This window comes from Zeus faber, assembly GCF_960531495.2.
Source record: "Zeus faber genome assembly, chromosome: 1".
NCBI classification, from domain to species: Eukaryota; Metazoa; Chordata; class Actinopteri; order Zeiformes; family Zeidae; genus Zeus; species Zeus faber.
The window spans coordinates 19,196,896-19,250,957 of record NC_137193.1 but is presented as its reverse complement, the minus strand read 5'-3'; the positions used below and the strand labels follow the sequence as shown (position 1 = coordinate 19,250,957).

The 54,062-nt window shown below is 43.0% G+C and overlaps 4 protein-coding genes across 5 annotated transcripts in view; 1 reads left to right on the top strand and 3 right to left on the bottom strand.

Annotated features, from left to right (window-relative positions):
* Window positions 1–8,310, bottom strand: part of LOC307240086 (ATP-dependent DNA helicase Q4-like) — a gene marked incomplete at both ends in the record, with an annotated part of 13,240 nt that extends 4,930 nt beyond the window's left edge. The window contains 11 exons of the mRNA XM_080013703.1: window positions 31–197; window positions 934–1,063; window positions 1,154–1,382; window positions 1,496–1,612; window positions 2,290–2,427; window positions 3,174–3,257; window positions 3,852–4,045; window positions 5,371–5,566; window positions 6,019–6,201; window positions 6,715–6,903; window positions 8,164–8,310. Of these exons, the coding sequence (XP_079869829.1) occupies window positions 31–197; window positions 934–1,063; window positions 1,154–1,382; window positions 1,496–1,612; window positions 2,290–2,427; window positions 3,174–3,257; window positions 3,852–4,045; window positions 5,371–5,566; window positions 6,019–6,201; window positions 6,715–6,903; window positions 8,164–8,310 (1,774 nt within the window). The remainder of the gene's footprint in view (window positions 1–30; window positions 198–933; window positions 1,064–1,153; window positions 1,383–1,495; window positions 1,613–2,289; window positions 2,428–3,173; window positions 3,258–3,851; window positions 4,046–5,370; window positions 5,567–6,018; window positions 6,202–6,714; window positions 6,904–8,163) is intronic.
* An 8,460-nt stretch (window positions 8,311–16,770) lies between these two features.
* LOC307240001 (zinc transporter ZIP4-like) lies at window positions 16,771–23,197 on the top strand (the record flags this gene model as incomplete). The annotated part of the gene is made up of 13 exons (XM_080013577.1): window positions 16,771–16,992; window positions 17,870–18,256; window positions 18,386–18,401; window positions 18,786–18,980; window positions 19,692–19,861; window positions 20,140–20,323; window positions 20,467–20,639; window positions 21,292–21,480; window positions 21,737–21,838; window positions 22,064–22,118; window positions 22,347–22,499; window positions 22,691–22,878; window positions 23,069–23,197. 13 exons carry the CDS (start codon window positions 16,771–16,773, stop codon window positions 23,195–23,197), a joined length of 2,163 nt encoding a protein of 720 aa, XP_079869703.1.
* A 2,655-nt stretch (window positions 23,198–25,852) lies between these two features.
* recql4 (RecQ helicase-like 4) lies at window positions 25,853–45,197 on the bottom strand (the record flags this gene model as incomplete). The annotated part of the gene is made up of 27 exons (XM_080013469.1): window positions 25,853–26,044; window positions 28,445–28,553; window positions 28,689–28,839; window positions 29,078–29,255; window positions 30,878–31,044; window positions 31,780–31,909; window positions 32,000–32,228; window positions 32,310–32,459; window positions 33,137–33,274; window positions 34,009–34,092; window positions 34,690–34,883; window positions 36,185–36,380; window positions 36,804–36,986; window positions 37,465–37,653; window positions 38,466–38,549; window positions 39,335–39,471; window positions 39,571–39,663; window positions 39,878–40,051; window positions 40,695–40,805; window positions 41,041–41,206; window positions 41,642–41,741; window positions 42,010–42,086; window positions 42,308–43,044; window positions 44,136–44,277; window positions 44,493–44,596; window positions 44,803–44,836; window positions 45,114–45,197. The coding sequence occupies 27 exons, from the start codon at window positions 45,195–45,197 to the stop codon at window positions 25,923–25,925; spliced, it is 4,263 nt and encodes a 1,420-aa protein (XP_079869595.1). The 3' UTR covers window positions 25,853–25,922.
* An 891-nt stretch (window positions 45,198–46,088) lies between these two features.
* Window positions 46,089–52,501, bottom strand: cndp2 (carnosine dipeptidase 2). Of its 2 annotated transcripts, none has more exons than XM_080015850.1 (12): window positions 52,455–52,501; window positions 51,776–51,852; window positions 51,482–51,625; window positions 51,161–51,323; window positions 49,472–49,560; window positions 48,478–48,678; window positions 48,297–48,381; window positions 47,968–48,128; window positions 47,685–47,849; window positions 47,417–47,558; window positions 47,029–47,176; window positions 46,089–46,553 (listed from the first exon to the last, which is right to left on the bottom strand). In XM_080015850.1, exons 2-12 carry the CDS (start codon window positions 51,833–51,835, stop codon window positions 46,487–46,489), a joined length of 1,425 nt encoding a protein of 474 aa, XP_079871976.1. In that variant the 5' UTR covers window positions 51,836–51,852; window positions 52,455–52,501; the 3' UTR covers window positions 46,089–46,486. The 2 variants fall into 2 exon arrangements, with proteins under 2 accessions (XP_079871976.1, XP_079871977.1); XM_080015851.1 differs by lacking the exon at window positions 52,455–52,501 and adding an exon at window positions 52,414–52,449.
* Between the last annotated feature and the right edge of the window lie 1,561 nt (window positions 52,502–54,062).

The following is a 54,062-nucleotide window of genomic DNA, read 5'->3' as shown; positions in this document are numbered from 1 at the left end:
AAACTGAGCATGTACAGTTAGACGACGCACCTCTCCCTGTACTCCACTGCAGTTGCCTGAGTCCTCGCTTCACCAGAGGAAGCTGCCATCCCATCGTGTCCGCCAACTCGACGACATCAAACTCCAGCCAATCACACGCCTCGATGCGCTCTCCAGCCATTCGCTTTCGGGCCAGAACCACGGCGACCGGGGGGCAGCTGCCAAAAAAAAGAATGATACCTTGATAAAAACTTTGATTGGAACAGTCAAGTTTGTTTGAAATGGGCCAGAAACACATTACATCACGTCATTAAGATATTTTTGTCCAAAGCGACTTACAATAAGTACATTTTGTCATTGTATCGAATAGAAATTCAATAACTTCAGAAATTCTATTTCAAATATACTGTTTAGTATAAATGCAAATACAATTTCAAATTTGTCACAAAGTTATTAAATTCGCATTACAGATTGTATGTGTAACTCAGCGCCATCTAGTGGTTGAAATCATCACAAAGTGTGCAGGAAGGATGCTGATGTAGAACAATACTTTTAGTGGCTCTCCATGTCACAATAAAAAAATAAAAACAAGTAAGGGGGGAAAAATTTTAAAATAAATCAAAAAGGGGAAGGAGGTCCAATCCCCACCACCCACCCTGCATTGACTTGAGTGGGGACTGTCAAACCACTCCCGTTTTCAAACTTTTCCGAATCAAGACACCAGCACTCCTTGAAATTCACCAGCAGGTGGACAGAGACTCAAACCAGGAGGTGAAAGACTCTTTAATTCTAGGTAAGGAAACTATATAAGCCAATGTCAACAATAAAAAAAAAAAGCAGAAATAAACATTTTAGAATACACACAAGTTTGCATATGTGTTAACATATGCAACTGTGATGTAAACATCAGTTACAGTTACAAAACTGTATTTCACCCCTGCGCTTGTACAGTACATTTTGGAGATCCTCTGTAGCTGCTTGGGGCCGTCATAACAGTTGATCTTGCAGAGTGACAGGGTGGAGTGAAGCAGCTCGACGAAGCGCTGCGGGTGGAGCTCCAAGTAGCACAGCAGGGTCTCCACGCCTGACACACAAACATGGGGTATGTTTACATCTTAAATGACTCTCAGGAACATGGATGACTTCTCAGACAGTGTGCACTCTTCCCACTCACCCTCCTCCGTGATGTCCAGAGCCTCCACAGTCTGCTGAATGGGGATGGCTCTCTCGTGGGTGTGGCACACCCTCTTGGCCGGCCAATCAGTGCTCTCCGTGGACCCCACTTCCTGCTCCGTCCTCCAATCCCCGTCTCCCTTCACCATGAGTTCTGAGCTCTTCATGGAACCGTCGTCTCCCAATTGTTCCTTTTCCTCCTCTCTACCTTCCCCTGCAGTTGGTGGTGTCTTGGGACATGACATCATTACTATTCATTCATTCTGGACTCATTTAGAATTTAACCTTTAAAAAGCTGTGGTATTTCTTCAGCAATCACCTCTGCAGAAGGATGCGGTGGTACATCCCTCTGGTGACCGGCTTCTGTCGGCTGTACGATGTCGGGTGGGGCGGGGGGGTTCAAGCTGTTGTCCCGTTCGCAGACCTCCATCATCTCCAGCAGCTCAGAGTCCTCGATGTCGTCCCTGCGCTGTGACAGACACATTCTGTGATTTTATTTCATTAAATGTACACGAGGCGCTTTAAAATCGTTTAGTTAAAATAATTTCCTTATCTGTGTGAAATACATCAATTTCCTCCACATACGCTGCTAAATTCTATTGCACTGCATGTTCATCTTGTAAGTATCATCTTAGCATCATTCTAAACCTTTTAGTCTGAAAGAGGCCGCCTTATTCCTCTGGTCGGTGGCTTAAAATAAATGATCTGCGCTTCAGGAAGTGGGATTTAATCCAATCCTGGCCGCAATGCTGCTAAACCAAGTTTCACATCCCGGTTCTACAGGCTGTTTCAAAAAACGTCATCAGTATGGAATGGTAATTTGAGTGTTAGGGAGCTGAGAACGTTAATTCTCCAAAGCAGTTTACTAACCTAGACCTCTATCGCCCCCTGTCCTGCAAGTTTGACACTGCACCATCAAGAGGGCCCCCCGGCAATTTGAGCATAGTAAAGTTTCAGACATAGTAAATAGGCATACTAAATAGCATGCTAGTAGGCCATTTCGGAAATAGGTTTAGAGGTATTGGTTCAAAATTGTTTTACTCAACTTTTGATGCGTGGGAGAGGAGGCTGTTTCTTGGATGAGTCATCTCACCCCGGAATATCATGAAAGACAAACATAAACATCCGACAACTTACCTTGGCAAGTTCTTGCTGTTTCTTGTGGATCTGTTTACATTTACAAGGAGGGAAAACTTTCTGCACCAGTCTCTTCACTGTGTAGTAGTCCACGGTGTCGGCGTAGATGTGGCGACGCAACTCATGGAGGTCCCCACCCTGAGAGGAGAATACACACAGAGCCGTCAGACACAGCCGTCGCAGCTAGACTGAGGCAAAAATGACGATTTATTGAACAAAAAATATAAACAACTTAAGTTGAAAAAACCCGAAACACAAAAATATTTAACTGTAAATACTATTGAACAAGGAACTAAATAACATAAGTTGCACTTGTTTTAAATAAATGCAAAATGAATACACAACATTCATCTATAAAAAGGGATTATTGTTGAAGTAAATACAACATACAACATCCTCCCCCATGAGGTCAAACCCAATGGACTCCTCCACAGCTCATTTAGCCCTGAATATGTGGAGTTCCCAAGTAGGGAAGATGGCACCAGACAGCAGGTGTAACAACATTAAATCCCATCAATAAAAGATGTATGTTATATGAAACAAAACCTACAGTGCCATTATTATGTGTTTTAACGCTCTATGTCCATTATGAATATAGTGTGTCAAAAGATAATAACAAAAGTAAGGAAACTATGATAAAGGTTCAAGGCACACACACACACACACACACACACACACACACACACACACACACACACACACACACACACACACACACACACACACACACACACACACACACACACACACACACACACACCTACACACACAAAAAATCTCTTTGTGTGGTTTAAGCAGCATCAGGTTTGAGTACTACAGCTGAATTGATTGTCATACTATGTCTGTTTCGGAGCTATATGTTATTGTGTTTTCAGGAGTCATACCTCCGGGTCCAGAAAGAGGTGGCAGTGTGCCGGGTCTCCATCTCTCCCCACCCTCCCGATCTCCTGCACGTAGCTTTCAAAGCTCTGAAAAGCAGTAGAACCATGAGGGGAGGACTGGTTGGATGATATTTTACCACAACACAATATAGTAAAGAATGGAAAATTACACAAAAATTTGAATAGATCAAAGTCCAAGTGAAAGTAAAATGCATTTTTGATATATAAAAAAAATATGTATATATATATAAATCCTCTTTTCATATGGTCACTGCTGTTGGGTCATTTTGGGCAAAATCTGTATTATGAAAAAGAAGAGACTTCCGTTTATTTTATCTTTATATCTTTAAGATAAAACTTAATTTATTTCCAAGAGGGAAATTCAGGGCATATTGGCATTTTCCTTCCTTATACGTGTTCCTTCTATCTGATTTTAATTACACCACCCTCAGCGGCGCTAGTTCAGATATATCTCCAAAATAAATGTTGAAGCCACAATAACATAAATATAATTTTGATTGATAGTCTTTACATTGACAGTGGTGAGATTACCTACTTTACTTGGACTTTACCAGAGCCGACCAGTGAGGCTCTACACACAAGACTTATCCAAATCTTAATCAAAAGGTTGAGAACTTGAATGTGTTAGATGTGTGTTGGGATGCAGGTCCAGGCACTGACCTTGGGCATGTTGTAGTGGACGATTCCACGCACGTCGGACTTGTCCAGTCCCATTCCGAACGCCACGGTGGCCACCACCACCCGCAGCTCGCCGCACATGAAGTTGTTCTGGACGCGGCGCCGCTCGGACGCGGACAGGCCAGCGTGGTACGACTCGGCCTGCCACTTCAGAGGCTTACGAATCTTCTTCCGAGCTGGAAGCAAGTGAAGAGGAAGGTGAAGCAGAGGAAGGACAGATGGATGGATGGATGGATGGATGGATGGATGGATGGATGGATGGATGGATGGATGGATGGGTAGGTAGAGAGCAGGCTTAAAATACAACATAAGCCAAATGTAATTTGAACAAACTGCTGCCGTTTTTCTAAGGACACATACAGAGTTTGAGTACAGAGTACCCACGCAAACATCTCGGTCACAATTAAAGCCCCATCATTGATCTGATGACCCTATGTGTTGATTCAGGACCAATATTTCAAAAGAACCGAGGAATGATCAGGAATTTAATGTTTTAATCTAAATTGAAACTGAAATTGAGTCTGATATTTACTTATTATAAAATGCTTTGCTTGTTTGCTTTTTTATTTTATTAATATTATTCTTATTATCATTAGATTGTCTTCTATTGAGTTGCATGCCGACAGGTGCTAACAAATAAACTTGTTATTTGCTTTGCTTTGAGATTAAAGTGAAAGACTTCCCAATACAACATAAGAACTGCCATTCAATGGTATTGAGAGCATTATGGCTAGAAAGACAAAAATCACAGAAAAAATAACAAAGACATTACACCAAAAAATTGTGCAGTTTTATTATTACCAAAAATCATAATTGTATAATAATAATAATAATAATAATAATAATAATAATAATAATAATACAAGCTGAAGGCAGCAATGTATGGGGTCCAGGTTAGTCGGTGTGACCTGTGTAAGGACTAATACAAATGTATGTAACCACCTTGCCACGTGTGTGTTTTTCCATTTGAAACCCGTTCCTGTCGCCGCTATTAAATGCCTCCTCCTTTTTCAAACCAAGCCTTCTTAGTTTGGCTGTGAACCAGGCCTTGACATTGTTATAAGTTACCCTGCCGCGTGTCTCAGAGTTTCCCAGTGCAGTGCGGGGAACGGCATGATACGGATAGTGCACGGTGCTGGTGCCAAAATGAAGGATGTCAACTTGCGATGTCCTGTGTCACGAAATGATGACGCAGTGACAATTCTCTGTGGCCAATCAGTAGTCTGCAGTGTTTTCACGTGACCTTTTGGTATTGCCAAGAGGGGTGACGAAAACACCCATTTTTACAAACTTCTCCTACAAGTATAGACTGATGTGGATCAAACTTGGACCACAGTGTCTGTGGACTGCCCGGAATACAAATCGTTTTCATTTGTGTGTGTGGGTCCGACGGTTTCTGAGCGCCAGATACTTTGACATGTGATAATGACGAGGAAGATTAACAAAAACAATAGGATTCCCGCCCTTCGGGCTGGACCCCTGATAAATCGGCTTCATGTACCCATTTCTTTCTTCTTCTTCCCTACAGGGTTGCTTTGTTGGCTGCTGCTGATGTGGATGTTCTCCTTTACTAGCACCCCCTGCAGGCAGGTCCGCAGCAGCGCAGCCACACGCACCGTCTCCTCTCTCCTGGTGCAGTAGACGATGATGGAGTCCAGGCAACCAAAACGATCACCTTTCAATAAGGACACTAAAGCCTAGAAAGAGCAAGAGAAGGAGAGATAGAGAGAGACACACAAATAAAGAGAAAAGGAAGGTTGTGGCTCTCTTTTTGAGGATTTGACTTTCTCTGTAGGGACAAAACAAGAGTGACACAGGGTTCCCACTCTCTTCAAATTTATATTTTTCCAGGACATTTCTCACAACCCGAATAAGTATTCACGTTTAACACTGTGTCCACTCACATAGTTCTTGAAATGAAACTTTTCCGGGACAAATCTTGGTTTCAATGACATTTTGGCCAATTCTGTCACCATTCCATGACTATTCCCTGACGAGACAACTCCCAGGTTTTCCAGGCTGTGTGGGAACCCTGGTTTCCACAGACACACAAAGACACACAGACACACGCAGACAAATGTAGACACACACAGTCACACACAGTCTCACACAGTCTCACACAGTCTCACACAGTCTCACACACACACACCTGATCCTTGTTGCTGTCCATGGACACAGACAGCTGCATGTTGGGCGGCACGGCGGCAGACCTCACAGCGATGCCATCCTGGTCGTTGATGTTGAGATGGCGAGCAATGTCCAGGGCGGTGGACAGCGTGGCCGTGGCGGTGAGGCCCAGCAGGCAGCGCACGCCCAGACGTTCCCGCAGAACATTCAACCAGGATAATGTCAATGTCAATTATTTGTGGGTTATTGACAGCGTGCAAAAGCACACGCAATGTTTTAAGTTTTATCAACTTAAGTTAACTAAACTACCAAAATAAGGCTGCCACCTGGCCAAATTGGGCTAACTTTTTAGCACAATACTACTCCCTGTTAACTTTTGTACGTAGATGTGACATACATTTTAATTCATTATTGGATTCATTTTATTACTTTTGTATTACACTTCTGTCACTTGAAGTTTTTGGAATTTCTTTACAAAATTTACATACATACAATATACAACCCAAATGATAAAAAGACACCAAATCCACATATTTACTGTGCCATTTCTAACATTGCCTAAAAATTCCAATGAAATTGGACAGAAACATAAGATTTAAAAAAAATAATCACTGTCAGCTCAAATAATTAAAATCAGACCATTATGTAATAATTGTGAGAGCCCAATCAAGAGCATTTCATAGGAGGCAAACCACATCATTAACACACACACACACACCTTGCAGAGCCGGAGGTAGCAGGGTCTGAAGTTGTGCGACCACTCGGAGACACAATGCGCCTCGTCGATATAGGCGAAGGCCACCGGGGGGAGCTGCTGAGCAGAGGGGAGGCAGCCGGAGCCCGAGCCACCTCCTCCCACCAGGGCCTCTGGAGAGAGGAGCAGCACACATACCTGCCCAGACTTCACCTGAGGGGGGGGGGGGACACAGGAAATATTATCATATATTATAATTATATTATAATAAGTTATATGTAATAAGAGCAAATAATCTCAACAGGTGGACTCCACTTTAAAAGGTCAAAAATTGGTTTTACATTTTCAAGAATTGTACGTGATAAGAGTGAATAAAACTGAAACTAAAAAGGTGTTTTCACATGTAGTCCCTTTTAAACCAGTCATACTCAGAGACCATCTCCCGAGGTGTTCTCAGTAGTTCAGTTTGTTTCAAAGTGGTCTGAAATCGAGTGTTGTAAAACCTGACGTAAGGCTGGTAATGGTTTGACTTGTTAATCTCACCATAGCAAAATGAAAGCTCAGTTTGAAATTCTGGCTTCCAGAATCCAAACGGTTTGGTGCATCAGGTTGGCTTTGGTTTAAGGTTTCCCCAAAACAGTCTGCAATTGTCCATACAGTAGAGACAGTATATTCAATAGATTGTCATCAGAATCAGGTATTAGACAATTTGAAGACCTTTTTATTACTAGTTTGATTTTGGACAAATTAAAGATCAACTTTGACTTGACTGATCCTTATGAAGCTGAATTGCATTCAAACTTTGTATATTCTTCCTTTGTGCTAACAAAATACTGAATTATAAATTCATAACGAAGGTATCCAATTTATGTTTTATTTTTTCTCTTTACCAGAATCTAAGACTGTATAAACACAATTTAAGACCGTCACTTTTACAAAAACAACATGATAGTCTTACTTATGATAGTCATTTTAGGTTCAACTCTTTTGAAGCTCAGCTTGAAGGCTCGAGCTAAACAACGGTAAATCCATGTCAAACCAACATATTTAATTGTGTCCTTTATGCAGACTTCATGCTGCATAACAAAATCCAATGTCACAATAAAATAAATAAGCAGCGTAAGGTTCAGGTAAAGGAACCTCCCTGTATGAATAAGGTGTAACGCTGCTTTTACCTGGCAGGCTGTGCACTGTACATTCTGCGAGCTCTGACGTCCACCTCCACTTCCCCCAACAGGTTCTCCTGGGGAACCTGGCCATGAAATTATATTTCTGTTAAAAATATAAACCGGATGTTTTCTATTCACTCCATTCATACGTGGAGCCATAAAAAGTAAAAGAGAAGTTTGACGAATGCATTTGCTGGGATCGACATTCAAACACACAACCATAAGAATTCAGAAAGAAAAGAATTCACAGCAATCTGAAATTAAAAAAAAAAAGGAAAGTGAACGATGGAAAGATCATCCTTACCTTTTCTGGTGCCTTGGTTTGTAATGTCTCTCCTTCCTCCACGTCAGCCTTCTTCGTTCTCTTCTTCCTCCCTTCTTTGTGGATTGCTTTAGAGCAACTGTCGGAGTCTTCCTCCTTCTTCTTGGCATTCCGTTTCCTCTTCCTCATCCCTCCGTCCTCTCCGTCCTCCCTTTGTCTTTTCCTCCCTTTCTTATCTGGCCTTTTTGTTTCCTCTTCCTCATCTTTAGATTGTGTCTTTCCCGTTTCAATCTGGTCCTCTTCTCGCACCTCCTTCTTCTCACCTCCTCCTCTTCCTTTGCTTTTTCTTACACGGTGCGTTGCCGTTTTGGGCGTCTCGGTGTGACTTTCAGTCCTCAAACTTTCAGCTTCTCCAGCGCCTGACGATTCATTTTCTCCCCCATCTCCAAGCTCTGTTTTTTCTCCTTTTCCTCTTGCTTTGGCATTTCCTATCCCTCCGCCCGCTTCAGCACGCACTCTCACTTCTCCATCACCACTTTCTCCTGTTCCTCCGTTGTCAGGTTTTACATGCAAATTGCCGGCGCCGGGCTTCTCCCCTTCCTCCGCCTCTCCGAACACCTGACAGCGCTGCAGCCAGCCTCGGTCCACGGAGCCGAGCGTGCTGACCAGGGAGGGCATAGCCCCGGACCGTCCTCTTCCTCCCCGCAAACCCCCAGATGGCCGGAAGCCCCCCAGACCCCCCCGACCATCTTCAGACCCTACGCCCCCTGGTAAACTGTCTGATGTTTCAACGTGTAGCTTTAAGCCTCCTGACACACCAACATTTGCATTTAATTCTTCTGAAATTGCAGTTAGTTCTCCTGAAGATCCGACTTTGCATCGGGGAGACGGTGCTTGGAGAGAGAGCCCTGAAGCATGGTGACTACCGCAGGTACCAATACTGTTTGTACCAGGGGTGGAACTTTTGACACCGGTATTACCAGTGTTAGTATTCATAGCAGCATCATTTGACTCATTTTATATTGGGGAAGGCTTATAAGATTCAAACGGTTCCTTCGGCTCTATAGGACAGAGTGTCTGAACAGCCTGGGACCCATGGAAGGCTTTGGTGTTCCTGCAGAGACAAATGACTTGTGTTTTTATTTATTTCTTTATAGAATTGTCTTGGCTGAAAGAGTAGGCTCATCACAAGTGCAAGTATTAGTTTCCCTAAAGTCCCCCCAAACAGCACATGTAGACTGCTAATTTCTGCCTTCTAGCCATTCGGAAGTAACTAAATGAGTAAGCAAGATGGTTATTAGAATGCAGGCCAGCTCAAAGGTGGTGGTGGGAAGTCTTCAGTATTACATGCTTTAATATTACTTGCTTTACCTTGGAGTGAAGGGGCTAGTCTGAGCAAAGGCAGCTGCGTTGTGGCTCGACATGGTAATGTGTGCTTTTGCCGGTGTAGCGGCAGCGGCAGGGGGGTTCGTCTGTTCGCTTGGTCTGTCATCCTTCCAGGACTTCAGGGGTGTGCGTCCAGGAGTCAAAGATTTCTTCAAAGATGCAGGTCTGTCCTAAATGAAGGGAACAGAACGCCGGTAAATAACAATTAAAAGTAATTTGTCCATGCCGTCTTTATCTTGCTACGGCAACTTTGGTCAGTACAGACACCTTGTGGTGGTATTTAAGCGCATATTTGGTATTTAAGAATCCTTGTAGTGTTTCAGACACTTTATGGTCATTTAGCATCTAAATATGTATTGTCTCCTTGTAATTCTTTGTTGTGTATGTGTTACCTGCGTCATGAACTCACCAAGAGAAATTCCTCGAGAGCCTCTGGATATTATGGCAATATATTTGTCTTATTTTTCTGACCTTACTGAGCATGGCCAGGTTATTCTTCATCTTCATGCCATAGTACTGGGCAGAGGCCTGGAGACTGTCTCTGTCCTCGGCGGTAAGAGTGGGAGAGGGTGCCGACAGATTGCTGCGACTCAGATGGGAACCCCAGCAGTCTGAGTCCTGAACGGAAGGTCACAAAGAGAGATGTGGATTAGTTTAAATTGAATGAATGAATTCATCAACTTTCACGGTGACAGAGTCTTTTCCCCTTTCTTCAGTTTTATAAAAAAGGTTAAAAGATTTATATTTGTATTCCTTCAATAATTGTTCTTGTGAAATTATAAGGAAAACACAGTTTATCAGTACCTTTAGAAAAAGTAAACCAGATAGTATTTAAAAATGTAATTCCCCTTCAAGCAGCCATTTTTACACCACAAATAAAATTGAGGATACTATCTTATCTAACCTTATCTCACCAGCGGTGGTAAGTCGAAGGCAGAGAGAGTAATAAAAGCATCACATTGATCATAATAATAATAATAATAATAATAATAATAATTATAACAATAATAATAATAATAATAATAATTACAATCATATATAATCCACTTCTTGGTTGCTGCATTCATTTCTAAATGAGTCCAGCTCACAGCAAGTTCAAAAAACAAATCAAGTGACTCCTTGTCCAGAGAGGTTTCATTCAGTTTTACAAACTTCAGTACAGTTTTTTTCGTAACCTTTAGTCGAAATGAATGGTAATGCGTTTTTTTATTTTAAATGTGTTTTACTCAATTCTCTTCCCGGGTCCAAAGAAGGAGAAGTGCACACGCAGGAGAAGTGGTGCGGAGCTCTTTACCTTTTTTGGTGAAGGAAATCACACTCTTTGTTTAAAAGTCATTACATAAAAAAAACAAATAAATAAAAGGAAAAGGTTCCTTGTGTTCTGCGCTTCTGGGTGAGTACAACCCCCCTGTCGGTGTTTGTTTGATTCCCTGTTTTTCTACCAGCAAGACAACAGCAAGGAAGAGTCAACACCAACTTTGTCCGTCTGTGTGGATGCGATGGCGCATTTCAAACACGCTGTTCGAGACTAAAAGACAAAATGAGGGGGGAGGAAAACATTATTATTATTATTATTTTAAAAGCCAGGCTTTATTTAAATGTTGGATCCTAAACTACTTTTTGCAATTGCCGCAGTACAATGATGGGAGGCAATGTTTGGGTGTTGAGTTGTAAAATGGATCGATTTGACAGTTCTGAAAAAGTATCTCCGTACAGTTTCAGACTTTTTGAGTTTTAATCAGTTCACTGCTTTTATCTTCAGTTTTTACATTTGTTTATTTAGTCATTTCCTACAGCCTTGTTTTTTGTTCACCTTTTGGCACCATGTTCTATCAGGGCCTCACACCCCAATAAAGCCCTATTGAGAGAGAGAGAGATTTTTGATTTTTAAAGCATCTTTATTTTAACATTTTCTCTGGTTCACAGTTGCAGACAGTACAATAAACACACTTTGTTCACTAACAGAGAGAGAGAGAGAGAGAGAGAGAGAGAGAGAGAGAGAGAGAGAGGTACTAACGCTGGTCGATCAGCGCCGTGTGTTCTGTGATAGAGTGCAGTTACATGACTTCGCCAGTAGAGGGACTCTATCATAAGTAGATGCTCCTTCGCTCTCTCTGTCATGTTGTTGTACTGGTAGCCAGCCTGGCGTGTTGCGGCCGCGCCACATGTTGCTGAAGACTGTTCATAAAAGGTGAACAACAAAAGTGTGTGTGTGTGTGTGTGTGTGTGTGTGTGTGTGTGTGTGTAGGGGCAGATGTCCAGGGTCCCACACTGTAGGGAGCAGCTAGACTGTACACGTTTCTATGTGTCGCTCTTTATACTTGTATATACTGGTACGTTCATTCCACAGTGCATCCAATTTTTCTTCAGATTTGGAGACTTGGGAGAACATCCCTCTGAGGAACATCCTTTTTACCCTATTTTTATTTGCACGTTTTTGTGTTTTGTCTTCAAGATTCAAGATTCAAGATTTTTATTTGTCACATACATATACATACTTCCATACATATATGCAGTGAAATGTAATGCAACGCACCCGGTGATAGCACACAATAAGTCCTAGGAAAAAGTACAAAAATAAAATAAAATAAAAAGTAGAAAATTCCTTTCTAATAGACCGACTAACTGACTCCTAAAACGTAATACAGTAAGTGGAATACTTATAGAATAAGATAAAAAATATATAGAATAAAATACAATAAAAAATAAATTGAAATAAAATGGAATAGGTTGAAGGAATATGGCTATGTATATACAGATATGTGCATTTAAAGTGGCATGTGAATTAAAGTGGCATGTGAATGTGAATAGTGTGAGGTAGTGTTTGGGATAATACAGCACAGTATACAACAGTACGGCGCAGCAATACGGCATCACGAACAACCCTGAACAGTGATACAGTATGCGGTACAGTATGCTACATACAGTACAGTAGGTAGTGGAGCCTAGTGCATGGCTCAGTTAGGACCCCTGGTGAGGTCAGCGTTGACAGTTCTGATGGCTTGAGGGAAGAAACTCCGTCTCAGTCTCTCTGTTCTCGCTGCGTGACTGCGGAGGCGCTTGCCTGACCGCAGCAGCTGAAACAGTCCGTTGTTGGGGTGATGAGGATCCTTCATGATCCTACGGGCTCTGCTACTACACCTCCTGGTGTATAACTCCTGCAAGGGGGGGAGGGTAGTTCCAGTGGTAGGTTCAGCTGAACGCACCACCCTCTGCAGGGCCCGCCTGTCCTGGGCAGCACAGTTCCCAAACCAGGCAGTGATGTTGCCTGTCAGGATGCTCTCCACTGCTCCAGAGTAGAAGGACTTGAGGATCCTCACCGAGACCCGGAATTTCCTCAGCTGCCTGAGGTGGTAGAGACGCTGCCTCGCCTTTCTCACCAGAGTGTCTGTGTGAACAGTCCATGTTAAGTCCTCTGTGATGTGGACTCCCAGATATCTGAAGCTGCTCACCCTATCGACAGAAGTCCCATTAATCCACAAGGGCGCGTGCGTCCTCGATTGTGATCCACGCCTAAAGTCCACAATCAGCTCCTTGGTTTTGCTGACGTTCAGGTGTAGGCTGTTGTCCTGGCACCAGAGTGACAGGTCAGCCACCTCCTCGCGGTAGGCCTTCTCATCGCAGTCGGTGATCAGGCCCACGACCACGGTGTCGTCAGCAAACTTGATGATGGTGTTGGAGCTGGACCTGGCCACACAGTCATGTGTGTACAGGGAGTACAGTAGGGGGCTGAGGACGCAGCCCTGGGGGGATCCTGTGTTCAGGGTGAGGGAGCTTGACATGTACTTCCCCACCTTGACCACCTGGGGGCGGCCTGTGAGGAAGTCCAGGATCCAGGTGCACAGCGGAGCATTCAATCCTAGCTCCATCAGCTTGACAGCCAGTCTGGTGGGGACTATGGTGTTGAAAGCTGAACTATAATCAATGAACAGCTTCTCACATAGGCCCCCTTCTGGCCATCCAGGTGCGTGAGCGTGGTGTGCAGTACCTGGGAGACCGCGTCATCCGTGGATCTGTTCTGCCGGTACGCGAACTGCAACGGGTCCAAGGTGCGGGGGAGGGAGGCGCAGATGTAATCCTTAATCAGCCTCTCGAAACACTTCATGACCACCGAGGTGAGGGCCACCGGACGGTAGTCATTCAGGCAGGTTGGAGAGGCGATCTTCGGGACAGGAACGACGGTGGACCTCTTGAAGCAGGACGGGACCACTGATTCAGCCAGGGAGATGTTTAATATTGTGGTGAACACCGGAGCTAGCTGGTTAGCACAGGTCTTCAGTACTCACCCAGATATGCCGTCTGGGCCCGTAGCTTTCCTGGTGTTCACCCGCATCAAAGCCCTCCTGACCTCGTGCACGGACACTGAGAGTGCGCGCTCGTCCCCAGCGGTGTAACTCCAATTAGCCGGCGAGCTAGCGGTGCTGCTGCCAGACTCGAACCGCGCGTCTTGTTTTATGTTTTGTGGGTTTTTTTTGCCCTTGCATTTTTCCTTGAAACTTCTCAGCTCATTTTATAATATTCTATTGTTTTCCATTATTTTCCCTTTTCAAACAGCCATATTTTAGCATTGGCTAAAATACTGCTGTATTGAGCAAAAACGAATTTTCCTCAGTTCAGAAGATAATTTCTGTTTGTTCATTTTTTTTTTAATTGTACCAATAGTAAATTCATTCATAAGATTTTATTGAAAAAAAAATAGGGAAATCTACATCTTCATGTCTCCATACATTAATATAAATATTTTCATCTTGACACAAGATTGTAGTAAGTAGTAACTAAGCAAAAGGGTCAAAAGGAATATATCCCTAAATGATTCCTTTTTAGGTTTCGAGAATCAATATATTTAAGTTATATGTAATTCCTGAAAACCTGTGGATAGTGAATGAAATTCTCTCATGTGATCACACACAGGACACATAGCGCCACCTGGTGGAAGAGCATCACTATTAAATGGAGATATGTGCGTATCACATCTCCCCCATTAACACCCAATAGTAATTATGAAGCTATCTCCGTGATTTTGAGAAAGTAGCCGAATGCGTGCTTTGTTAATATCATCCTACATTGAACATACCACGTACACAATATTAATATTGTTATTCTGAATATCCAACCAAACTCATATCTAAAAATTGAACCCATGCCATACTTGCATCCTTACCGCCTGCTGCTGCTTTCTGAGTTCCTGTTGTTGTTTTTTGGATCTTTTGACTGTCAAGCATTATTTTTCTGTCTATTGTCTGTTTAAATTCTTTCTTTTTTTCCCTAATCTATACTGTTCCGAGTTCCTTCTACATAAAGAAAAGTACTTGGCCAAATAAATTGAGTTTTTTTTGCATCTAGGACAGAGTTGGTCTGCAAGTGGAGTTCAACTTCTCAGTGCAATGCCACTCTATTCATTACTTAATCATCAAGAACTGCTGCAGTAACTCTGTCCTGTGGACGACCTGTAGGATGACAAGAGCACAGTTTTTGGTTACACAGAACCACCACCAACGCCCCTCTTTGGAGAAGGATCTTACCATGTTTTGGTCTATAAACAAATAATCACTACTCCAAGAGGGGGAGAGTCACCACGGACGAGACAAATAAATGTAGAAGACACCCCACACAGACACACCGCGGCCGCAGGAAAGCCCCCAGAAGACCCCCAACCCCAAGAGAAGCTGGAAGCCCGCGGAGCAACACAAATGCCCGGCCCCGAGAAGCACAACTCAGTCCCGGAGCACGTGAGGAGACCCTGCACCCCTGAGGCGCACACATACAACCCACCCCCATGAGCAGGCACAAGACGCAGAACCCAGGCCGCTGACGCAGGCCCAGAGCCAGGTCCGGCGGCGACAGACCGACACCCCGCCCGAACCACCCGCCCTGCTCGGTGACTCGCCTGCAAAGAGCAGGGTCCCCACGCCCCGCGCAAGGGCGAGGCCCGCCCCACCACAACCAGCCAGACGCCCCATCCAGCCGCGAGTGAACACCCATCCAAGTAGCCGAGTGTGCCCAGCGCGGGGCACTTGGTCGTCAGACCCGTTAGAGAGAAGGCTTCGACCAGGAATATTCCTGCCTTCAGTTGGGTGTTGAGGGTATGTGGTGGATGGGATGCCTTGAGCAGCCACACCTGATGTTTGTTGGTTGGGCTGAAGAGCATCAGGTTTAAAAACCCTGTCCACACACTCAGTCAGGAGGGGAGCCCTGTCATGACATGTTCCATCTGCTCCTGGCTAATTCCACCTCGCCTCATCTCTACAATAAACTGGTGTTAACAACCCCCCATCGTCTGTGTGTCTGTGCTGAAGGTCCCTGAAAACGCCACTTGGGTGGTGTGTGGTAGGGAAACTGCCACACTCTGTCAAATGCTTTTTCGCCATCTAACGAAGCAATAACAGTCTTTAAGTTGTTCCTTTGAGATATACTCATCACACTCAATTAATGGCACATGTTGCTGGATGAGAGTTTGCCCTTGACACAGCATGTTTGGTCTGGGTGAATTATAAATTGAATTACTTTTTCAATTCTGTTGGTTAGTGTTGAACTAATATTCTTTAAATCACAGTTAATTAGGCTTACGGGTCTCTAACTGAAGGTGAGGGCAGAATCCTTATTGGCTTTGAGCAAAACCAAAATGAGAGCAGTATTCATTTGCGGAGGCATGGCGGAGGTTGACTTCATCTCCGTAACCATTCTGATGAATAATGGAGATATACAGTAAGTGGCCAGAAGTGTTTATAGAATTCCACTGGTAGCCACCTGATCCAGGTGATTTATTGTTGGGCATAGAGAAGAGAGCTTTCCTGAGTTCTTCGAGAGTCATAAAATATTCAAATTGAGACATAATTGTCCGGATCTCATATCATTGTTGTAGTTCTCCAATATTTTGTATTTTTGCAAAATACACTAATGTTTTTGCTTATTTACAAGTGTGATCACAAGGTGCTGTAGTCACTCTGTGGTGCCCCTGGGTGTGACAGCACGGACGGTGTCTCTGAACTATCCACTCCATGGACCCTCAGCCAATCAGGCTGCAGATGATCAGGTGCACTCGAGCCCATTTGAACTTATAAGAGCCTCGCGCTGCTGGAGCCCAGACACTCCATGTCCCCGTGCCTGGATGTTGGAGAAACATTTTCCATTATTATTTTGTAATTTATTCATTATCAGCCTCAGTCTCCATTCCTCTTGGAATTAAGATTTTAAAGGCAGTTATTTAAAAAAATAAAAATAAATAAAAAGTTGTTTTTTTTTCTTTTATCATAAATTATCACAATGGCCTGGTCCTGGTCGCCACTGCTCCTGCGTTCCACCCTGCAGCTGGCCTGTCTGTGCTGCCTGGGCTGTGCGTGCTGCTCCCCGGCCTCGGAGGCCTGCTACCGAGACGTGGTGAACCTGGTGTCACCCGGTCTGGAGCATCTGAGCTGGGAGTCCGTCCGCTCGCTATTTAATACGCTGGAGAACCGTGTGCAGTGCGGCCAGGTGCCGTGTGGAAAGGTACGTTTTTATTGGGCTTTAGGAGGCTCTGCTGTGGGCACAGCGCGAGAGGTCGAGGTCCAACCGCCAACCAACCACTCACTATTCAAACATGTAGAACTGAAATTGAACAGAAATGTTTTTGTTTACATATTTTGCCTTTTATGTGTATATCTTTTTTTGCTTCTTGGTGTGTGTGTGTGTGATTTCTGTTCTTTATTATCACTTTTTTAATTCTTCCAACCTGGAGTTTGCCCCTGATGATTTCACAGCCAAAAAGCTCATGGTTTCCTGTGACGAATAAAAATCTGGAAACTTGACTATAAGAACATACAGAATATACAGTACCTTTATTATAATATATACCACTACATTGTCGTTTTCCTTAAGAATATTATAAAATATGGTCCTACTTCATGTTTTTCTATTACTCCCAAATATGTACACTATTACTTAATGTTAATAAATAATAATATTAACAATAATAATAACGATTGGTATATTTTGCAATACATTGCAAAATATTATCAATCATCTTTCCAAATGTATGAATATATTAAGTTTTAAATACATGCCATGCATTTCAAAGACCTTTTCAAGGGAAAGTATATTTTATTTCAATTTGAGATTGAAAATAATATCAAGATAAGATGATATTTCCATTGCTCACAAGAGTTTCTGTCCTTCTCAAATCACAAGATTAAATAACAAAAGAGACTTCCTTACAATTCTCTTTGAATCCTGGGATTTGGTGGTAACTAGCCCTTAGACTGACACCTAAACATTGAAGTTGTCGGTAACCACGTGCTTTACTCGTTTTGTTTAACGTCTAGCATGCATCTTACTCTTAACTCGCCGCTTGTCTGACATATTTTTCTTTATGTGCGTTTGTGTTTAGTGTAATCTAACAGGTAGCATACATCAGCTGATGGTCAATCACTCCGTCCATGACCGACGGGAAACACAAAAAGTAACCGCCAATAACGGCCGATCCACGGGCAACGTCGTCTACGGTGTGTCTGACTTTGCTGCTTTTGCGGCTGGAAGTATTTTCTACCTCAGCTCTCCTGCTCTGGCCTGTTCCGCCATCAGAGAAGGGAGATGGATGGAGGAGACTGAACACTTCCTCCACAGAATAGAAGGTGGTGGACACCACCAGAAGGAGGAAAGATCTCATCCTGAAGGCCGTGACAACGGGCGCCGACATGAGCACAACATTTACCAAGAGGGATTAGAGACCCTGCTTCAAGAGCTGGATGAGCACTACAGCCCTTTGAACCATCAGGTCGGTGTCAACAACTATTGAGGTTGTGTTGCCTGAAATCCAGATTCCCTCCTCAGCAGTTAGGTACTAGTTCAAGTAGAACCATTTCACATGCGTATTTATTATGGGCCTATAATGTCATATCTTCAGATATCCACTGTAGCAGGTCAGGTCAAGAATTACGCACATTCATCAACGAAGGAAGAACACCACATTACAGTAGAGGCAGAATAGGTGAAGTATTCAATGCTTATCTCAAGGTTTATATATCTCAACACAAATAAATGTTGAGTCGCTAGAATTTACTTTGGCAGGACAAGCCCTGATGTTTTGAATTTGGTATGAAACTGTCAAGCAGGTATTGTATTATTAAATGTTATTCCATTGTCCCGTCATTCAGTGGTTGACTTATTGAATAATCCTCTTTTGTATTTGGTTTAGTGAGTGATATTAATTATCTCTTCTTTCACTTATCTTGTTTCCACTATCTCCCGTTCCTCATTCGGCCTCCTTCCGTTAAATCATGGTGATAAGCATGGCTGTTTAACAGCCACTGACATCATGGCAGAGGTGAATGCACCATCAGCTGGCGCTGGTCAAGGACACGAGCTGGGGGCAGTTTTGGGCTGTGTTCTCTATCACGCCCTGCAGGGGCGCTGCTTCAGCAGCCACTCCCTGCCCGAAGAGAGCTACTTTCTGAACTACATCATGCAGCGTGTGGGAGCAGAGAATTTTACTATCCAAGGTAAACGGCCACAACATTACCAAAACACTTGCAGTCCCGGCCCTCACTGCCTTGTAGAGAATTGGGAGATGAGGTAATTTTTCTGCCCTTTTGTTGACTTCACTAAAATTGATGTATAACCACGTGAAGCCAGACTGCACTTTGCCAAAAATGGGGATCTGTGTTCCCAACAGCGGTCAGGCCTCTAATCAGGTGGTTTTCCAACGTTCCTTTTTCCTAAACCATGTTGACAATAATAATCTCTGCCTCCTTCCTGATTGACTCTGAGAGACCTTGGTCCCTGATGTAGTTACTCTGTAGTTTAATTGTGATATAATACTTTATTTAAGTCAGATAGAAATTACGGTTTGAAGTTCTCGCTTGATTGTAACAACAAGTTGGAAGTGTTCACGCGTTTGACCTCAGCTGAACCCGTTTTACAACCATTACCTGAAAATGAGGTAGAAAATCACCAAAGGGTCCCTACCACAAAGAAAGAGCGAGGACTGAAACCCTGCTCATTTTCAAACTTTTTGTAATTTAGTCATTCCCCCTCCACACCAACACTCCTTGTCCAGTTCTTGGCATTTTTCTCAATCGTGCTTTGGGTGGTTTGAGTGAGACTCAAACCGGGGGGCGACACTACCTTTTAAAAGTAATTAAAAAAAACAAAAAAAACAAATGTAAGTGTTTTCATTTTTCTAAAGTTGAGTCGTTTGTTTGTGGCCATAGACCTGGAGGTTCTTATGAGCAGTATGAACCTGGCACATAGCCAGATGGAACATGGAGATGAGCCCCATAGTGGTCATGCAGATGAACATGTTGGACATGATGAGGAGGATGAGAAGAGGATGGTTCATGAACATGAAGAGGAACCTGGCAAAAACATCACCATGTTCCCAGTATGTGCGGGCACACACGCATTACTTTTATGATAATACTGTTAACTTTAAATCCATGGAACATTTTCAGTAATATACACACGATATGACCATTGTTAACAACGATTTTCATCTGTTATTTCTGCGTTTTTCTACCACCCAGTAATTGGGGTTTTTAAAGATGTATTTTATAGTCCAAGCTTTAAACCACTGTGCATCTTCCCAAAATAAGTCGGTGGTTTACTCACCAATAAATCGATCTGTGATCAGATCACTTACGTGTCCTCCTTTGCTCTCAGCACTGTTTCTCAGCTGAGGAGCTGATTCTGATCTACGGTATGACGGACAACAGTTCGGGTTCTCCCGCCCTGAACCGGGGCGACATGGCGCGGCTCAGCCCAGCACTGCTCCAGCAGGTCCTCAGTGGGGCCTGCATTGTGTCTGGAGAACGTCTGAAACCAGATGAGCTCAGCCAATCTGAGCGTAAGCAGACAGTCAGAGTGTGTGTGTGTGTGTGTGTCTCTTTTCGGATAGTTTGTTACAACTGAATGTTCGATCCTTCTGTCACATCCAACAATTCCTAATACGATTTTTCCTGTGATGTCTAAACCTCTTCTCTCTTTTAGGATACATCTATGCCACCATCGCCAACACGGTGATCACGCTGATGTCCATGTTGGGCATCGCGGTGCTACTTTGTACTTCCTGTGCCACCTTGTTCCAAATGCTCATCCAGTTCTGCATCAGCCTGGCCGTAGGCTCCCTCACTGGTGATGCCCTACTGCACCTGGTGCCTATGGTAAGATGTTCAAAATGTTTAAGTTACCTACCTTTACTACTAGCTAGCTTCAAAGTGTTTTTAACTAGTTAGAACAGAGCTAGTACAGTGCAAGAGCACTGAGCCTCAATCATACAAATTTAAACCATTCCCTATTCCTAGTATGTAGCGGTGACCCAAAAATTGGATTCTGACCAAATTGCGATTGATTTGGGTAGATGGTAAACTAAAGTCTGCATCAACTTTGTGAATATCTTATTTGCATCAGACAGCGGCAAGGCGATTTGTTGCAAAACCTTCGGGTTTTACAGCGTCTTCTGAAAGGTGGCCAAACATTAACACCACAGAAGTTCCCCAAAATGTTCCACATACACTTGTTTTCGTCTGGTCATGGGGGAGGAGCAATGAAAGGTTTGGCTCTTGTTTGGGAGATTTGCTTCTTGACAAGTCGCTCAGTGAAAGTCTTTTGTCCATTTGTTCCTTTGATTCATGCACGGCCTTGCAAACCGACCCACCCTTAAAAGATTTGTTTGCTATGAACCAACCGTTGGCATCACGACAGGAGAGCTGGCACGGTGGAAATGGCGTTTCAGCACAGGACACTACCTGGAAGTTTTTAAACCTTTAGTGTTCTGGAAGCCTTACACAGGTATCTCCCTCTCTCTGTGTCCAGGTCCTGGGTTTACACAATCATGACCACGGCAGCCACCACTGTTCACACACCAACCACCAGGAGGAGAATCTAGACTACATCTATAAACTATTGGTGCTGGTTGGCGGGATCTACATTTTCTACCTGATGGAAACGATCTTCGCTCTAGCTACACCAAAAGATGAATCTAATCACTCACACCACCATGGGGTAAGGAGACACGCACATCCATCACCACCACATCATGGAGCAATTAATGAATTCATGAATCAAACATTGAAATACACAATATATATTCAAATACATGTGATTTCACGAAGACTTCTTACTAAGTTACGTAAACCAAAGTAATGTGTGTGCTGCTCGCATGACATGATCTTTGACGCTTTGTCCTTCGTCCACTTTTGTGTTTATCCAACGCTCTGCCGTCATCACACTATCCTTGCCGAACTGCCTCCCTCTCTAGGAAGGCCCAGAGCCTCATCACTGTGACCATGGGAGAGTTATCGAGTTGTATCAACAGAAGACACAAAAGGACAAACACCAGTCGATATCACAAGCCGACCTGGTGAGACGCTGATAAAATTCACTTTACAACTCATAAAGGGAATGAGGCTCTTAAGAAACCTTTTATAGCCTCACAACCACACACAAAATTTGAGCTCAGAATTTCAGAGTAATAAAAAAAAAAAAACCTGACCGTGCCACATAGAAGCAGCTCATGATCGGTTCACTTGCCTTTCATGAAACAATAATACATGTAATACAGTGTCATGGGCTGAATACTTTTCAGGTTAACGGTTTCGGCAGCGAGGCATTGTTCCCCCAACCAAAGGAACGCACCAGAGGTAAGAGAAGATGTGAATTGTAAACGCATGACATCATCATAATGATGTAATAATAAAAATAATAATAATAATGATTATTGTTTTTATTTGTGAGAAACTGTTCTTTAAAAAGTAGAGCGCTCACATACATAATAAGAAAGCATCGAGGTGGATCATTGACATTTGAAAAAATGCTTGAATTTCCAATTGATTTCAGCTGTGTATCTCTCTGGCCCTCCTTCCCTCTAGAGCAGCGCCTGCTGCCCTACATGATAACTATCGGCGATGGGATCCATAACTTTGCTGACGGTTTGGCCATTGGTGCGGCTTTCTCTCTGTCCTGGAAGTCGGGCTTGGCCACATCGATCGCTGTGTTCTGCCACGAACTGCCACACGAACTGGGTAGAGACGCATCACAAGCTGTGGCCTTCCATAAACTATTCCATAAAATCTCCACCCTCGTGGAGTCAAAGTACATGTCAAACCTCTACAACAGTTGTCTGATTGAATAACTGGTCAAGACGCCTTTCTTCAGTTTTAAAGTCAGTGAGTTATTCAGTCAATGAACTAATCATTTACCATCCCTCTGTTAGGTGACTTTGCCATATTCCTCCACTGCGGCATGTCCGTGCGTAAGGCCTTGCTGCTGAACGTCGGCAGTGCCATGACGTCTTTCATCGGCCTGTACATCGCTCTGTCGGTGGCCACAGACCTCGTTACAAAACAATGGATCGGTGCCGTCGCAGCCGGCCTCTTCCTCTATGTGGGACTGGCTGATATGGTGGGTGACTGACTGGGTAATAATTATAATAAAGACTTCAAAGTCCAAACCATGAAAGGGAAAACAAATTAATCTCACAATTAGACAGTACTTTGAGTTTGTACTGGACTATTCCAGTGTCTATGCCCAACTCCAATACTTTTTTAAAATTTTTATCCCTCTCTCTCTCTCTCCCTGTCTTCCTCTAAAGCTCCCTACCCTGATCCATATTAACAGCACAAGGCCCTGGCTGATGTTTCTGTTGCAAAACATAGGGCTGCTCAGTGGTTGGGCCATTCTCCTGGTGCTGTCGCTGTATGAGGACCAGATCGGTTTCTGAACAGCAGGACACGCAGGCAGGCTCGCAGAGCGTCCCGAGCACATTGGAACTGGAAGGACGCCTGAAGCGCTCCCACAGTGGAGAGGAACAAGCTGCCAAAACATCTACACACACACACGTTATTCTGCTCTGCTGGCACAATACCATAGACCACTTCCAAAGACAGATACCTGTGTCTACAGGGAGACCTTGTGAAAACACAAGATTCAAAAAAAGACAAAAAAAAAAAGGTTCCTTCTACAAGGACTGATGCATTTCAGAAAAATATCCAAATGCACAACCATTCAGACAGTGGAAGCTTTACCTACTGTGCAGTGTGCACTCTATGACCTTACCTAAATCACTCTTTGGTAATAAAGAATATTAAGATTATTACATATATATATGACATATAGAATTCCTGTAGCAACAATGGTCAACGTTGTTTGTTTTCCCCTCCATTTGCCTGATTCCAAACTTTTAGACATTTTGTTTCATTCACAAAAATACTTATATTAATGAAAATAACCAGATTACAGAAATTATTCAATTTAAAAGTCCAAGCAAGTTTTCTGATGGACAAAATGTTGAACTAAATGAAGAACCCAAGCATTGAGTCTTAAATATCTCAGCTGTAGAGCGCAGAGAACAATGTCTTTCTAATGGGAAATTTTGATTTAATGTGCTTATTTTCTGTTTTGAAAGATAATGAAAGATGAGATCTATTAAGATATTTTTGTTCCTTTGCAAACTTTCATGACAAAGAAACTCATGTCAAGTCATTCATGAAATGACTTCTTATCTGCAGCGCCTTCACCTTTTCACTCAGACCAGAGTCCAATGACAAGTCACACACACACACACACACACACACACCATCACATTTGAAACTAATTATTGTTGACAGGGACAAAGGTTTTCTTAATGCAAGCTATTCTCTAGTTTTTCTAAGTTCTTTCCATATCTGCAACGTGGTTTGGATGCTTCCCGACGTTATAAACGCACCTAACCTGTTAAGATCTTTGTAAAGACTTTCCAATGAAATATGTAAATTGAGACGTGATGTTCATGCATTCTAAATTTGTGTTTCATTGAGAGTGTTGTGTTGTCTGTCATCTCAGATGGGGATAAAAAACACACTCCTGTACTGAATAACAGCTGCTGCCCAAGTTTATTACTTCACAAAGTGTGTGTGAAGCTCGAGAACTTTGGGTGCAATGCCCTGAAGGGACAAAGAGAGCGAGAGGGATGAGGGGAAAAGATAAGGACAGTAAAAACCAGAAAGAAGCCATAAATCCCAATTGAGTCGTTGAGCAGACCGCTCGTCACTCTGGAGAAATCTCAAGCGTAAATGGTCATTACGCACACGCAGCATCATGGACATCAGCCGTGTCAGCAGTTCAGTCAATATTTTGTTTTAGGTGAAGGACTATCATTACCACTATTTTATACAAAACCAATATTATATCAAAAGCTTACGTTGACTAGGTTTGGTAATTACTGCCTAGAACCTGTAAAGATCTTTGTAAAGACTTTCCAATGAAATATGTAAATTGAGATGTGATGTTCATGCATTCTAAATTTGTGTTTCATTGAGAGTGTTGTGTTGTCTGTCATCTCAGATGGGGATAAAAAACACACTCCTGTACTGAATAACAGCTGTTGCCCAAGTTTATTACTTCACAAAGTGTGTGTGAAGCTCGAGAACTTTGGGTGCAATGCCCTGAAGGGACAAAGAGAGCGAGAGGGATGAGGGGAAAAGATAAGGACAGTAAAAACCAGAAAGAAGCCATAAATCCCAATTGAGTCGTTGAGCAGACCGCTCGTCACTCTGGAGAAATCTCAAGCGTAAATGGTCATTACGCACACGCAGCATCATAGACATCAGCCGTGTCATCAGTTCAGTCAATATTTCGTTTTAGGTGAATGACTATCATTACCACTATTTTATACAAAACCAATATTATATCAAAAGCTTACGTTGTCTAGGTTTGGTAATTACGGTCTAGAAGATTCTCAGCCAGCACAAGAAGGGGTTTCATATCAGCGGGAGCGCTGGGTAACAGTGAAAGGTGTATCATGTAAAGTTGTAATGGTCAAGGAGGCGATTTCTCAAGGTCTGACATCAAATAGGAAATCGCTGTGTTTATGGGCCTAACACATTTGTAACCATTAGTTATTAGTGTTGGGACTGAGTTGGGTGTAAATAAGTCCTGAAGAGGAGCAGACACATGGACTCTGGACATGAACTGTTTAGGTCAACAGAAACCAACCCTGAACAAGTGCATCCTTCAGGGGGGTCACTTTGTTTTTGTCCATTTTAACTTCCTTGTAACGGAGCAGAGTTATTGACTTGTCCATCTCCTATGTTTTTTCCCTACAAACTTTCTTTGTAGTCACTACAACTTCTTTGTGGTGTCGGCCATTTTTCGGGATAAAATGAATCAATCCCAGATTTATGAGATACCCCTGTTCAATTATTCATATTCATTTTTAATATTGCTTGCTTCAATGTAAGTATTGCTCAAATGTGTTCGAGAAGACAGAAAAAAAAGCTCTACATATAAAAAGTCATTTTATTTAATAGATTATGGTCTTCATGAAAATAATTTTAAGTACAAAACTGTAATATTCTAGAAAAGAGACATTCACAAGACAAATTAAATGCTGCTCGTTCTGAGACAAGTGTGTGTGTGTGCGTGCATGTGCGTACATGTAATGTGTAGCTGTGTGTGAACGGCACCAATCACTTGAAGTGAATGATCTCCTGCGTAGCTAATCGGATGAGCTGGTTGAAGTCAAACTGGATGTATTTCCTCCAATAGCGTCTGTCCCGGCCGTAGGTTTGGGCGGGGTAGCACGGACTGCCTAGGAAACAGAAAACAAAATGTACTATTCTTTGAGAATTTCATCTTCTATCATGTCAATACACAAAAGAAGAAAGACATACAACACGTCTTAATACAGCGAGTCCTGCTTCCATATTCAGAATATGTTTATTCCACCAGGGATATTTACAGTACATGTACTATACTATTAGCCTTAAAAAAACAACAACTTAACAGTCAAACATATGGAGAATAAAAATGAGATACAATTTCATTAAAAATAGCCTAAATTCAAATTTTCAAATATATACAAATAGCCAAAAAATACAAAACAGAAAAAGTCAGATATATAAATATATCTACTGTTTATCTATATATGGGTCAGAACTGCTGAATTGCTTCCCATCTTCTGTCGGAGACTAAAGACCCATCTCTTCAGAGTACACCTGGACCCTACGTGCAGTGCACTGACCTGTCCACCCCATGAGCTGCTTTCCCTCTAATGTACTTTAATTACAAAGAAAAACAACTCTACTAGTACTGTTTGTTTCTAGAGAATGTTGAGCTGTGACAATTTGTTAGATACTGTGACAAATGTACTGATTGTAAGTCACTTTGGACAAATCCGTCTGATAAAGAAGAAGAAGAAGAAGAAGAAAGAAGAAACAGTCTTTATTAGTCACGCAACACACCACACTACAACACATGCTTGCACACACACACACATGCACATGCTTTGATGGTGGCCAGTGAAATGGATTCTCTGCTTTTGACCCATCCTGGCTTGTCCTTCCTCCGGGGGCACAGCCAGGAGCAGTGGGCAGCATACGTGGACGCGCCCGGGGACCAGGTGATAATTGTCCATCGCTGGTCAGACAATGATGGGTGCATGTTTTTGGTGGGGGTCCTTACTGACGTGAGGTGGAGGAAACCCCATGTGAGCACGGGGAGAACATGCAAACTCCACACAGAAAGGCTCCTATTTGGGAGATAACCCGCCGGAGCACCGTGCCAACAGCGCCCCAGGCGGGAATCGAACCCAGGACCTTCTTGCTGTGAGGCAGCAGTGCAATGCACTGAACAGTGGGGAAACACAGGAACTTAGGGGGTAGAGAGAGAGAGACACGCAGCAAATGACCACAGGCTGGATTCTAACTCGGGACACTGCAGGCGTTTTGCATAGACCATCAGCCACAACATTTAAACAAGCGCTAATAACCACGAATATTGTGTAGCTCCCCCTATTGCGGCAAAAACAGCTCTGATCCATCAAGGCATCGACTGCACAAGACCTCTGAAGGTGTCCTGTGGTATCTGGCACCAAGACGTTAGCAGCACATCCTTTAAGTCCTGGAATTTGGGAGGTGGGGCGTCCATGGATCGGGCTTGTTGTTCCAGCACATCCCACAGATGCTTGATCAGATCGGACCCTAAGCCTGGTCATACACATGACGTAGAAGAAAACATGATTCATCAGACCAGGCCACCTTCTTCCATTGCTCCATGGTCCAGTTCTGATGCTCACGTGCCCATTGTAGGTGCTTTCGGTGGTGGACAGGGGTTAGCATGGCCACTCTGACCGGTCCCATACGCTGCAAGCTGTGATGCACTGTGTGTTCTGACACCTTCTATCATAGCAGCATTAACTTTTTCAACAATCTTCTGTGGGATCAGACCAGATGGGCTAGACTTCACTCCCCACACACACACATCAATGAGCCTTGGGCGCCCATGACCCTGTCGCCGGTTCACCGGTTGTCCCTCCTTGGATCTTTTTTGGTAGGTACTAACCACTGCATACCAGGAACACCCCAAAAGACTTGCCGTTTTGGAGATGCTCTGACCCAGTTGTCCAGCCATCACAATTATCACAATTTGTCTCTTGTCAAAGTCGCTCAGATCCTTACGCTTGCCTATTTTTCCTGCTTCCAACACATCAACTTCAAGAACTGACTGTTCACTTGCTGCCGAATATATATCTCACCCTTTGACAGGTGCCATTGGAACCAGATGATCAATGTTAATCGCTTTACCTGTCAGTGGTTTTAAGGTTGTGGCCCATCGGTGTATAAAAATGGTCGCACGCTTATCCGGTTGAGCCACCAGGACACCACATGTTATGTTATATACAAATACACAAAATATACGATACTATGCCAGGACCAAAAGCTCAGGCTGGAAATCAACACTTCGGTGGGCTGGGCGACCATTCTCAGCATTAAGGGATGTTAAGTCAGTGTGTGGAGATTTCCCCATTCCTCTTTTGACAGAATGTACTCACTGCTTCATTTTGCACTGCTTCATTGGCTGAGGCAAACAAGTGGCAAGACAGACGTGTGTGTGTGTGTGTGTGTGTGTGTGTGTGTGTGTGTGTGTGTGTGTGTGTGTGTGTGTGTGTGTGTGTGTGTGTGTGTGTGTGTGTGTGTGTGTGTGTGTTCACCTATGCCGTGCAGGATTCTAGCCACAGCTCTTCCGGAGAACTTCTCATCACTTCGGTTGGTGAGAAAACTTCTGATGTCGACTCGGATCTGATTCTCCCAGTCTAAAATCTGTAAACACACACATTTCCAAGTCATTAGACACACGTAAATGCCTAAATATTCTGTGGGAGAAGAAAGGGACAATAAAGGTATGTCCAACTATCTACGCTACCACACACATACACAGGTATAAGTATGTGTTACCTTGTATTTGTCAAGCTCCGTATCCTCTGGTGTTTCTGAACGCGCTCTGTCTCTCCTCTTGTCGAAATACTCGGATAAAAGTGATTTTAGCTGGAGGCTGCGATCCTTGTCCAAATCCTCCACACAGGATGACACGGTACGGAACGCGACACTGGGACACACACACACACACACACACACACACACACACACACACACACACACACACACACACACACACACACACACACACACACACACACACACACACACACACACACACACACACACACACACTTTAGAACGTGGAGCTCACTCTACTCGGATAAAATAAATAATGAAATTATATATCTACAGCTGTGGCAGTGCCATCAAAAAGGGTGTGTATGTGCGTGTGTGTGTGTGCGCACCTCTGGAAGGCCTTGAAGCAGGCAGACAGCTGGAAGAGTTTTGTTTTCTCTTGGTCCTGCACTCGTTTGTGGAGAAAGTGGCACACTCTGTCCATCTCCTCGTGGTCCAGGTCGCCGTAGGAGCGGAAGTAGAAGGAGGGCGAGGAAAACTCGACAAGGATGCCGCTACGACCACCCGCTGCGATGCACAAAACACACACTTGTGTTAAGTTCAGTTTCAGTTATGAATAAAGCCACACTTCCCACTAGCCACATTTATTCTTAATACCAACAGTACCTTAACCTGAAGTTTTAAAGCATAAGTAAACAAAAGACGGTGAGGAGCTTTCCCGGTGCCTCTAATGGTGCTATGGTCTATAGCAGTGGCTCTCAACATGAGGGCGGGGGACCCTCAGAGGGGTCCCTCAAGAGGTTCCAGTGGATCTTCAGAAAAATTATTGATTATCTATTTATTTGCACAAAGGAAGTGATAAAACAAAAGTACATTTAAAAAAAACAAACATAGCAGGTAGGCTTGGCGGGTTTAAGATGAAATTTGTTATTTATTATTCCGCCAGATCTGAGAATTGAAACGGTGCAAGTGCAGTTTCCCGTGACCTGAAATTAGAGGGGAGAGAGAGAGAAGGAGAGGGAGGCAGAGAGGGGTCGGAGACTCTCCCCCTCTCTGCTCAGAGCTGCTGAGTAACCACTTGTGATCGGGTCTCACTTCCCTTCTACAGTCCCGTACAGAGACTTTGAGGGGCAGGTGCTCAAAAAAATAGAAATAAAGGCACATTGGCATTTTGCCGCTCTGGGCAAACGGAGCAGCACAGCGGAGTCACTGTGCGCACATTGCAGGTGTGCCGAGGTTCCAGGTTCATGATGAGTTCATGAATATATCTTGCTCAGGCAATCCCAGATAATTATATAGCAATACATAATATAATCTCATAGAGAAAGATTTTGATTAAGTTTGTTTCCTTAGTTTCTTACTTGTATTGAAAATTAAAAACGTAAACCTAACTCAGAGAACTGGAGATTTTTTTTTGTTTCTCCTCCAGACAGCGCTGCTTGCAGGCTGCCGTGCCTGTCTTTTTATTTTAGATGTATTTAATTTTGTTTTTTCCCTACATGTATGAGACAATTTATTTTAAACACAACTGAGTTAAGGGACTATCTTGCTCCATACTGTTCCAAAAAAAACCTGTGTCTCCACTGTCGGGACGCACGTCTCCCTGTTGAGTTCCGTTGCTACGGGACTTGATTTAGTAAAAACTGGAGGTTTTTGTGTAAATACTTAACTTGTAAATATTAAATCCTGCACGTCTGGAACAAGGAGGCCGCATTTGCCACAATATGTTCTGTGTGCACGCGAACCCTACCACGCGCACGCCCCCCATTAAAATCTTATATCGCCGATCGCTGCCCCCCCATCAAACAGCGATTTGAATTTTGCACGACCACGCAGACCTAATAGCAGCAATTGTGCCGGAGAGGTAATGGCTAATGGTAAAAACTCCCCTCTAGGATTTACAAATTTCCTAATACTATGGATATTTGTTCCCTTAACATGAGATAAAAAAGAAGAAAAAAAACATATTACACTTATACTGTATACTGACAGTTAATTTACAAGATGTCAGCACAAATTAGAGAATGTACAATCATGACTGTTTTATTCCTAGTTTAATTGTTATCTCCCTCACCATCGACACAAAATCAGATCTAACGTAAAAAGTCTTCTCAGATTGGGGTCTTGGAGACAACTTCAAATGGGGTCTGAAGCGTATCAAACTGAGCATGTACAGTTAGACGACGCACCTCTCCCTGTACTCCACTGCAGTTGCCTGAGTCCTCGCTTCACCAGAGGAAGCTGCCATCCCATCGTGTCCGCCAACTCGACGACATCAAACTCCAGCCAATCACACGCCTCGATGCGCTCTCCAGCCATTCGCTTTCGGGCCAGAACCACGGCGACCGGGGGGCAGCTGCCAAAAAAAAGAATGATACGTTGATAAAAACTTTGATTGGAACCGTCAAGTTTGTTTGAAATGGGCCAGAAACACATGACATCACGTCATTAAGATATTTTTGTCCAAAGCGACTTCCAATAAGTACATTTTGTCATTGTATCGAATAGAAATTCAATAACTTCAGAAATTCTATTTCAAATATACTGTTTAGTATAAATGCAAATACAATTTCAAATTTGTCACAAAGTTATTAAATTCGCATTACAGATTGTATGTGTAACTCAGCGCCATCTAGTGGTTGAAATCATCACAAAGTGTGCAGGAAGGATGCTGATGTCGAGCAGTACTTTTAGTGGCTCTCCATGTCACAATAAAAAAATAAAAACAATACAACAATGAAAAATTTTAAAATAAATCAAAAAGGGGAAGGAGGTCCAATCCTCACCACCCACCCTGCATTGACTTGAGTGGGGACTGTCAAACCACTCCCGTTTTCAAACTTTTCTGAATCAAGACACCAGCACTCCTTGAAATTCACCAGCAGGTGGACAGAGACTCAAACCAGGAGGTGAAAGACTCTTTAATTCTAGGTAAGGAAACTATATAAGCCAATGTCAACAATTTTAAAAAAATGCAGAAAAAAACATTTTAGAATACACACAAGTTTTCATATGTGTTAACATATGCAACTGTGATGTAAACATCAGTTACATAACAAAACTGTATTTCACCCCTGCGCTTGTACAGTACATTTTGGAGATCCTCTGTAGCTGCTTGGGGCCGTCATAACAGTTGATCTTGCAGAGTGACAGGGTGGAGTGAAGCAGCTCGACGAAGCGCTGCGGGTGGAGCTCCAAGTAGCACAGCAGGGTCTCCACGCCTGACACACAAACATGGGGTATGTTTACATCTTAAATGACTCTCAGGAACATGGATGACTTCTCAGACAGTGTGCACTCTTCCCACTCACCCTCCTCCGTGATGTCCAGAGCCTCCACAGTCTGCTGAATGGGGATGGCTCTCTCGTGGGTGTGGCACACCCTCTTGGCCGGCCAATCAGTGCTCTCCGTGGACCCCACTTCCTGCTCCGTCCTCCAATCCCCGTCTCCCGTCACCATGAGTTCTGAGCTCTTCATGGAACCGTCGTCTCCCAATTGTTCCTTTTCCTCCTCTCTACCTTCCCCTGCAGTTGGTGGTGTCTTGGGACATGATGTCATTACTATTCATTCATTCTGGACTCATTTAGAATTCAACCTTTAAAAAGCTGGGGTATTTCTTACATCAATCACCTCTGCAGAAGGATGCGGTGGTACATCCCTCTGGTGACCGGCTTCTGTCGGCTGTACGATGTCGGGTGGGGCGGGGGGGTTCAAGCTGTTGTCCCGTTCGCAGACCTCCATCATCTCCAGCAGCTCGGAGTCCTCGATGTCGTCCCTGCGCTGTGACAGACACATTCTGTGATTTTATTTCATTAAATGTACACGAGGCGCTTTCAAATCGTTAAGTTAAAATCATTTCCTTATCTGTGTGAAATACATCAATTTCCTCCACATGCGCTGCTAAATTCTATTGCACTGCATGTTCATCTTGTAAGTATCATCTTAGCGTCATTCTAAACCTTTTAGTCTGAAAGAGGCCGCTTTATTCCTCTAGTCAGTGGCTTAAAATAAATGATCTGCGCTTCAGGAAGTGGGATTTAATCCAATCCTGGCCGCAATGCTGCTAAACCAAGTTTCACATCCCGGTTCTACAGGCTGTTTCAAAAAACGTCATCAGTATGGAATGGTAATTTGAGTGTTAGGGAGCTGAGAACGTTAATTCTCCAAAGCAGTTTACTAACCTAGACCTCTATAGCCCCCTGTCCTGCAAGTTTGACACTGCACCATCAAGAGGGCCCCCCGGCAATTTGAGCATAGTAAAGTTTCAGACATAGTAAATAGGCATACTAAATAGCATGCTAGTAGGCCATTTCAGAAATAGGTTCAGAGGTATTGGTTCAAAATTGTTTTACTCAACTTTTGATGCGTGGGAGAGGAGGCTGTTTCTTGGATGAGTTATCTCACCCCAGAATATCATGAAAGACAAACATAAACATCCGACAACTTACCTTGGCAAGTTCTTGCTGTTTCTTGTGGATCTGTTTACATTTACAAGGAGGGAAAACTTTCTGCACCAGTCTCTTCACTGTGTAGTAGTCCACGGTGTCGGCGTAGATGTGGCGACGCAACTCATGGAGGTCCCCACCCTGAGAGGAGAATACACACAGAGCCGTCAGACACAGCCGTCGCAGCTAGACTGAGGCAAAAATGACGATTTATTGACCAAAAAATATAAACAACTTAAGTTGAAAAAACCCGAAACACAAAAATATTTAAATGTAAATACTATTGAACAAGGAACTAAATAACATAAGTTGCACTTGTTTTAAATAAACGCAAAATGAATACACAACATTCATCTATAAAAAGGGATTATTGTTGAAGTAAATACAACATACAACATCCTCCCCCATGAGGTCAAACCCAATGGACTCCTCCACAGCTCATTTAGCCCTGAATATGTGGAGTTCCCAAGTAGGGAAGATGGCACCAGACAGCAGGTGTAACAACATTAAATCCCATCAATAAAAGATGTATGTTATATGAAACAAAACCTACAGTGCCATTATTATGTGTTTTAACGTTCTATGTCCATTATGAATATAGTGTGTCAAAAGATAATAACAAAAGTAAGGAAACTATGATAAAGGTTCAAGGCGCACACACACACACACACACACACACACACACACACACACACACACACACACACACACACACACACACACACACACACACACACACACACACACACACACACACACACACAAAATCTCTTTGTGTGGTTTAAGCAGCATCAGGTTTGAGTACTACAGCTGAATTGATTGTCATACTATGTCTGTTTCGGAGCTATATGTTGTTGTGTTTTCAGGAGTCATACCTCCGGGTCCAGAAAGAGGTGGCAGTGTGCCGGGTCTCCATCTCTCCCGGCCCTCCCGATCTCCTGCACGTAGCTTTCAAAGCTCTGAAAAGCAGTTGAACCATGAGGGGAGGACTGGTTGGATGATATTTTACCACAACACAATATAGTAAAGAATGGAAAATTACACAAAAATTTGAATAGATCAAAGTCCAAGTGAAAGTAAAATGCATTTTTGATATCAAAAAGAATATAAATATTTCTATATATAAATCCTCTTTGCATATGGTCACTGCTGTTGGGTCATTTTGGGCGAAATCTGTATTATGAAAAAGAAGAGATTTCCGTTTATTTTATCTTTATATCTTTAAGATAAAACTTAATTTATCTCCAAGAGGGAAATTCAGGGCATATTAGCATTTTCCTTCCTTATACGTGTTCCTTCTATCTGATTTTAATTACACCACCCTCAGCGGCGCTAGTTCAGATATATCTCCAAAATAAATGTTGAAGCCACAATAACATAAATATAATTTTGATTGATAGTCTTTACATTGACAGTGGTGAGATTACCTGCTTCACTTGGACTTTACCAGAGCCGACCAGTGAGGCTCTACACACAAGACTTATCCAAATCTTAATCAAAAGGTTGAGAACTTGAATGTGTTAGATGTGTGTTGGGATGCAGGTCCAGGCACTGACCTTGGGCATGTTGTAGTGGACGATTCCACGCACGTCGGACTTGTCCAGTCCCATTCCGAACGCCACGGTGGCCACCACCACCCGCAGCTCGCCGCACATGAAGTTGTTCTGGACGCGGCGCCGCTCGGACGCGGACAGGCCAGCGTGGTACGACTCGGCCTGCCACTTCAGAGGCTTACGAATCTTCTTCCGAGCTGGAAGCAAGTGAAGAGGAAGGTGAAGCAGAGGAAGGACAGATGGATGGATGGACGGATGGATGGATGGATGGATGGATGGATGGATGGGTAGGTAGAGAGCAGGCTAAAAATACAACATAAGCCAAATGTAATTGGAACAAACTGCTGCTGTTTTTCTAAGGACACATACAGAGTTTGAGAACAGAGTACCCACGCAAACATCTCGGTCACAATTAAAGCCCCATCATTGATCTGATGACCCTATGTGTTGATTCAGGACCAATACTTCAAAAGAACCGAGGAATGATCAGGAATTTAATGTTTTAATCTAAATTGAAACTGAAATTGAGTCAGATATTTACTTATTATAAAATGCTTTGCTTGTTTGCTTTTTTATTTTATTAATATTATTCTTATTATCATTAGATTGTCTTCTATTGAGTCGCATGCCGACAGGTGCTAACAAATAAACTTGTTATTTGCTTTGCTTTGAGATTAAAGTGAAAGACTTCCCAATACAAAATAAGAACTGCCATTCAATGGTATTGAGAGCATTATGGCTAGAAAGACAAAAATCACAGAAAAAATAACTAAGACATTACACCAAAAAATTGTGCAGTTTTATTATTATCAAAAATCATAATTGTATAATAATAATAATAGTAATAATAATAATAATACAAGCTGAAGGCAGCAATGCATGGGGTCCAGGTTAGTTGGTGTGACCTGTGTAAGGACTAATACAAATGTATGTAACCACCTTGCCACGTGTGTGTTTTTCCATTTGAAACCCGTTCCTGTCGCCGCTATTAAATGCCTCCTCCTTTTTCAAACCAAGCCTTCTTAGTTTGGCTGTGAACCAGGCCTTGACATTGTTATAAGTTACCCTGCCGCGTGTCTCGGAGTTTCCCAGTGCAGTGCGGGTAACGGCATGATACGGATAGTGCACGGTGCTGGTGCCAAAATGAAGGATGTCAACTTGCGATGTCCTGTGTCACGAAATGATGACGCAGTGACAATTCTCTGTGGACAATCAGTAGTCTGCAGTGTTTTCACGTGACCTTTTGGTATTGCCAAGAGGGGTGACGAAAACACCCATTTTTACAAACTTCTCCTACAAGTATAGACTGATGTGGATCAAACTTGGACCACAGTGTCTGTGGACTGCCCGGAATACAAATCGTATTCATTTGTGTGTGTGGGTCCGACGGTTTCTGAGCGCCAGATACTTTGACATGTGATAATGACGAGGAAGATTAACAAAAACAATAGGATTCCCGCCCTTCGGGCTGGACCCCTGATAAATCGGCTTAATGTACCCATTTCTTTCTTCTTCTTCCCTACAGGGTTGCTTTGTTGGCTGCTGCTGATGTGGATGTTCTCCTTTACTAGCACCCCCTGCAGGCAGGTCCGCAGCAGCGCAGCCACACGCACTGTCTCCTCTCTCCTGGTGCAGTAGACGATGATGGAGTCCAGGCAACCAAAACGATCACCTTTCAATATGGACACTAAAGCCTAGAAAGAGCAAGAGAAAGAGAGATAGAGAGAGACACACAAATAAAGAGAAAAGGAAGGTTGCGGCTGTCTTTTTGAGGATTTGACTTTCTCTGTAGGGACAAAACAAGAGTGACACAGGGTTCCCACTCTCTTCAAATTAATATTTTTCCAGGACATTTCTCACAACCCGAATAAGTATTCACATTTAACACTGTGTCCACTCACATAGTTCTTGAAATGAAACTTTTCCAGGACAAATCTTGGTTTCACTGACATTTTGGCCAATTCTGTCGCCATTCCATGACTTTTCCCTGACGAGACAACTCCCAGGTTTTCCAGGCTGTGTGGGAACCCTGGTTTCCACAGACACACGCAGACACACGCAGTCACACACAGTCACACACAGTCACACACAGTCACACACAGTCACACACAACACACCTGATCCTTGTTGCTGTCCATGGACACAGACAGCTGCAGGTTGGGCGGCACGGCGGCAGACCTCACAGCGATGCCATCCTGGTCGTTGATGTTGAGATGGCGAGCAATGTCCAGGGCGGTGGACAGCGTGGCCGTGGCGGTGAGGCCCAGCAGGCAGCGCACGCCCAGACGTTCCCGCAGAACCTTCAACCAGGATAATGTCAATGTCAATTATTTGTGGGTTATTGACAACTTAACTACCAAAATAAGGCTGCCACCTGGCCAAATTGGGCTAACTTGTTAGCACAATGCCACTGCCTGTTAACTTTTGTACGTAGATGTGAACATACATAGATGTGTACATATACTGTATTTTACTTCATTATTGGATTCATTTTATTACTTTTGTATTACACTTCTGTCACTTGAAATTTTTGGAATTTCTTTACAAGATTTTCCTCAACCCAAATGATAAAAAGGCACCAAATCCACATATTTACTGTGCAATTTCTAACATTGCCTAAAAATTCCAATGAAATTGGACAGAAACATAAGATTAAAAAAAAAAAAAATCACGGTCAGTTCAAATAATAAAAATCAGACCATTATGTAATAATTGTGAGAGCCCCATCAAGAGCATTTCATAGGAGGCAAACCACATCATTAACACACACACACACACCTTGCAGAGCCGGAGATAGCAGGGTCTGAAGTTGTGCGACCACTCGGAGACACAATGCGCCTCGTCGATACAGGCGAAGGCCACCGGGGGAAGCTGCTGAGCAGAGGGGAGGCAGCCGGAGCCCGAGCCACCTCCTCCCACCAGGGCCTCTGGAGAGAGGAGCAGCACACATACCTGCCCAGACTTCACCTGAGTGGGGGGGGGGGACACAGGAAATATTATCATATATTATAATTATATTATAATAAGTTATATGTAATAAGAGCAAATAATCTCAACAGGTGGACTCCACTTTAAAAGGTCAAAATTTTGTTTTACATTTTCAAGAATTGTATGTGATAAGAGTGAATAAAACTGAAACTAAAAAGGTGTTTTCACATGTAGTCCCTTTTAAACCAGTCATACTCAGAGACCATCTCCCGAGGTGTTCTCAGTAGTTCAGTTTGTTTCAAAGTGGTCTGAAATCGAGTGTTGTAAAACCTGACGTAAGGCTGGTAATGGTTTGACTTGTTAATTTCACCAGAGCAAAATTAAATCTAAGTTTGAACTTCTGGCTTCCAGAATCCAAACTGTTTGGTGCATCAGGTTGGCTTTGGTTTAAGGTTTCCCCAAAACAGTCTGCAATTGTCCATACAGTAGAGACAGTATATTCAATAGATTGTCATCAGAATCAGGTATCAGACAATTTGAAGACCTTTTTATTACTAGTTTGATTTTGGACATATTTAAGATCAACTTTGACTTGACTGATCCTTATGAAGCTGAATTGCATTCAAACTTTGTATATTCTTCCTTTGTGCTAACAAAATACTGAATTATAAATTCATAACGAAGGTATCCAATTTATGTTTTATGTTTTCTCTTTACCAGAACCTAAGACTGTATAAACACAATTTAAGACTGTCATTTTTACAAAAACAATATGATAGTCTGACAGTCCTGCCTGTAATTCCCATTTCACCCCAGTTGGCAACACCGATTCCTTTTGGCGTGTGTTCTACCTTTTCTATCGCAGCCTCTCTCTGTTTCATGGTCATGTTGGAGTGGATGCAGGCAGCCTTCAGCTTGGCTGGCAGGCCGGACAGCTGGATAGACATAAGACAAAATGGGAAAAAAAACAACTATTTTTATTACAGAACTGAACGTTGATGTGAGGAAGCACTATAACATCTTATCTTTGACTCTTTATCCTCAATATATAGATAACTCTTGTGAAGTTGTTAACAGAATTTATCACATTTGCGAGAGAAAAATGATGATCAATGTTAACGAATGATATAATTCTACCACCAAGTGATGTCTAAATGCTGAGGCATATGTTTGTTTGGTGACGCCCAACTCTTTCACAGGAGATCTTACATTCCTGTATACCACTGTCACAAATGTTTTAGTCATCACCCTGTTTTTTTAGATCGTAAAGGGATCATTTGTGTAAACACTCAACGTATGCTTTCCCGGCATCGAAGGTGTTCCATGTTTTTCTTTGTATAAACATGTTGTCAGCTGTTACTGAAGACATACAGCGAATCACATGGCTAGTCTCAGAATGGGACACAACCTCTCATGACTATAAAGGCCTCTTCAAGTAAAGTAGAGGTAGACTGATCAAGACCACTGCTTTGAAGCAAGACTGTATCTTTCTCTTTATTCTGCAGAATAAATATATTTAATACTCTCAGTTTTGTTCTCCTGTAGCGGGCAGATTAACCTCACCGACCACGCAGGAGAATTTCTCCAACACATTTCATTGTATATGGTAACATCTATTGAGAACAAGGTCCGGTAGGTAGCTAGGTAGGTGTGTGTGTGTGTGTGTGTGTGTGTGTGTGTGTGTGTGTGTGTGTGTGTGTGTGTGTGTGTGTGTGTGTACCTGGTCGTCCATCAGTGAGACAAGGGGTGAGATGACCAAAGTGATACAATTGGATCGCTGGGCGTAGAGATAAGCTGGGAGTTGATAGCACAGGGATTTACCCATCCCTGTGGATAGTACCACAAGGGTCGAGAGACCTAGACGAGAAAGAGAGAGAGAGAATATTTTAGTGATACATCGCCCAGTGTGTGTGTGTGTGTGTGTGTGTGTGTGTGTGTGTGGTAGAAAGAACACACCTGACAGTATCCTCATGATGGCGTCCTCCTGCCCTGCTCTGAACGACTGGTAGCCCAGCTCCTTCAGGGCCTCATACACCTCAGCGGGTGTTACTAAAAACAACAACGAAAAAAAAAACCCCACACAAAAACAATATGTACCGTGAAATCATCAAATGAAAAGGCAGGTGTGTTGATATTTTGCAAAATATTCACCATGCACCCTTCTATTCTTATTGTAGATATTGAACTCATCCAGATAAAACTTGAGCGTTATATAAAGGTTTCCAACAGAAAGGATATATTTGACTCTTTCACATATTTATACCCTGGACTTTTCCGTTTTCTCCCACGCGGTACAGCGGTTCCACGGGTGGGGGAGGCGCGGGACGCTCGTAGTCCGGACGGATGACATTCAACAGCACGTCGTCACTTTGTTTACTGTCCGATCGCTGCTCCTTCTCCTCCTCCTCCCCCCCCGGGGTGGAGTTCTCTCCGTTCTCTACAAAGAATAAAGGATTGAGGTTCACACACAAACACAGTGAAGAGAAAGCTAAGGGGTCATCTTATTACCAGGATGGTAATAAGACACTTTTTGTTGTTTTTCTTTTTATTTCACATGTTATCCTTTTGTTTATTATTACCACTGCCTATTGTTTTGATGTCAGCAGCTGGGACATTGCAATTTTTCCCCGGGTGTGAATAAAGTATATATATATTATTCTACTGAAGTATCTATCTATCTATCTATCTATCTATCTATCTATCTATCTATATCTATCTTCCATTTGAATAATAAGGTTTAGCAACCCTTGTTTCTCAAATCTAATACTTAAACAAGAAATTATCCCATCCTTCCAGTGACACAAAATCCTCCATAAGAGACATCTGCATACCTCTATATGTCAAAAGGAAGACTATCATATCAGACATTTGATACGGCTCTTGGTATCAGATTTTTGTATTTTCTTTCCCTGAAATTCATTCTATTCAATGCATTCCTAGTTGATTAGCAGCAGGCACTGACGGAAACTTTACTTACAAGGGGGAAAAAAAGAAAACAAAAAAAGAACAATACAATGAGAAGAGAGGTCGATAAGAATCATAGAAACCAACCGGCGAGGTTCTAAGGTAAGCGGACGCACCCGGTGTCTGGCTTTTCAGGGTCCCCGTTGCCCTGGCAACCTCCTCCAGAGTGGGCAGCTCAAATGGCTCCTCAACGGTGGGGGGGTCGTCACTCACAGGAGGGGGCGGGGCTACAGGAGGCCATCATTAGATCATTATGTTTGATTGTTTTGGTCTAATGGACAAGGCTGTCCAAAACAAAACTGACTGCCATCATTACAGTCATTCCAACTAAATATATTTGGGGTTGGAAAGTTAAGGGCTAAAGCATTCCATCCCCAGAATCAGTTTTTCAGATATAAGTTAACATTAGACTTGAGTGTGTGTGTGTGTGTGTGTGTGTGTTTGTGTGTGTGGATGCGGTACCTGGTCCCCTGCAGTCGATGGCCCAGTGTCCGGTTCCTCCACACTTGTAGCAGGTGTCTCCTTGACGACTGAACCCCCCTCTGAAGCCGCCCCTCCTCCCTCTGCCAAAGCGCCCCCCCGGCCCCCCAAAACGCTCCCCCTTCAGCTGGAACTTCTGCATGTACATCTGAAACACACACACGAAGATAATAACAAAAATAAGAAAACTATGATGAAGGTTCAAGGCGCGTGCACACACACACACACACACACACACACACACACACACACACACACACACACACACACACACACACACACACACACACACACACACACACACACACACACACACACACACACACACACACACACACACACACACTTTAGAACATGAAGCTCACTCTCATGGAATAAAATAAATAATGAAATTATATATCTACAGCTGGGGCAGTGCCACCAAAAAGGGTGTGTGTGTGCACACCTCTGGAAGGCCTTGAAGCAGACAGACAGAAAGAAAGAAAAAAAAAAACCCCAAAAAACCACAATATAAAAAAAGAACAACTTGTGTGGCTCTGGACAATGTCAATGTCATTCAGACACAGTCGCACGCAGAGTTCACCTGTTTGCGAAGGCCGGCTCCTCTCAGTGCGTATCCTTTGACGTGCGATTTCTTCTTCAAGTTGATCTTCACAAAGTTTCCTTCCGAGTTTTTTGTACCTCTATCCAAATAAAATGAAGGTAAAAATCACAAGTCTTTGATAAACCAGCACTCATTTTAGGTTAAACTCTTTTGAAGCTCAGCTTCAAGGCTCGAGCTTAACAACGGTAAATCCATGTCAAACCAACATATTTAATTGTGTGCATTGTGTCCTTTATGCAGACTTCATGCTGCATAACAAAATCCAATGTCACAATAAAATAAATAAGCAGCGTAAGGCACAGGTAAAGGAACCTCCCTGTATGAATAAGGTGTAACGCTGCTTTTACCTGGCAGGCTGTGCACTGTACATTCTGCGAGCTCTGACGTCCACCTCCACTTCCCCCAACAGGTTCTCCTGGGGAACCTGGCCATGAAATTATATTTCTGTCAAAAATATAAACCGGATGTTTTCTATTCACTCCATTCATACGTGGAGTCATAAAAAGTAAAAGAAGTTTGACGAATGCATTTGCTGGGATCGAGATTCAAACACACAACCATAAGAATTCAGAAAGAAAAGAATTCACAGCAATCTGAAATTTAAAAAAAAAAAAGGAAAGTGAACGATGGAAAGATCATCCTTACCTTTTCTGGTGCCTTGGTTTGTAATGTCTCTCCTTCCTCCACGTCAGCCTTCTTTGTTCTCTTCTTCCTCCCTTCTTTGTGGATTGCTTTAGAGCAACTGTCGGAATCTTCCTCCTTCTTCTTGGCATTCCGTTTCCTCTTCCTCATCCCTCCGTCCTCTCCGTCCTCCCTTTGTCTCTTCCTCCCTTTCTTATCTGGCCTTTTTGTTTCCTCTTCCTCATCTTTAGATTGTGTCTTTCCCGTTTCAATCTGGTCCTCTTCTCGCACCTCCTTCTTCTCACCTCCTCCTCTTCCTTTGCTTTTTCTTACACGGTGCGTTGCCGTTTTGGGCGTCTCGGTGTGACTTTCAGTCCTCAAACTTTCAGCTTCTGCAGCGCCTGACGATTCATTTTCTCCCCCATCTCCAAGCTCTGTTTTTTCTCCTTTTCCTCTTGCTTTGGCATTTCCTATCCCTCCGCCCGCTTCAGCACGCACTCTCACTTCTCCATCACCACTTTCTCCTGTTCCTCCGTTGTCAGGTTTTACATGCAAATTGCCGGCGCCGGGCTTCTCCCCTTCCTCCGCCTCTCCGAACACCTGACAGCGCTGCAGCCAGCCTCGGTCCACGGAGCCGAGCGTGCTGACCAGGGAGGGCATAGCCCCGGACCGTCCTCTTCCTCCCCGCAAACCCCCAGATGGCCGGAAGCCCTCCAGACCCCCCCGACCATCTTCAGACCCTACGCCCCCTGGTAAACTGTCTGATGTTTCAACGTGTAGCTTTAAGCCTCCTGACACACCAACATTTGCATTTAATTCTTCTGAAATTGCAGTTAGTTCTCCTGAAGATCCGACTTTGCATCGGGGAGACGGTGCTTGGAGAGAGAGCCCTGAAGCATGGTGACTACCGCAGGTACCAATACTGTTTGTACCAGGGGTGGAACTTTTGACACCGGTATTACCAGTGTTAGTATTCATAGCAGCATCATTTGATTCATCAAAGGATATTGGGGAAGGCTTATAAGATTCAAACGGTTCCTTCGGCTCTATAGGACAGAGTGTCTGAACAGCCTGGGACCCATGGAAGGCTTTGGTGTTCCTGCAGAGACAAATGACTTGTGTTTTTATTTATTTCTTTATAGAATTGTCTTGGCTGAAAGAGTAGGCTCATCACAAGTGCAAGTATTAGTTTCCCTAAAGTCCCCCCAAACAGCACATGTAGACTGCTAATTTCTGCCTTCTAGCCATTCTGAAGTAACTAAATGAGTAAGCAAGATGGTTATTAGAATGCAGGCCAGCTCAAAGGTGGTGGTGGGAAGTCTTCAGTATTACATGCTTTAATATTACTTGCTTTACCTTGGAGTGAAGGGGCTAGTCTGAGCAAAGGCAGCTGCGTTGTGGCTCGACATGGTAATGTGTGCTTTTGCCGGTGTAGCGGCAGCGGCAGGGGGGTTCGTCTGTTCGCTTGGTCTGTCATCCTTCCAGGACTTCAGGGGTGTGCGTCCAGGAGTCAAAGATTTCTTCAAAGATGCAGGTCTGTCCTAAATGAAGGGAACAGAACGCCGGTAAATAACAATTAAAAGTAATTTGTCCATGCCATCTTTCTCTTGCTACGGCAACTTTGGTCAGTACAGACATCTTGTGGTGGTATTTAAGCACATATTTGGTATTTAAGAATCCTTGTAGTGTTTCAGACACTTTATGGTCATTTAGCATCTAAATATGTATTGTCTCCTTGTAATTCTTTGTTGTGTATGTGTTACCTGCGTCATGAACTCACCAAGAGAAATTCCTCGAGAGCCTCGAGAGTGGATATTATGACAATATATTTGTCTTATTTTTCTGACCTTACTGAGCATGGCCAGGTTATTCTTCATCTTCATGCCATAGTATTGGGCAGAGGCCTGGAGACTGTCTCTGTCCTCGGCAGTGAGAGTGGGAGAGGGTGCCGACAGATTGCTGCGACTCAGGTGGGAACCCCAGCAGTCTGAGTCCTGAACGGAAGGTCACAAAGAGAGATGTGGATTAGTTTAAATTGAATGAAGGAATTCATCAGCTTTCACGGTGAGAGAGCACTTAAATTCCACCTGTCTTTTCCCCTTTCTTCAGTTTTATAAAAAAAATGTTAAAAGATTTATATTTGTATTCCTTCAATAATTTTCCTTGTGTAATTATAAGGAAAACACACAAAATACACCTTTATCAGTACCTTCTGGGTTGTACTGGTCTCAGATCCGTTTTGTCTACTGTGCCCGTTGGTACTGCTGCAGTTCTCTTTGGCTTGTTTCAAACTGCGGTACTCCTTGTACAGCTCTGTAAAACAAAGACACAACACAACATCACGTGACCCTAAAGCCATATGAGGAGGAAAACCCGGAACTATTCACAGCTCATGAGGTAACAAAGGTTTTCGGGCAGGCTGCATCACTTCATGTGGTTTTCACATTTTGTGATTTCTATTTTCACTGAATAGAACGTCAACCGACGCTCTAGCTCCAAAATCGATGAACTTAGCTTACTCCTCGTGTCTTCAGGGGCTTGGTCAATATCATCCTGTAACCAAAAAGGACAATTCTTTTAAATTTTTTATTTCTAATCTGACAACTAACAGCCAATGGGAACTCTGCATGAAACACAATTGACTAACTCCAAACCAATATGTTTTAAGACCATATGACTTAGCAAATGTTAGAACGCTCATCCTTTGCAATACTGCGTATATCATATTGTTATAACCACTTTATTTTCCACCCTGGTACACAAGGTATATGTACAAATTTGATTGCATATGTACTGTATGTCGACATTATCCAGATGGGCTGAAATGCACCTTGTTGGGTTTCCTTTGGCGCTGCTGGACGAACGACTGCTCCCAGTTTTTAAGGAGACTTTTCACCTCGTTGTAGCGATCCATGTCTGCCGCGGCGCTCTTACGTTTTATGCCAAATATTAGCTACGGAGTTTGACGTCACCGAAATTCAACCCGGTCGCTTGGGGGTTTCTGTAGTCGCGGTCGTGTGGACGTAGTTTTCATTTTGCGAGTTGTTTTCATTTTGCCATCACTCGGGTAGACGTCGCAGTCGAGGAGCGGACGCACCAGCAGACGTCGAGCTGCGACGTGCCACCGACGCTGGAAGCACTTCCGCAAGTGCAACTTTCGCGCGCTGGAACGGTGACGTCGGACGTTGCCAGGTCCGCCACAACACCCCCCTTTTTCAGCCTTTGACGGGAGGCGTCGTTTCAACCGCGGAGTGAGCACAATGCGATGACGCAGAATCCAATTGTTGGTCATAACATGTCGATGACAGATAAGGAATGGTGGTGGTCCTCCAAAAGTGAAGGAGTATATTTGCTTATTTTTAAATGCATTTTGCTTGTTTATTATATTGCCTTCTTTTAATGTAAGGCCCTTTGAGTTATGTTGTGTGAGGCGCTATATAAATAAAGGTTATTAGTAATAGATTTGGTCTGTCAGTCCCAAATTTTCTGAACTTTCCGATGAACAAACCATATCAAATTGAATGATTGTCAATGACAGAACCAGACAGTTTCTGTGGATCTGGTATTTTTCTGTTTGGTGCTCTATGGATTTGTATTGCTTTATTTAGTTTATTTGTGCTCCAGCAGCTGTTCTGTGGAATCGGACCAAACTTGACTCCCCACACGCGTAAAAACCCTGTTTGCCCATTTTTCCTGCTTCCAACACATCAACTTCAAGAACTGACTGTTCACTTCACTTTCTGCCTAATATACATCCCACCCCTTGACAGGTGGAATTGGAATGAGATGATCAATGTTATTCACTTGTCAGTGGTTTTAATGTTGTGGCTGATCCAGACAGTCTGTATATACACACGTTGCTATGTAATACACCGACAGTTTTCTTTTTGTTTTTTTTTAATTTACCTGGCTTGATTGGTCTGCTTTTGGCCACATGGTTAAAACGTTAATATTTCCACAGGGAATACAGACAAAACATTGTTTGTGGTGTAAACAATACATTTTAATATTTTGGGGTAGCCATGCTAAGAAATATCTGCTACAGTATGAGAAGAGGAAATACTGTCATTATGCATTTCCTAATAATTCTTTATTGGAAAACAAATTACAAAAGGGAAAAGAAGAATGTGTACACCTGTATGTATAAAATGTTTATAAGTATGTAGCAATAAAGCATATTTCACATCCATTTTTCCTCTACATTCACTCCAGCTGAGAAACCTCATGGAAGTAGGCACCGAGCATCTTGGTTCCTTGAACATAGTTGGTTCTAAAAGCAGAAGGAAAAGACAATGAGGGTGATGCACTTCATATCCAGTGAGTTCACAGGTAGGTTCCAATAGAATGACTGAACCAGTGATTAATAACAAGTGGTCAACTCTTGAACCACATTTTCTAAAATGTTCTGAAGTTGTTTGGATCCGTTAATATTAAAGTGTACATTACCAAATATCTAAATGTCAAACCCTTAATCTTGACGATCGAAAAAAACTGTCCGAGTTGTTTATTCCATCCAATGCATTTTTCTCTCATCAGAAGATTAGAGCCTCCCCTATAAAGTTTTACAAATTCTGGGCATTTTTTATCCAGGTAGCTCTGCAAGGCATGTTGCTGCCATTTCAAATTTGTCTGACACTTTGAGAAGTTCTGCTGTATTATTGTTACACCAAATTTAAAGCATATAACCACATGATATGACTTAAAAATAAAAACTTCAATAAAATATTTCCATCGCTGAGAAGTACCTGTTTATTTTCTCGTTCTGAGAGTGAGCTCCATCGTCGGACGACCCGACGGGAAGCAGCATCACGTTACGTCCTGTGGCCTCTTGGAAAGTCAGAGTGACTGGAATGCTGCCACCCTCTCGCGTCAGGTCAGGCTCCACACCAAATACTACACACAAAGAACACAAGGACAGGATCACGGTGAATGAGTTAAAAACTGTGGTTCAAAACGGATTCTATGACAACACAAGTACGAGAGGAAGTGAAGTGCTAAGTAAATAACTGTATCCTGCCCTTCTTTCCTAAATCCTTCACCAGAAGGGTTCAAATTAAAAAGATAAAATACCTTTCCTTTAGATGAATTAAGAGACATTGCTTCTCTAACGCTCTTCTATCTCACTCTCTGTACCTGTCTTCATAGCCTTTCGACCAGCCATGTAGTGAGGGTGGTTGAAGTCAGAGACCCAGGCCTTAGCCCCGTGGCCCATGGTGACCTTCAGTTTGTTGGGGCTTCCCAGCTCAGAGAACTTCTTCTGGAGATGACCAACGACCTTGACATGACAAAGAATAATTTAAGCCGATTTTTTTTTTTTTTTCCCTAATGTTATGAACTTGCACATGGGACATTTTAAATGATTACAAAGTATTTGTTTTCACAACAAAGCCAATAATGCTACCTGCTTCTCCACAAGCTTGGGGTCCATGTCAGGGACTAGGCGGATGGAGAATTTGCCGATTACTTTGCGGGGTATAACAGTCTTGGCACCGCCATCCGAGAAAGCCCCCTCGATTCCATGGAGTGAAAGTGACGGGTACCTCCACCGGTGCATTAGGATTTGCTCCTTCATACAAAACAAATATTTAAATGATAATGTTTACAAGCACACATACAATCCTGTCAGAAAACAACAAATCAGGCAATGCCGTTTCGTTTTACTCTACGTGTTACAGACTTCTTGCCTTTGTGTCATGGAGCAGCTTGACAACACCAACATCTTTGCTGTAGTCCTCTATATCAAAATCTATTTTATCATAGAGCTGCATCTCCTCGTCTGTCAGAGGGGCCACATCGTCATAGATCCCTGGAACCAGGACCTTCCCTTTCTTGTCCACCAAACAGCCTGCAAGGCGAACATAAATATATATAGCTTTGCATTTTCCCCAGAAGGCTACATGGTACGATTCCAAGGAACAAGATTTTGTCTGTGTCAATGTCAATCAATGGCCGTGTTTAACGGTGCACATATTTAAGTTTTATTATAATTTATTCAATAAATGGCTCAACTTGCCCATAAGTGGGATGAGGTCAGTCATGGCTTCGTGAACAGAGCCACCAAACACCCCAGAGTGGAGATCCTTGTCCCCACACTCCACCTGGGAATACAAAAACATTACATTTCATGTCATTTATAGATACCACCTAAAATAAATTGCACAAAGATGGCCACCAAAATAAGTACTTCACTTTACCTGGATAAAGAAGTAGCAGATCCCTCTCAAGCCATATGTGATGCAGGGCTTGGTCTTGCCCAGCCAGTAGTTGTCAGAGATGCAGACGTAGTCTACGTCCTTTAGGAATGTGTCTTTGCGAGAAAAGACAAGCTCATCCAGGCCTTCAGATCCAGACTCTTCCATACCCTCGAAGCAGAACTTGATGTTGATGGGAAGCTCCTGCTCCACAATGAACAAGGTGAGGGTTGAGAAATATAGTAAAATAATATTAACTGTCTCATAACCACATATCTATACAAATGTGCATACACCAAAGTGACACATGTACCCCTGAAGCGTTTTGGAAAATGAAACTTCCTGAGGTTCCTCACACATGCACAATCCATTAAAAAAATGGCAATGTTCCCTTCAGCTACATAATAGTTCCCTACATGTGATTTTATTTCAAGTATAAATGTATCAGCAACAGATTTCAATGAGTATAAATAACGTTAAGTTTTCAGTCTGACAGATTTTGCATTCCAAAAGAGGGAAGACCTTTATTAAAGTTAAAAATGAAATGGGCTCAAATCAAATCATAGAAGAGGTGTAGGAATGACACTAGAAAAGTGTGAACGCCATCACTGACAAGATGTAATTCTTATAATAATAATAAGAATTATAATGCAGAGTATAATGCAATGTTAGCCCGAGATGCCGGTCATTGTTGAAAATAACAGTAATAAACCAGAGTGATTAGACTCCCCCCCCCCCAGCAAAGTGAGCATCACACCCCATTTGCCTCTTCTGCGATGTTTAACTTTTAAGACAGCACCTTGAGTTTTAGCTGTTCGAATACAATTTTTTATTATTATTTTTTTTAAAACACGCAGTCACTCATCAAACCCAGGAGGCGATAGATAATTCACAAACCTTTACAGGGCACCTTTGATCACCTCCATGTGGCTGGACACTGATAATGGGTTGATTGCCTCATAATCCAATCACTCAGTTATATGGTAGCTTTCTTTACCTGCCCGATCTTCTGGTAGGCCTCAATGCAGTTGAACCAAGCCAGAACTGGACCCTTGTCATCAGTGGAACCCCTCCCGTAAAGCTTGCCTGCAAACAAAAACAACAAATCCCTCCTTTATTTAAAAAAAAAAAAAAAAAAAAAAAAAACCCCAACCATATTTAAACACCTCCATGGCCAGTACTCTTGAATTTATGTACTAGTTTAACACCGGGAATAATGCTGAGGCAAAATTAGTGGCTAGTGACAGGAACTTAAAACATCGGGTGTGAATGACATGAATGTGTGAATATGCTTAGCACGGTGGCGCAGTGCATTGCACTGCTGCCTCACAGCAAGAAGGTCCTGGGTTCGATTCCCGCCTGGGGCGCTGTTGGCACCGTGCTCCGGCGGGTTATCTTCCAAAAAACAGGAGCCTTTCTGTGTGGAGTTTGCATGTTCTCCCCGTGTTCACATGGGGTTTCCTCCACCTCACGTCAGTAAGGACCCCCACCAAAAACATGCACCCATCATCGTCTGACCAGCGATGGACACTTATCACCTGGTCCCCGGGCGCGTCCACGTATGCTGCCCACTGCTCCTGGCTGTGCCCCCGGAGGAAGGACAAGCCAGGATGGGTCAAAAGCAGAGGAGCCATTTCACCGGCCACCATCAAGCATGTGCATGTGTGTGTGTGTGCAAGCATGTGTTGTGGAGTGTCGTGTGACGATTAAAGACTGTTTCTTCTTTTCTTTCTTCTTTCTTATCTGTGGTGACCTTTGCGTGCGTGCACACCATGCTGAGTCACTCTACTCAGCCAAGTTCCTCATAAAAAGCAGGAACTGGTGCCAAACAGAAATCAATGACACCATTACATCAGATGATATGCAGCCATCAGCGGACAGTCAACAGATAAAACACAGACGATAAAAAGTGAATTAGTGAATGACATTGAAAATCATTTAAATGAGAATCACTTCAATAAGTGTGTGCTCAGTGAATAGGAATAATTTAATTTGGACTGAGGTAACAAGACTGTTACGCAATTCATGTATGGCACTATGGTTGTAAGACAAAGTGTAAAAGTTGATAGACAAACGTATCCACTTGATTTTGTATCTATCAGTTTAAATAAAGCAAGTTACAACAAGGTTGATGAATGGCAAAGGTTCAAGAGTAATCAAAAGGACCAACAAGTTTAAACAAGTTAGTTTAAACTGAAAAAGTATTTTACCTGTAAATGAAACTGAAAAATCCTGCCTTAGAAGTAGACATTAAGGAACTGGTGGACTTATGTAACATACTAAGATAGTATATTGACTATTTGAGGAAGGTGCAAAGGGTGAAAAATAAACCACAGATACTATAAATTCCAAGTTTGATGTTAACTGTGCCATACACATGAAGTAATTACAATTACTGCAGGAAGGCCATTGTGTCAGCCTCTTGGACCAATAATAATATCATAGTGAGTGTCTTGACATGCAGTAGAACATTCACTTTTAAGTGTTCTGTAATCACAGAAGCAGAATTGAGGAACCAGAAATTGCAGCAGTGCCTGACCTGTCAAACTGCTTATCCAGTCACACCCAAAGCTATAATTATACAGAACAAAGCTTCGCCTGACCTGCTCATACCAACAAAAATGAAAGTAAAAAAAGAAAAAAAAAAACAAAAAACAGAATTATTTAAATGTGGTTTGTTCTTTACCGTCTTTCTCCACCAGAGTGAAAGGCTCAGTATCCCAGCCATCGTCGATTTGAGCCGGTTGGACGTCAAGATGGCCATAGATGCACACAGTCTTCTTGCCTGGGTCACACCCCAAATGACCCAGAACAATGGGAGGCAGGGGAATCTCCTCCCCAGATGGAAGCTACGGGTGATATCATAATCACAGTTACAAAATTTGTATTTGTGGGGCTGCGATACATTTTGTATTTTACATACAGTAAGACCACAATGACAGACGACGTCACACAAAAAAAAAGTATCATAAGTGAAACACTGAAAACAAGGTGCTGTCTGTCTGACCTTCTGGTTGCCGATGTCCACCATCTCCACCGTGCCACCAAGCCTTTCAATGTCTTTGGCTGCCATCTCCATCATCTTCTTGATCTCCCCGCGCTTCTCCGGCCAAGCGGACACACTCTGGACCTCCACCCATTCCGCCAGGCGCTTGGTAATACAGAACATTGTGATTGATGTAATTCGATTTGAAAAACTTCATGATTAAATGGGTCAGTATTGATCAGTCAAGTGATCTGCACAACTGGTGGCAATAGAACACAGCCAAACAAAGCAATGCGTTGGGTGGGACAAGCTTACCTTGACGTAAAGATCCTGGTGCTCATCCATATACTTAAAAAGTGCTGAAAGATGAGCCATCTTGCTGGCAATGACAGCTGTGGGGTTGAACGGGAGAAAAAGTGAGAGGAGTGGAGTGTGCTCGTTCACTCACTCATATAGGGCACAGACCACACCTTCCTTCCTTCTTTTTTATCTGGAGCTAGTTTATCTATTATGCGAGTGGTCAGAGTCCCCAATAACTGCATGTTTTCACACACCTCAGAAAATGTCCTTCACTCTGGTTGTTGCACTATTATACATATTTATATGGCGTATGATAACTGCTTAAAGTATGTGTACATTATATTTATGTACACATACTCGTAGAGGATTAAAGCTAGCTTTTTAGATATATGGTCAACATTTTGACAGCATGTGGAATAGTTAGATAAGGCGACACACTGAAAGAACCTATTGCATTGACGAGCGTGCAGGTGATTTGACGCCAAGACGTGAGACGCTGTACAACAGCTTAACAGTATCGGTGAAGCGCTTGCTTTTAAAAAAAAAAAAAAAAAAAAAAAAAAAAAAGCAGGATAAGCCGCGTCGCGCAAAAACTGAATATGTTTTCGTTCATTTATGATCCAATATTTTGATCACATTAAACCTGCGCTCACCAACAATCGTCCATTCAGCGCGAAACGGACGTTCTACTCACTTCAGTCTCCGCAGCTGATTTTCACGTGACGCGCCTCAGTCCGCACTTCCGGGTTTTTCCTTTTATGGAGGTCGCGTTGTCGTCAGCAAAGCCGCGAAAGGCGGTGTTGCCCCCTGCCGGCCGGGACGTGGAACTTATCTCATAGCTGATGTAGAGTCCGCCAGTGTTCTCATTTGCGTAAGCATGGCAAGGAATGCAGACTACAAATGCAAAGCTTTAATAGATTTTAATGTGAGGCTGTTTTGAATGATCCATGCCATTTTAATGTAAAGTTCAGGCCATCAGAAAAAAAAGGCAATGCAATTTAAGTTGCTGGCATGCAACACCTTGATAAATGTCACGTTTTCCCCCATTGCACCTTTGTTTGGATATGCCCCCATTTAGTAAACCATGTTTGTCACGGCAACGTCCCTTCATGGATTGATAAAAATATAGCCATGTTATATTGAGTGCATCTGCGTGCTCGGATTTGTGTCACTACATTAGCTGCAAGAGGACTGGAGGGGCAGTGACTAGATGAGGTCAGCAACTGTATAGGCTTAAGCATATGCCTCAAGTTTGAGTTACCAAAAGTAATCTTTAAAAGTTGTTAACTGGTTTATAAGGGCTGGCTGCTTTTGCAGTGACTCACTTAAAAAAAAAAAAAAAACAAGTCAGGAACAAGGGCTGGAGGGACAGACAAGATTTAAAGTGACTAAAATATTTATTCCATAAACCCATTACCATACCGCCCCCCTGCCCTTTTTGTGCCTCCAGTATACATCTTCTATTGTCCCTACAAGGAGAAAATGTTGTTTAGCACAAGCATTACAGTAGAATTGTGGAGTTACGCTGACCTCACCTTTCCATCGAAGCAACCTTGCTGGCACATTTTCTCGCTTGGAAAACACACTTCGGTTGAACACATGAAGTAGATCTGTGCAGACAGACATTCCCTGATAATTACCCCATTTAGAGTCCAAGAATTAGGTGCCGTTTGACCACTAACATTAATGACACGCTCACTAGCAACCGAAATGATGAACTGGAGTTGTTACCCACTTGGTGATCACACCATCTTATCATTTCTTTGCATGCAGCATAACAAAACCAGGACAAGTCAGTTACCTAAACTAGGCATCCCCGAAAAGTATTTAAAGTGCGATGTACTCATGACTCACTTCTTCATTAAGGTACTTGTTTGTTAGTTGATCCATAAACTGGAAGGCTTTGACCATAAAGCGCCTCTGGGTTTGATTTTGTGCATTGCCTTCCATTTTGAGGACTGACACTTTTCGGTCATTGGGGTTGGCACAGCTACAAGATGCCGGGTGCAAAGAGGGAAATTATAGAATTCAGCATAATGGTGTCAAGAGGCTGCACTGCTGAGTTTAGAGTTGACGTTAATGAACAATTAAGTCACTCACCCCTCATAAAGAAGCACAAGAGCATTTTTGGCCGAGCGTGGGTAAGCCAAGCAGTAGTTGACAAGGACGACTGCCTGGCGTTTCCGAGCCATCAAGTTAAGTTCAAGGTACACCGGTTTCTCCAGGAGGACTTGCAGCGGCAGGTGATTATCAGGCAAGTACGTTTTATAAGTGTCATCTGTTTGGAAGAATAGAGGCGCGA

Excerpts from the sequence above, each read along its gene's own strand:
- cndp2 (XM_080015850.1), bottom strand. The coding sequence starts at position 51,835 with ATGGCTCATCTTTCAGCACTTTTTAAGTATATGGATGAGCACCAGGAT. Across the intron at positions 48,679-49,471 it reads CCTACCAGAAGATCGGGCAG|GAGCTTCCCATCAACATCAA; the intron begins GTAAAGAAAGCT and ends ATTGTGGAGCAG. Across the intron at positions 48,382-48,477 it reads TCTGCTACTTCTTTATCCAG|GTGGAGTGTGGGGACAAGGA; the intron begins GTAAAGTGAAGT and ends TTGTATTCCCAG.